At 43.0% G+C, this 72,089-nt stretch overlaps 1 protein-coding gene across 1 annotated transcript; it reads right to left on the reverse strand.

Moving 5' to 3' along the window:
- Positions 1-11,433: 11,433 nt before the first annotated feature.
- On the reverse strand, positions 11,434-56,022 carry LOC147441375 (26S proteasome non-ATPase regulatory subunit 1 homolog A-like). Its single transcript, XM_086483026.1, has 14 exons — positions 55,791-56,022; positions 15,867-15,930; positions 15,645-15,750; positions 15,448-15,559; positions 15,204-15,372; positions 14,977-15,111; positions 14,539-14,900; positions 14,326-14,461; positions 13,934-14,182; positions 13,644-13,864; positions 13,306-13,564; positions 12,983-13,215; positions 12,367-12,904; positions 11,434-12,139 (listed from the first exon to the last, which is right to left on the reverse strand). The coding sequence occupies exons 1-14, from the start codon at positions 55,934-55,936 to the stop codon at positions 11,822-11,824; spliced, it is 3,048 nt and encodes a 1,015-aa protein (XP_086339152.1). The 5' UTR covers positions 55,937-56,022; the 3' UTR covers positions 11,434-11,821.
- Between the last annotated feature and the right edge of the window lie 16,067 nt (positions 56,023-72,089).

A 72,089-nucleotide genomic window follows, 5' to 3' on the forward strand; every position in this document is an offset into this window, starting at 1 on the left:
CATCAAACTACTTACTGCAGACGCATATGGAATCTTATCCATTTCAGCATGTTCTTCCTCAGACACAGGACAATGTTGTTTGCTAAGTTTCACATATGGTGGCAATGGAACACTCAATGCCTTTCCCTTCTCCATATTGAAACGTTGCAAAACCTTGTCAATATACTCTGTTTGAGATAACCAAATCAACTTCTTTGATCTGTCTCTCTCAATGCGCATACCAAGTATATGACTTGCCTCAACCATGTCTTTCATGTCAAACGATTTTGCCATCTTTGACTTCAAAGCTGAAATTTCTTCCAAGTGCTTGCCAGCAATCAACATGTCATCCACATACAAAATAAGGATCAGCCAACTACCATCCTTAGCCTTCTTTGTATATAGACAGTGATCGAACTCACTACGTTTGTAGCCTTGAGAAAGCATAAACTTGTGGAATTTATGGTACCATGCCCTCGGTGATTGTTTTAAGCCATAAAGACTCTTTAACAACTGGCATACCCAATCCTCCTTGCCTTTCTCAACAAACCCTTCTGGCTGCTGAATGTAAATTTCCATATCTAAATCACCATGCAAGAACGCTGTCTTGACATCCATTTGGTGCAACACCAAATCTAATATGGCAACCAATGCAAGAAAGCATCTCAATGTAGTCATCTTGACCACCGGAGAGAAGACTTCATCAAAGTCAATGCCTTGTTCTTGCTTAAAGCCCTTGGCAACAAGCCTTGCTTTGTACTTTGGCTGACTATCATGAGCGGTGATCTTATACATGTAAACCCATTTACAAGGTAGAGCCTTTTTGCCCTGTGGTAATTTAACTAGCTTCCATGTCTTGTTTTTATGCAGAGCTGTCATCTCTGACTGCATGGCCAATTGCCCATTCCCGGAGTCCTTCATTTGCACTGCTTCCTTGTAACATGAAGGCTCATTGCAATCAGTCAACATGACATAGTTCATAGATGGAACAAACCTATCAGGAGGTCGCGTGACACGTCCAGATCTACGCACAATAGGTGGCTCAGGCTCAGCCACAACCTGTGGTTCCACTCTATCTTGTCCTTGCTCCTCTTGAGCCCTTACATTTTGTCTTGCAGGTGCAGGTCTATCTTCTTGGAAGACATCTCTTCTAATCTCCTCAACCCTCTCTGGTTTATAATGATATTTGGATTCATTAAAGTGAACATCATTGCTGCGGACAACCTTTATGGATTCGGGATCCCAAAGTCTATACCCCATCTCACCAGAATTACCATAGCCTAGAAAGATGCACTTTCTACTCTTTGGCTCAAGTTTGTTCCTAAATTCCTTTGGAACATGAGTATATGCCTCACAGCCAAAGACTCTGAGATGCTTGTATGAGGGCATTTTGCCTGACCATACCATCTCTTGCACTGAATCCTTCTGCAAAACATTGCTAGGAGATCTATTTACAAGATGAACAGCTATTGATGCAGCTTCAGCCCAAAACCCATTTGGCAGATGTGCATTAGACAACATACTTCTGACCTTCTCTTGTATGGTCCTATTCATCCTCTCAGCAACACCATTTTGAGGAGGATTGTAAGGAGCAGTAAGTTCACGTTTTATACCTTTTGACTCACAAAAGTCCTGAAAGGCCTTTGAAACATACTCTCCACCATTGTCAGTGCGTAAGCATTTAAGCTTCTTGCCACTCTGATTCTCCACAAGTGTCACAAACGTTTTGAAAACACTAAACGCTTCATCCTTGTGCTTGAGAAAGTAAACCCATACTTTCCTCGAGTAATCATCTATAAATGTCATAAAGTAAGAAGCTCCCCCTAGAGATAGGTTAGGCATAGGTCCACACAAATCACTATGAACAAGTGCCAATTGTGTATCTCTTGTACTGCTCTATGCTTATGTGGCTGTTGTGTTTGCTTACCATACAGACAATGTTCACAGAATTCAAAATCATTAAATGAAAAGCCAGGCAAATAACCAAAACGAGACAAGATTTCCATTCCCTTCTTGGACATATGTCCTAACCGGCTATGCCACAAAGAAACATTCGGCTGCTCGGTTACATTGATTACATTTTTAGAGACATTTGATACATAAATCATGTAAAGTCCTCCAGACTTTATTCCATGTGCTACTGTCATAGAACCCTTGGATATCTTCCACATGTTCTTTCCAAAAGTGGTGACGTAGCCAGCATCATCAAGTAAACCTGTGTTGATCAAGCTCTTTGTAATTGCGCGAACATGTCTCACATTCTTTAGCGTGAAAGAAGAGCCATTCTGAAACTTCAATTGAACATCTCCAACACCTAAGATCTCACATGTTTGCCCATTGCCTAGCCGAACATGATCTTTAGTGGTCACATAAGAGGTAAACCACTCCTTGTTTGGAGACACATGAAGTGATGCCCCTGAGTCTATAATCCAGTCACTCAGTGCATTTCCATCAGATGCTGTAAGAAGAGCTGAGTCCATTGTATTCTCAAGAAGTAGATGTCTCTTGGCACTAGGCTGTCATCCTCTGCAACAGTGTTTGTCACATTTATTTCTTGAATCTTCACTGAGGACTTGTTCTTCTCACCATGGTCTTCAGCTTTCTCTTTGCCTTTTTCTGCTTTCCATTCTCTGCAGTCTCTTTTCATGTGACCCTTCTTGCCACAATGGTAGCATTCTATGTCACTCTTGCCTTTAGCACTGCGGGACTTGCTACGAGACTGATTCCTCTTTCCACCTTTGTACTTTTCTTTGGTCCTTCCCCTGACAACTAAGGCTGTTCCTTTGCCTCTTTCCATTGTCTTTCTATTGGTTTCTTCAGTAAGCAGACTTCCTTCTACACCTGCTATGTTCAAACCATCTGCAGGTGCAGAATTACTCAAAGCTGTGCGAAAAGTGTCCCAACTTTTCGGCAATGTGATCAACAAGAACATAGCTCTAACAGGTTCATCAAACTTGACACCTTGAGCTGACAACTGACTATAGATTGTGTTGAATTCATTCAGATGATTGGACATAGGTGTCCCTTCTTTCATCTTCAAGTCAACAAGCTTCTTAAGCCAGTATACCTGTGAAGCTGCACTCTGTTTCTCATAAAGATCACTCAGCTTTAACCATGCTTGATAAGCCGACATCTCATCTGCTACATTGAAGTAAACGCTTTCTGCCAAAGTCAGCATAATGGTAGAAAGTGCCAATTCATCCATTTCGCTCCATTCATCTTCGTCTATATCTTCTGGTTTTATCCCCTTGAGCTTTATAGGTTTTATCTGCTTCTTTTGTACCAACACGTGCCAAATCTGCTTCTTCCACAATGGGAAATCGGTTCCATCCAGCTTCTTGATATTGTAAAGAGCAGTGTCCTGTGATCCAGCCATAGCTACGCTTCACAGTAGTTTACTTTCCTGGGAAAAATTCGGCAGAGTTTCCCCTGTAAACTGACCTCTGAACCAATATCAACCTGATGAACTAGTGGATGTCGCCTACAGTCTGTGTGTAGATACGCCCATCTCGTATGTGACACGCCTCCAAGAACTGTGAGCCGTCCTTCGATGTGTAGACAGCCACAAATCAACACTCTGGGAGTGTCGATATCCTCAGAATTTGCAGTCGTAGGCCGAAAACCCCAAATTTGCAGAGTCGGATCTGCACCCGTCGAGACCACGTAGTCGAAAATGGCCTGCGCAGACCTTTGTCGAAGCCGAACGGTGGCCGAGATGACCTCAGAATGAAATTCTGACAACACTAAGCCCTTTGGGATGTCCCACGAGATTTGAGGCCGTGTCTTCGCCTGTCGAATTTCACTCCAATCTGAGTTGGTGACTCTAGCCTCCTGCAGTGCTGCCCCGAGCCTCGATCTGAGCTTTGATACCAGTTGAAGGAGTACGAGCGGAAGTGCGACGCGAGAGAGAGTGCGAGAAGAAGAGCACGACGATATGGTGAACTCGCTCTACTGTAATGTGTAGAGCATAGTGAGTTCTTATTAGGTTTTAACAAAAGAATATGTGTACATACCTGGCGGCCCACCCACTTACCTAGGCGACCACATTGGGCTTTATACCCCAACACCCATACCCTCGTTGAGTCTATAGAACCCATTCAGCATCCCTAGAATTTTGCATTTGCAACCCTTAGCCTTACAGATGGAAGCATTAATAGCAAGATCCCATCAACATGTAATGGACATGAGGTCAAAAAAAGCAACTTTGGTGTGAACGCAAGGCCACCAAGGGATGCACCCACAGGAAGGAGTTGAGCTTAGGTAAGAGAAAAGCCCTTCAACGCAGATTACAAGTAGTACCAAGTACCAAGTACCCCAAGTACCCAAGTACTCAGTGTGTGGTCATCGGCAGAAGTAGGATGGATACTTTGCATGAAGGTGATGGAAGTGGAATTGGAGAAGAAGAAGTCCCTACACCAAGAGGCCCATTTCAAGATCCTTCTCCATCCCATCTATGCCACGGATTGCACCAAAATCTATCGAGGCTTTGGTAAAGCCTATGATGGAGATGATTCTACAACAAGAGTCTCATTCAAACGTCGTGGAACGGGAACGTGAAGCTTAATGTGTGGCTGCTAAAGGAAAGAGGGTAATTGTGGAGCTAGAGTGTGAGAAGGTATGTGAATCTCAATGCATAGCGGCTGAAGAAAAGAGAGTAGCTATGGAGCTAGAGCATGAGCAAGAAATGCATAGCGACTGCGGAAAGAGGGCAGCTATGTAGCTATACAATAAGGTATAGCAAAACCAACAAGGCTTGGTCCAACAAGTGTTATCCTCAACATGACGTAGATCAAGTAGAGACGACGACTCCAACAATCCAGTCATTGAAAATTTGACTTTTAGTAACTATGATGGTAGAATGAATGCATCTATGATTTATTCTTGGTTGCATCAACTTAATTTTTATTTTGCTACTAACAACAAAAACAATAATAACAACGTTTTGACTGCTACCATGGATTTGTCTGATGATGCCATTAATTGGTATCAAGCTTGGCAAGAGGCACAGTTGCCTAAGCATCTTGAGCATGATGCAGATAGCGTACTATTATCTTGCAGCTAGGGCAACTTCCAAGAGAAGATCAAGGCTCATTTTGATGCCACCACAGTACCTTGATCGATTGAAAGAGGATTGGCGAGCCCTCAAGCAAAATATAACTCCCGGTCTTTTTCTATCCATTTTTTGCAAATTGGTGTTGAATTGCGTAAGTCGGATGAGGATCGCAAAGAGGCTTTCCTCTTTGGTTTGGATTGTTAGAGTGTGTGACAAACATTGCAGCTTTCATGGAACCTCTTCCCAGCCACTTATACATGCCTGGCTTTTCCAAATAATGCCCACACACTATTATATGGCCAATGGGTGTTTCTACACATGTTCTAATTGCATATGAAAACAAGAAATGAGTCAAATAAGCCACTAAAAGGAAGCACACGGGTTCTCCACTTGCAATTTTCCTTTTGGCATAATCATGGAGCTCTCTGATATCTCATTCATTATGTAAGCATAAAGCTCTAGCTCAAGCCTATATAATACGCAGCCATTGTAGTCATTTTGATCACATCAATAATCAAAGCTCTACTATGCTATTTTGTCTCGATGAATGGCTCACTCGTACTTCCGCCATAACTCAATAGTTATCAGAGACAACGGTTTGCACCTAAGCCTATTTTAATCTTACTATAAGACCCTATCCTCTCTCTAATAAGCATCCTAATCAATTTTGATAATCAATGCTTGGGCATGTTCTTGGATTCGCTCCTTCGGCCACTACCCTTCGTGTTCATGTGAAATTGATTAGTGTGTACAGGTAATTTCATTCCCATTTAGGTTCATAATTGCATTAGCATTTCCATTAAAGCTACTCAAGTTAAGGCTATGGAAGCACACTTGATTTTAAAATTTATTTTTATGTGTGTGCATAGTCCTTGTTGAAAGCTTCCCTTAGCACATGTGTGAGCTTAAAGCAGTCAAGGATTGTCATTTCAATTGCTAAATTAATATTCCAAACTTAGTGCATCTTAGCCTAAAATATATCTACATGTTTGAGCTTCAAAAGGTGTGTGTGTGTGTGTGTGTGTGTGTGTGTGTGTTTGAGCCTTTAATGCCTATTTAACACCCTTTTGAAGTCTCGCTTGTGGTGGGAAGAAGCTCCTATTATTGGCAAGTCAAAGGCGAACTTGTTGCTATTGGCCACTCAAGCAGTAAAGCAAAATTTTGTGAAGTTTTCAAGTCCAATATTGGTGAAACAGTTGCAACACCTCGACGCTCTCTTGTTTTTCCTCTTTCTCATGGAATTTTACCCCATCCCCTACAATCCTATTGTCTGTTGAACGCTTCAGCTCTCATGGCATTGGTCGCCCTACCTGAGTTGTACTCAACGCCCGGAATCAACACCGCCTTTTGTGTTGTATCTACTATAAAGCTCCCCATCAAGTGAGTTCACAAGCGGTGGTCGGATGGTGTGCTAGCACGCAGGCAAGCACAAGCAACAATATCGTTAATGCAACTCTTTGGCAAACTGCAAATCCTAGTGTAGTGGAAGCTTGGTGTAGTGGTTAAGGCACAAGCCTTGATGCTTTGATACCACATGTAGGAAATTACGCTATTGCAAAAATGCTAATGAACCATTCATAACGTAATTAGTGTTTTAATTAAGAAGATATTAGAGTGAGAAGTTGACACTAATAGAGATAGTAAATTATGAATAGATTAATAATGCCAATGAGTACAAAGTGGGCTAGAATGGTGGGTAGTGAGTGGATAAAAAGTCAGATATGAATTGAATACAAAGTGTGCAGCAAAAGCTAATACTCCCCTTTGGGTGATCTAAACGTACTGATCGGGGGTAATTCAAAGAGTGTTGGCCAAGCTGGAGCCAGGGTGGTAATCCTCACATCCATAAATTTATCTTCTCCTCTAGGTTGAATTCTAGGTACCCCTTTTCATAAGAGGTGTTGGTAAAGGCCTTCATCCCTATTTTGTAATCATCTTTTTGGAATCAATACAAGTTTCCATTAGGGGTTTCTACTCAAATTGTAACTCGTGTGCCTTTTGTGGATTATCCCTCAAGTTCTTTTCAATCGGCTAAATTGTTTCATTGAAGGATCATCAACAAACACCCGCGGTTTCGATTCAAGTTTGAAGGTCCCTCGGCTCGACCCCATAACACGATGAACTTTGTATAAAGGATCAAACATTGCCAGACATTGGGTAAGACCATCCTCACATCTTTGCACAAAAATCTAGCAAACATGTCATGCCAACATCGATATCAACTTTGGAGGGAGGAGAATCATCGAACATTTTGACGACCATGACGCTTTGCAGTCTACATCAACAACACAAGGAAATTTCAAACACATTCAAAGAACTGAAGTAGGCTTCACCTTTTGGCTCGCCCAACATTAGGGACATACAAAGCCCCAACATTTTATAGCCCAAACCCACTCGGCCAGGGGAGGCATTTGCATCTCTTCCTATTGTCAAATTCTCTAGAATAGATTTTGATTTTCTACACCCTATTGTTCAAATTTTCTAGGGGAGGATAATTTGTATTTGTTGAGTGCTCCTTATGACACACATGAGGAGGATTGTTGGATGACATACTTCCCACCTTCTATGGAACCTCTCCCTAGCCACTTATGCATGCCTAGCTTTTCTATATAATACCCACACATTATTATGGCCCATGGGTGTTTCTACATATGTTCCAATTGCATATAAAAACAAGAGATGAGTCAAAGTAGCCTCCAAAAGCAAGCATACGGATTCTCCATTGAAATTTTTCTTCGGCCTAATCATTGAGCTCTCTCATATCTCATCCATGATGTAATCATAAAGCTCTAGCTCAAACCTATATAACAGGCAGCCATTGTAGTCATTTGATCACATCAATAATCAAAGCTCTACTATGTTTTTTTCTCTCCATGAATGGGTCACTCGTATTTCCGCCATAACTCAACATGGGCGAGTGCATCAAATACGATGTGCAAGTCTTCGACCCAAAAGACCACAATGACACTCAGAATCCCTCTCGCATAGAAAATGAAGCACAACAAAGGTGAGTCAAAGGAGAACAAGTCGAGTACCCTCAAAACTAACAGAATCAGTGGAATGGTGAGAACAATAATAAGAACTATAGTCTCCTTGTCAATTTTCCACTACACCTAGAGCAAAGGACTCTTCACCTAATAAAGATAATAAAGGAAAGGCTTAAACTCAAGAAACCCCTAAGTTGACACCTATGAAGAATCTAGTAAAGGAATAGTAGGAGGTTGGTTAAGTTTTGAAGAAAGAACCAAGTATGGAAAAGAAGGAAGATGTTTTTTGTGTTGCACTAAAAGTCACATGAAAAAAGATTGTCCTAAGAAAGAACCCAAATCTTTTGTTAGTGTCATAAATAAGCCAAGTAGTGCGTCCCAAGTTCCTCATGATCATCTAGATGAGTCTCTCATTTATTGTTATGGACATGGGAAAGGTGAGCGCATAGTGATCTTGTTTGATTCTGGCAATACGCATGATGTGGTTATTGACTCTTGTAAAGAGCACAGGCTTACTCACTATTCAATGGATCCCATTGCAGTTTCTGAATTTTCACCTGGCATGCACTCTTCCATCGCCCATGAATGCCTTAATGTGACAGTTTGTGTTCAACAGGCATGTTTTTTCCGCAAGCTTGTTGTTTCTCCTATGTCTGGATGTGATATGATTTTTGGCGTTAAGTGGTTCCGTGAGATTGATCCACAAGTTAATTGGAAAGAAAACATTCACCATCACTCTGGAGGGTGCCTCTATGATGCTCATTCGCTATGAGCCGTATTTTCCGTCTTTGTCATCAATCTCTCACTCTTATGTTTTGAAAGAGAATAAAACACACATGCCAATGACATTTCTTAGTATACATTCAACTAGTTCAGAAAAGAATCGATCATTGCATGATAAGGAACCTCTATCTATCATTCATTCTCTGGAGCATGAGAAGCATGTTTTGTATGATAGAGATTTAATTGTTCGTATGGATCATCAAGCCTTCAAGTGGGTCCAGTCTTTACCAAGTACATCTTGGAGTGTTCGTCAAGGTAGAAAGTTCTAGTCTTGTGAGCAATCTGGTGGTTTAATTGATTATATTCCTAGTAACGCTAACCCGACTGCAGATACGATCAATCACGCAGGATAGATCTTGGCTCTCAAGTCGAGGTCCACAATATCTCTCTTGATGGCATGACAAATCATTATGTATTTTTGGAGTCTCTCATTCATGACGGTCACCGGCTTGTGTGTTACCTTATTGCACGATGCACATGATTCACTCTCACAAACGAACACAGAAACACGAAGATCTTTAGGAAAGGTAGAAAGTTTGCATTCAAGATGCACAATGTTCCATCATTGTAGGTCGTGTCAATAAATTTTGCGTGCTCATTCTTTGGCAAGACACAGTTATTGCACAAGCATTAGCACGTTTGTCCATCAAGCATTGGTATTCCCTTTGTGATTTGCCAAAGTCAAATAGTTTTAGGTAGAAAATATTGCATTTTTTGCAAGCACACTTTGAAAGATTTGGCACTACGTCGCATTTTTCATCTACATTATGTCCACAGTTTTCGAGGAAGCATAGTTCTTTGCCGATCATTCAAGCAGTAAAAGATGTTTCTATGAAATTATGGTTTAAGTTGTTTCATGGAGATCCCCCAAAAGAGATTCTTGAAGAGGATGAACCCGAGATCATAGACAAAGTTGAAGACAAGGAGCTAGAGCGGATTACCCTGCATCGCTTTCAGCGTGGCTCAAAGAAAGCACTGCAATCCTTTTTTAAGTTGAAGTATTGCAAAACCCATGTAGCAAAGTGGTTCGACAAAGATTTCTTCACAGATTCCCGAGAGTTGTTGGCAACTCGGCACTAGTACCCAAATTTGGAAAGGGGAGACTTCACATGCACGACTAACCCTATGTGCATGTGGACAAGCTAACTCTTACTTCTAGGGTTTAGGGCAGCCTAAGAAGTGTTCTAGCACCCTTGTGAGTGTATACGCAGGACGTGCAAGTCTAGGCACTTTAGATTAGTTGCATACCGTCTGATTGCACATGAGTACATCCATTGTCTACTAGTTGTGGACACAGGGGAGTGTTCCCATACGCTTGCATTTGTATTGAACCTAGGTATTTATCTACATGTGAAGCACCTCTTATATGTGAGTTTCTTAACTTATTTATAAGTAACATTTAGCCAACATGAGAAATCATGGATTTTATTGGCAGTACTCGCCTCAACTTTCATTCCATATATAAGTGACCCTAGAGATCACTTCTCAAGCATAAGTCAATACCTTCCGTAGCAACACCAAGTACCCAAAGTACTTCAACATCTCTTGCATTTTTGCACCAAATCAGTCCATCATCACCAACGCATTCAATTTTCGATCATAAGCTCGTCGTACCGTTGCATATCCAACCAATCAGTACTAGCGACTTTAGTTTTTATCCAGACAGCAAATCAACAAATGTTTTCAGGTTCGGCCCTTAGATCAACCAACGTTTGTCAATTTTCAGCCCATCTTCAATGCCAATCATAGCAAATCAACCCATAACCTCGTCGAGCCTAGAAATCCCATTCAATATCCCTAACGTTCGCATTTTCAGCCCTGGGCTTTGCAAATCCATGCATCATTAGCAAGATCCCATCAACATGTAAACTAGGACCATTGTATCAACATTTGAAGCAAATACCTCTAGTGATAAGAGAGGGGACCAACGGATGAGACCCCATCTAGTGTAAAGTCTTCTCTCTCTCTCTCAAAACCTTCACTCACAATAACGTTCCCTCACCTCTCTCTAGTCTTTGCAATCTCTCATGAAGTAAAAAGAACTCTCATGAAGGACGCACACCGGCACTCATCCACCATCAATCACTTCCATTGCACCTCTCTCTCTCTCTCTCTCTCTCTCTCTCTCTCTCTCTCTCTCTGCACATAAATTGCAACAAAAAAGATCAACTTTACCTTCAAAACAAACTGCAAGTTAGCCTCATTGAGAAAAATAATGATGCCGGACTTTTTAGCTGCTGATCAAGTATCCAGCCATCACATTTAACATATTCCTTATCTTGCTGATCACATGAATTTCATAGGAGCACAATCTAATTACTGACGATAACAATATTGATGATTGACAAGTTACTTAAAAAATTAATTATGCAGAGACTGTTGCTTGAGACAATTTAACTATTAAGCACATGAGAAGCACAGGGAATGACCATTCGGATAGTTCTTTAAAAATCTCAAAGAACTTGTACAGCATGTCCAAACAAAGAAGAGCTTCTATCAGACGAAAAAGTTTGCTTTAATTAAGAGACGGTTTTAAGGACTTCAATTCTAAAGATGGCATGGCCTTCACTTTAAAGACGTGCTTTAATCCTAGTGTGAGATTTCAAGATAGACTCGCATCAGACTGGAGAATCAACAACCATGGCCAACTTTCAGAACAAAAGTTAAAATGAGCCCTCTACAAAAGTGCCTCTGCCTTTATGGAATTCTTGTCTTCTACATCCGATCGTTCAGAAAACAACTCACGTTTATGGAGGCACTCCTCTTCACTATAACTTATCCTCTGCATTGAATTGAGCAGGAAGCCAGTCATGCATAACAACGTTCAACATCAAGGTGACTAGCTTTGAATCAGCACAAATGAAAGCGTCTGGTTCAGCGGGAGAGACCTCTGCCATGCACGATGGCAAAGAACAACACTCAGTTCACTCGAAACTTTCAAGGGAACTTTCCGAGTCTCCGATGTGGAGAGGCCTGTGTAGTAATCAATTTAAGTAAATGCCAATGCAGATTGAATAAGTCATGCAACATACTCGAATGGCTGAGGTGGTTGAGGCTCTTCCTCTGCTACCATATTTGATTGGACAGCCTGACCACTTGAGGTGCTGCCCGGCGCTGAAGATGCTGGTGCATCAGAGGAAACTAAGACTTCTGGTTCAGAAGGCTCTAGATCCTTCAGCATCACAAAGCCCGAAGGAGCAGTCTTTAATGGAACGTATCTCGACCCGTCAAGGAACTTGATATATTTCTCCTGTGCAGGCACCACTCGGGCAGGATTGTGAAGGAGTTCTCCAGACGGGTGCTCCACCTCTGTTTTCTTCTCTGCTGGCGAATCCACCTGCACAAATTAAGATTTGCGCTTATTCCATCATTGCAACTGAAAGTGCAAGCATGCCTAATAATGAATAAGAAAACAACACCCTTCCCATTGTGCTCTTTCTTAAAAGAGAGACTAACCTGACCCCTTCTATATTTACATGCACCGATGAGGCCTTATATACCCGCATCCACAATCGACAGATAATGACTCATGCTCCATGATGCTGTTTGCAATCAGTAACATACCTGCATGGCATCATCATCTTTGCGCTCTTCCTTGCCAGCTTTGGAAGCTCTGATAGCTCCATTCGTGTGTGTCGTGGGCTGGGAACTCTCTTCTAGTATGGATTTTTCTGTTGCATGCTTCATATCAGACTCTTTTTTTGCTCTGGCTTTTGCTCTGGCAGATGTTGATAGAACGGCAGTAGGTAACTTAATTGCTGAGGCAGCAACAGGGGGTGCCGTCGGTGGTGGATAACCAAACATCGAGGACTTAGCCTCAGATAGAAAAGTAAACTTTGGCATATTAAGATCGTGATTCAGCCCAATAAAAGCTGTTGGAGAAAACGAAAGGCTTACAAAGTATATCAATGGATACCAATACCAAAACTGGCTGAAAACAGCCATTCCAATAACGGCAGTAATGCGGTCATGTTTGGTTCTCGATTGCAGAGCAATAGTCACATTCCGGCCCCCTGCATCCAGGATACCAGTGGCTAAAATGGCCCCCATTTTACTCATTGTATCTTCGTGCTTGTCCAAAATTATCTTTTCTAATTGGCGCCTACAGGTAAATAACAACAAAATAAGCCTAAGACAATTTTTAAAAACCTTAACATTTCCAGGTATGTGCATTTCTCACCGAAAACTGCCCACACGAGGCTCTCTGGCTTCGGTTGTTTGAATTAACACCATTGCCATAGCAATCAGAGCCCCTTGTCTTACAAAATCAACCACGTCTGATGTCAGCGGCTCCAGTAAAGAGATTGCCTCAGGTAATCCAGTGCCAGCACATGATATGCCCACTGCTAAGGCAGCTCCATAACGAACATGGGCATTATATGATTCGGAAAGCAACGAAACTATTCTTGGCGTCTACAAATGTTGAAACAGACATCACATCTCACATCCAAAACACCCATTAACAAAAAGAAAACAAAGCACTGAAAGAGATAGGCAGCTCACCTGCTCAGGTTCAGAGTAAAGAACAAACCCAAGAGCTAACACAGCTGTTCTCCGAACATCATCACTGACATCTGAGACAGCAAAATGCAGAAGACGCCGGATGGCTTTGTTGTTGGCCGTTCCTCTATACGCAAGAGCCAGTGCATACATGCCTCCATAGCGTAAAATAGGATTCTGGTCTCTCGTCATTTGTTCAATCAGAGTATCTGCATCCTCCTCCCTTCCATACACAGTTAAAGCGATACCGAGCGCTAAACCTCTGTGAGAGTAAAAGTAGCATTAATCTGCCATTGCCTTCTGGTGACATCAAAGTGCTTGTTAAAAAAACTAATTGTCACCTTGTGATCTTTTCATGGTTCGTGTCATGGGCATACGTAAGCATTTCTTCTGCCTTGTCACTTTTGGTTCCAACCATAAGGAGGCCCATACTTATTCCAGCCGCCTCGCCAGCTACAGCGCTATCAGTATATACCACACCTTTGATATCATCGTATATCTCTTCATCCGCCGTTCCAAGTGCAGCAAGACCCAATCCTAGACAAGCTCCGTGTTGAATGACCTAAGAAACATGCTAAGAGAGTTAATACCCAACAAAGAATGCTTCTTGCTTGAGGGATTATCCACTTACTTCATTGTTCGTGTTCTTGAGACTCTCAATCAAAAACTGTTTGATTCCTTCTCCATGATTTGCATGAATGAGACCAAGAGCGTAAAGTGCACCACCTTCGGAATAAGGACTCCCTCCACTTGTTGCTCCATTTTGAGGAAGATATGGAGCCATCAGCGAGCGCCCTTGTTGCAAGTGACCTCGATGTATAACACCCAGTCCAGCAGTGGCACTAAACTTTGCCCAGTTGGTGGCACGACTCAACCAGTCCTGACATGAACAGGTAGTAGTACAATGAGCATCTCAAAGGTCAATCTTTGAAAATCCATACAAAACCCATGACTTGCAAATGCTTTCAGTTGTGTGAGCCTTACTTTACAACTGAAAGGGTTTTAGTAGAAGAAACTTCTTACCAGATTCTCCCTGAGAAAAGTATCAACAGTTGTGCCTGCATGCATAAGAGCATTGGCGTAAATGGTTGCGCTATGGCAGACACTGTTCCTGAGTTCCACTGACTGCTTGATGGTTTTTAATATTAAGATGTCAGACCTGCATGAAAGCACAGCACACATTATAAAAGCCAGTTGCCATAGTGAAAAAAAAACGCAAACGAGAGATGTAAATACCTGTTGTGCCCGTACAAAAATTGTAAGGTCAGATGGATTGGTGTTTCTCCCGTTAAAATCTTCTTCAGCTTCGCAAGTTTTTCGGCATACTTCCGGGCCTCTTCGTTGTCCACTGCATTGCCATGATGCCCCACAGTCTGTACTTCAGAGGGTTGATTACCATCTTCAGCAATTTCCATCGATGCCGGAGTGTGTTCCATGACATTTTCAGGATCTTGTGAAGAATTAGTGGCCCCTTCAGGCACTTCAAGAGGAGTTAAGACTCTTGCTTCAGGAAGATGATCACGGACCTTCAGGAGAAAAGGCTGTCTTTCATTTTCATACAGATCGAATGCCACTTGATAACCCAAAAGGTTAGCGTCCTGCTGACAATGAGGACACACAGTAAAACCCCACTGCAACAAATTAGCACATTGAAATCCATTGATAGGAGTTTACCTTGTCTCCTTTCAGTAGTATTTCCAGCATAGAAGCTACAGTTCCAGGGTCGTCCAAAAACATGAGACACTGGCTGATGCTGAGATAGTCAGGTGATGGTAAGCTTTGATAAATCTTCACCAAAATCTTGAGGACCTGTTTGCACCAGCATAAGTTCTCATTGACAATCCCTAGATAACTTTCAGCTTCAAAATAGAACACCAGTTGACAGGCAGAAAGCCAGCTACCTCATGCCTATACTTTCTTTGGTTCACAAACGTTTGTGAGATGCTCATGCAATATGTGAGCATTCCCATGACATTATCGCTTCTCATAATAGACTCCTCCAACTTGTCCAATCTCCGACATTCAAGAGCAATACCAAGAGCCTGTTGGTACTTACCATCCACTATGCATCTGTATAATAGAGACTGTGTAAGACTTGAGCTGATAAATTTAAGGCGCCCTGAAAGAAAAAAAAATGAATCGTACTTCTCAAGCATCCGTTCTACAATTGCTTCCAATCTTGGATCCACGGTTACTGTTGATGCATTGGATTCTGCAGCTCTTGTGCGAAGGGAAGCATATTCATCTATAGCTTTGGCTGCACCAATCCAGTAAAAAGGGAAACGATGATAAGATCAAGATGAACAAAATATATAAAGTAGAGCGCATTATAAGGTTTTTACCGAGAAGTGTATGAGTGTACTCTGAATCTTCTGACACATCGAATAGACTCTGAGCCCGTAAAGCATACAAAAGCGATTCATTTGGCTCTCCTAAATGATAGAAAACCTACACAAGCAGCACAATAGCCAACCAGCTGTATCAAAACTATTGAATAAAAACACCGGGGTCCATAGACTTTAACACACAGAACAACCAAAGTTTTTCAAAGCCTAAGGGCTTACTTTTGATACTACGAGCGCTGCCAGTGGACGCTGATCAAAAGAGTCGTCCTCATACAAGCTCTCCCTGAAGCATTCACAAAAACAGAAATATCACTGCCACATACAATGCCATCACCTATGCAAAAAGGTCTTAGATACATCAATTTTTCCTATGATTCCAAAATACCCTTGCAATCTACCAAATAATGCAATAGATGTAATGCCTCATTCATTCAACTAAATGCTTGGAGCACTCGGATTCTGCTGAGAGTAGAATATACTAAGTCAGGACACATGTTCACGTCTCTTGGCAGTTTCAGACAAATTAGAATGGTAAAACAAAAAACAGAAGATTAGTTGAAAGTTGAATGAACTTTGAACTTCCCTCCAGCTCCCTAGGCGTGTTTCACACCTGGGGCTGAGAGGTGGTTGGCATGTCTCCAGATTCCTCCACGTAGTCTCGGCACCAAAGACAAGTCGTGTGGTGTTGCTAAATGACCTATTTTTTGAAAATAGGATATTAAATGCGTACACTTGAACTATTAAAGTTAGGGACTGTAGATCTACAAGAACTCATAAAAGCCATCAGGAATGGACAACCCTAATGTGTTATATGATGAGTGACATCGTGAAGGAGTTGTTGCATAAGTTCGGTGGAAGAGACGGGGAAATGGGTATTCCTAATGTGTCACATGATGGGTGACGAGAGCATCGGATAGGAAATATTCCATTGGTCTGGGAGGAAATCCGAACTGGATAAAAAATTACGCATAAAGACGCAGGCACAAAAGCAAAGATGGGTTCTGAGAAGCTTTTGATCAAAAGCAAGATATTTTTAAGTGCTTTCTTGCAAGTAAATCTATGTCTGCATTGCATCTGTGCATGAGGTTGCATTCAAGGACGCCTGGGTAGTATTGTGTAGCATCAGTTTTCAGATAACAGGGTTTTTGTTTAGTTTTGAAACAGGTTCACATTTTTTATTAAGCGACCGGCCACCCACTTAATAAGTGGACAGCCACTTAATAAAAATAAAGCAAGCGCACCCCTCATGGGCTGAAAACAGCGATCTCTCTCTCTCCTCTCTCTAGAAAACTACCGCCAGCCTCTCTTTCTCTGCTATTGTCGCTGGGAATTCGCCGGCTATTCTTCCTGGCTCCAAAGCCTATAAAAGCAACCTAGCGCTCCCTCTCTTGCTCAGTCTTGCCAGCACTAGCACAAGAAGACTCTGCCGCCAGGAATCTGCAAGTAATCGCATGAAGTCAACGTGCAGAGGTCGTTTTTCCGTACTAGGAGCCACAGGTGAAGTGTGTGAACACGCTCTACAAGTTGTTGCTTTTGTGTTTGTGCTTTTTGCAGGTACTCCATCGCGGAGGAGCAAGGAGGCTTTGACCTATGCTCGGGGATTTCAAAAACAGAATCCGAAAACCTCTACGAAGACAAGAAAGGAATTGAAATTGAGAGCTCGTCTCTCGGATATCCATAACGGTAAGGAAACAACCATTGTGTCTAAGATCTAGAAGAGAGGGTTTCTCCGGTTCTTGTGCTTGTAAAAAAAGATTCTCCTTGAATAAAGATTCTCTTTAAGGGGGGGACCAACCCATCCTCTGGTTCCCAATACTGTGTCAATCTTCTCTCTCGTCTCTTTTGGTCAATATTCTATTTATTTTCAGCTTATTGATTATTTGTATGCGCTTTTGTTTGTGCCAGTGGTTTCAGAGCTCGGTCGCCTCTCTTTTTCTGCAAAGAAGGACGATCCCAAGAAGAAACAAAAAGAACCATGACGAGTCAAGGGAAAACCGTAGAAGACAAACTTCACCAAGTACAAGTTCAACTCGCGAAATTGCAGCAGTTTCTCACGCTGCCAATTGTCCAGAACGTTTTGGATGGAATCAAGAAGCTGCAGGGAACAAATGCCGATGGACATCGGGAATATTCTACCGATGGTAACACCTCGCGTGAGGAAAAAGCGGAAAGAGGTGTCATAGTGCAAAAGGGATCCCCGGTTCGGAACAAACGGCCTACAAAGAGCAAGGCCCAAGAAAAAGAACTCTCTCTACTAAATCAAAGCAAGGACGTCTCTATCTCTTCTCCATCATACTCTCCTGTGTATACTACTACTTCCACTTCTCATACAATATCTAAGTCTTCTTATGTCACAAATTGATGACGTGGCATGACCACACGAACAGTACGGCTGACGTGGCAAGTAGTACGGATGTTGTATGGATGCTGACGTGGCAGGTAGTACGGACAGTCCCAGATTGTGCGTTGGCATGCTGATGTGGCAGATTGTACGGAAAGCCCCGGATTTTGCGCTGACAAATTGTACAGAATTTCCATAATTTGCGGTGACGACTTTTGGCAATTTTTGGGATCGATTGCTTTTGGAACAAATTGCTTTTGGGATTCATTGCTTTAGGAACCAATGGCTTTTGAGTTTAACGGTTTTTGGGACTCTGTTTTTGGCATCCCTTGTAAAAATAAATAGACACTTAGGGACCTCACTTCTCAAACCATCTGGACGCAGAGTCTGAGAGCAGAGGAACCCTGCTTTGCTCAAGATTTAATATAATAAAGAAATACCGAAAGGGGCGCCAGGTTTTGGGGCCAATATCTCTACCTCTGGGAACGAAACTACGCCGGGCCGTATCGTCTCGAATTGAACTGTGATTTAGAGTTGTGAAGTATTTTTTCAGTGAATCTCTCTCTCTCGTGTCGCGACAGCTCTCTTCCACTTCAGGTTGCTCCTCAGGCTCCCAGTCGATTGGCACCTCACCCTTGAAAGGTTTCAACTGACTCACATAAAAAGCATTGTGAATCGTCTAAGTATCTGGCAACTTCAGTCTGAAGGACACATCATTCATTTTCTCTTGAATCTGGAAAGGGCCATAGTATCGCATACTTAGCTTTGGAAAAGGCCGCTCCTTTCCCTTTCGTTTTCGTAGGCAAACCTTCTCAAATTGTAAGAGCACCCAATCATCTTTTTTCAACTGCAAGTCGCGTCGATGTCTATCAGCTGCCTTCTTATGCCGTGCTTGAGACTTCTCAAGAGCCTCGCGAATCTTGGCAAAAGAAGTGTCCAAATCTCTCGTATACTGATTCGCTTCAATAATCTTACCTTGGGTTTGGGGAATTCTCTGATCTACCATCTGATTTTGTCACAAACTGGTGACGTGGCATGCCCGGACACACTCCCACTGGCCGACAACACCGAAAAATGCGGAGACAGGCTTACGCGGTAGTCCCGAAATTTCTGCTGACAAACCGTACGGAAGATCTCGCTTTTTGTGCCGTAAAAAGCGCTGACACCGTACGGAAATTTCAGCTTTTGCGTCGGCTAAACTCTACACAGGCTGATTTTGAAGCTTTTGGATCAATTGCTTTATTTAAAAGAGCTTTTAAAAAGAGAATGCTTTTGGGGCTCTGCTTTTGGGCATCCCTTGTAACTTATAAATAAGTGGGCAGGGCCCTCACTTCTTAGAGCATCTGGACACAGAGTTTGAGAGTGAGAAGCCTCCCACTCTCGTACTTTGAACATAGATTAATAAAAAAAGAAATACCGAAAGGGGCGCCAGTCTTTGGGGTCAATATCTCTAAGCACGGAACTCCGTTGGGCCGTGAGTGTGAATTGTGAACTGTTTTGAAGTGAATCTCTGTTGTGGCGCCGTAGAATCTTGACGTGGAGTGTCCAAGTTTGTTACAATGGTTTGCCTACAATAACACGATTCACTCTTCGATGGGGAAGACGCCATTTGAGATTATTGAAGGTGCTCCGAAGGTTCCACCCTTCTTAAGCACGAAAGATAAGATTTTTGAAGGCGACGAGTACACGAGAAACTTGGACACTGCTTTTGCCAAGGTCTGGGAGGCTTTAGAGGAATCTCAGGAAAGACACAAAAAGGTAGCAGATCGACACCGTCGTGATTTGAAATTAAAGGAGAAGAATTGGGTGCTCTTACGTGTTGAGAAGGCACGCCTGAGAATGAAAAAGGGAAAGGAGCGGCTTTTTCCAAAGCTTAGCATGAGATACTATGGACCTTTCCAGATAAAAGAAAAGAAAAATGATGTCTCCTTTAGACTGAAGCTGCCCGATACGTGGAGAATTCACAATGCTTTTCATGTGAGTCTCTTGAAGCCTTTTAAAGGCGATGTGCTCGATGATGGGGAGCCAGATGAGCAACCTGAAGTGGAGGTGTCACAAGGCGGCCACCACGTGCCAATAAAAAAGAACAGACTTTTAGCACTTCAATAACAACTGAACTGAAAGAGAGGCGACACGCGACACGGAGTGGCGGAATTTCACCCCAGAGAGTATTGGCCCCAAACCTTGGAGCCCCTTTCGGTATTTCTATATATTTCATCAAGATAGTACAGGCAGGTACTCCAGACTCTGCACCTTCTCTAGGAAGCATGCCAGAGTGTAACCGGCCTGTTCAATCCAAAAAGGGCGGTAGACTTTACTTTAAACCTTGATTTAGCTTTCACCCATTATTAGTCGTCTATTTTACCTGTACTTTCAAGACACAACAAAGGGGAGAGGGATACAGGCTGCTAGATTGCACCTGTATGAGTAGACGGACACCAGATTGGCCCCTAACTTAGGCGCCCCTTTCGGTATTTCTTTATTGTTCAAAAGAGGGAATAAACGATGTGGTTCCTACAAGCTGCCCCGCACAAACTCGGCTGAATTTCCACTGTTCCAGCCCGATTTCGGCAACGTAACTGTACTAGAACCCTTCACGGTCAGTATTCCCACGCATTGACTGACTTTCCCGACGCATACGGGCACTTTGCAAAACCTGGCGAGAATCTGCAGCACGCTGAATTCTCTGTTTTCAGCCCTGAAAATACGCCAGATCGCCTGTACAGCGGTCCCCTTGCGTCCCCGAACCTCCTGGGGGTATTAGGGTCCGTTTAGGGCCAAAACCCTAAACCTGCAAAAATACACAGCAGGCTGTAATTCGCTGTTTCGGGCTCCGTTTCGCGTGCCGGTCGCATCCCTAGCAAGTCCTCGAGCTCCCGCACCTGTAGGGCTACTTGCCCTTTGAATCGAACGAGATTTCTGGCGTGAAACCTCTCCGAATTCACCTGTACCTGCGGGGGGATTAGCCGCTAGCTAATCCAGTACCTGTGCAAGAGGCTCTTGCCTCGGCAATCGCGCATGAACCCACACAACTGTACATTGGTCAAATGAAGAGCCCACTAGAGGGGCATAACATACTGCCAAAGGGGAGAGAGAGGGCAGTGCGTAGCGTGCAGGGCATCACTCCTGGCACCGCACTGTGCATAAGAGGGAAAGCAAGCACTCCATAGCTCTTAACCTGTGACAAAATCAGCAAATGAGCCCTTCTTCCCTTCAAATTCAGCGCCAACTCTCTCTTGCATTAGAAACTGCACCAGAATGTGCCACTTGGCACATTTACAAGCATTTTCCCGTTTCGGGGTTGCCGCCTAAAAATATCCCAACCGGTTGCCCAGTTGACTTCACGGCAGAGTAAGAAAATGTTCCCTTTGTCATTCCGGAGGTAATGACGTCAACACATTTTCAGGTCCCAAAATAGCAGTTCCCTAAATTTTAGGAGATGCTGCCATTATATCTTTCTAGGTCATCCGACCCTCTTTGTACACTATGGCCACATCCAAAACTGAAATGTAGCCTCTGTAGCAAAGGATTCCACTTTGGCTAGTCAATGACCCCACTTGGCTAACCATAGTCCTTGTCCAACCTTAGTGCTCTCTTGCCCTCAGGCCTGGACTCCCTCTGGACAGTTCCACACTAGCTATGCAATGCAGGGCAGTTAGATTTCCCGAGGGGTGTTTCCAAAAAGTAAAAGTAAATAGATAATAAGAAAGAAATCAACAAAAAGGATAGATAGTAGTCACACGCTGGTGACATACCCCCCTCTTGAAATCTCAAACGTCCTCGTTTGCATCTATATCGTACATGCTTACTGTCAACACTGATGTATTCAACACCTGTCAACACATATACGACACATACATGCTCATTGTCAACCCTGGTGTATTCAACACCTCGTCGACTCATGTATTGCCTCCGTGTGAACCCTGTCCCAATGACATAGTGGTAGCTTCGCACTCTGCCATTGCTTTGAGTCACTAACTTTCCAATGACAAAATGGTAGCTGCACATTTTGCCACTGTCTTATAGTACACGTTGGATCCCGTAACACTTTCGAGCATACCCAAACCGACAGTTTAAGAATGCAGTTACACATGTACTCTTCAATAGAAGCAATCACTGTATCCTTGACAAACTGACAAGAAATACTCACTTCTATAGCACTAAGCAAACTTTTGGACATTCCATAAGAGCAATTGCCAAAGTGACAATCTGTACAGCTCTAACATTCATGTAAGAGGTATTTCATTTGAGCTCACTTTAAATACCATGTACATCATTTGTTTCAGAAGCCATTGTCACACTGACAGTCCATGTAGCTTTGAAACTCAAGGGGTCAAGGTAGGTTGCAAATCGAAGGCTTCCAGGTAAAGTGATAACACAGTTGGTGACTCTGCAAGTTCACCTTCTTCCATCCACTTAGCATCCATTGGTGGATAGTTTCTGAACTTTACCAAGTAACGCCTAGCAACCTTGCCTTTCACTTTCCTTTCTTTGTGTGCCAAAATCTGTTCAGGGACCAAGATCTCGTCAAGTTCCTCGACTTCCGGCTGATCTTCAGCTGGCATATCTTCTGGCACATCACCCACATAGGGTCTGAGAAGACTCACATGAAACGCATTGTGAATCTTCCAACTGTCAGGCAATTTCAGCCTATATGCAACATCACTGATTATGTCGCATACTTGAAAAGGCCCATAGTAACGCATGCTGAGCTTTGGAAACAGTCTTTCCTTGCCCTTCATCTTCTTTAACCTTGCCTTTTCAAAGCGTAAAAGCACCCAATCACCAAGTGAATATACCACTTCACGACGGTGACGATCAGCTGCTTTCTTTTGCTTTGCCTGAGTCCTTTCTAAGGCCACTTTGACCTTCTTGTACATTTCATCCATGTCTTGAACATACTTATCTGCTTCAAATATCTTGTCCTTTGTATGCAGTATGGGAGGAACTTTCTTGCCACCTTCAACTATCTCAAAAGGTGCCTTGCCAGTTGATGAATGCACTGTATTATTGTATGCATACTCCACCAATGGCAAATACTGCTCCCACTTTCCTTTATGCTCTGACACATAGCACTTCAGCAGATCTAGGACAGTAGAATTTGCCTCTTCTGACTGCCCATCTGTTTGAGGATGAAATGACGAAGAGAATTTGAGCGTGGTGCCCATATTCTCAAACAAGCCTCTCCAGAACAAACTAGTCATGCGTGGATCACGGTCGCTAATAATCGACTGTGGCATGCCATGATACTTGAAAATATTGCTCATAAACAAGCGTGCCATCTGATCTGGTTTTATCTTCTTCCTGACAGGAATAAAATGAGCCTGTTTGCTGAATCTGCAAATAATGGTCCAAATACCATTGTTTCCTGTCTGCGTTTTCGGAAGATCAAAGATAAAATCCATAGCAATACTTTCCCATGGTTTATCTGGAATAGGTAGTGGTTGCAATAACCCTGGTGCCTTTTGCCTGTCAAACTTGACCTTTTGGCATATTAGGCATTCTCGCACAAAGGCATCCACATCCCTTCTCAATGTAGGCCAATAGAAGAATGTCTCAACCGCTTTAACTGTAGCATCAATACCACGATGCCCTGCATACGGTGGGACATGACTCTCTTCCATAACTTTGCGTCGCAATGGCTTTGTGACACACAATCTGCCATGCATCATCATGAACCCGTCTTTAAGAAGATAGTGTTCATGACGTTGTCCATCCATTAGTTGCTCGAAGACCCTTGCAAAATCTTCATCATTTGCATACTGTTCTCTCATATCATCAAGTTCATGATGATAAGGAATCGACACAGCTGAAATTTGTGGCTTCCTTGACAAGGCATCAGCCACAACGTTCTTCTTGCCTTCCACATGCACAATCTGAAAATGGAACATGGACAAGATATTTGCCCATCGCATATGCTTCTCAGATAACTTTGTCTGTGTCAAGAAGTATCGCAAGGTCTGATGGTCCGTTTGGACAACAAAGTCTGCACCTAGCAGGTAGTGTTTCCAACTTAAGAGCGCATGAATCACAGCCAGTAATTCTTTCTCATAGACCTGCATGGTCATCTCTGGCCCTTGCAAAATTCTGCTCTCATAGGCTACTACCCTGCCATCTTGCATTAGCACAGCACCAATGCTACTACCGCAGGCATCACACTGGACCACAAATGACTTCCTAAGATCTGGCAACACAATGACTGGATCTGAAGTCATCTTTTCCTTTAAGAGATTAAAAGCTGAAATCTCTTTTTGTGTCCATCTAAAGGTGACTGCCTTCTTTTGAAGAGCATGTAAAGGTGAAGCAATCTCAGCGAAATTTCGGATAAACCTTCTGTAATAGGAGCATAGTCCCAAAAAGCTTCGGACATCATGCACCGTCTTCAAATTTGGCCATGACTTGATCGCTTCAACTTTTGCAGGATCCATTCTGACACCATCCTTTGGGACAATGTGTCCCAGAAAGTGAATCTCTTCCAGAAAAAACTCACTTTTCTTTGCATTGATGAGCAACCTATGACTGCGTAGCTCTTTGAACACAATGGCCAAGTGATGCCTATGCTCCTCTTCATTCTTTGAATAGACTATCATGTCATCAAAGAATGTACCAACAAACTGCTGGTGTGGACGGAAAATTCTGTCCATCATCCTATTAAACGTAGCAAGAGCGTTTGTGAGACCAAAGGGCATCACTAAAAATTCGTAAAGGCCAAACGTCGTTCTAAAAGCAGTCTTGTGCACATCCTCTGATCTAATGCGGATCTGATGATACCCACTCTTTAGATCTATCCTGCTAAACATAGCTGCTCCTTCTAATTTGTCCATAATATCATCAATTCTAGGTATAGGAAACCTATTCTTGATGGTATTCTTGTTTAGTGCACGGTAGTCGATGCACATACGCCATGAGCCATCCTTTTTCTGCACCAACAACACTGGAGAACAGAATGGAGATGAACTGGGCTGAATCAGCCCCTTTTCTAACAACTCCTGTACTTGGCCCATTATCTCTTTCTGCTGAGCCGCACTAACCCTGTACGGAGGCTTATTTGGTGGGCTACAGCCTGGCACCAAATCTATCGCATGGTCCTCGGGTCTCTCTGGCGGTAATTGAGACGGTAATGAATCGGAAAAACAGTCACTATACTGTTGTAAAAACATTGACCTTTCTTTATCTAGCACAGATAAATTTGATTCATCACAATCTGACACTTCACGTGCAAAAACCAAGTACGCAGAAAGATGCTTTTTCATTACAGAAGTAATAGCAGAAGCTGATACAGTAGGAATAGACTCCCCTTTAAGCTTTACATCCAGAATGTGAGTCTTTCCCCTGCTCTGTACAGTGATCTTTTTGTTGTAGGCATCCATGATTCCCTGTACACGAAATAACCAAGGAATACCTAACAACACATCACATCCATCCAGTGGCATGATGTAAAATTCTTCAGCATCTACATAGGACTGGATATGTAGACGCAACTTTCCAATGATGGGTGTCACAGCCTCTGTATGGCCAGGACATGCCAAACCTGCCTCTGCTGTATACCCCATCTCTTCAGGTCTGATTCCCAACTTTGAAGCCAATTCTGGGGAAATAAAGTTGGCTTTGGCACCTGGATCAAAGAAGATAAGCACTGTTTGATCCCTAACCTTTCCCCATGCTCTGCAAAGCTCACTTGCATCTGAATTTGGCTTGTCGCCCACCATATCTGGCACTAGACCAGCCATGGGCTTCTTTCCCTTCCTGTCCTCCTTGTCTTCAGAATCAGCTGGCCTTTTCTTTGTAGGACAGTTGTAAGCAATGTGGCCAGGCTGCTCACATATAAAGCATTTGTTCTCTGTCCTCAGGACCTTCTTTTGCTCTTCTGACTTGCGAGGAAAACGTCTTTTCCATTTCTTTGCTGGTCCTTTTTCTGATTCAGCCGTAGCTTTGTCTTTCCCTGCGTTGGCCGACTCCTGAGTCCCTTTAGGAGCCTCATTGGGAACGTGCTTCTTGGCTGAATTTTTCTTGCCTGATCCTGCCTTGACGCCAGTGTTAAATTCACAATCTTCTCCCTTGAGCAAACCATTGCCAGTGTTTGCTACCTCGATGAGCTGCGTCAAAGTAGTGACTTTTGTCTTCGTGCAGTACTTTCTCAATCCTTTAGGTAGGCCACAACAGTATTTTTCAATCTGTTCTGTCAATGGCACAAACCTATAGGAAGTTACTGGAAGTAGAGCTTTCCAAAACTTCCGATTGTAATCATCCAGATTTCTGCAAGTGGCAGCATTAAGCTGGTGCCATTCTGTCATGACATCTGCTTCGAAATCATCAGATAACCATGCTGCTGCAAAAATCTGCTTGAAGTAAATCCATGTGGACGGAGCTTGCCCTTGAAGCAATAAAGTTGTCCACCATTGTCCCGCATTCCCTGTCAAGAAAGTGGCTGCCTTGCGGACCTTTGAAGCCTCTGTAAAGTTTCCCCCTGCATAGGCCTTGTCAAACTGCTGGAGGAATGAAAGAGCCTTCTTCCTGTCATCAAACCCTGTAAAGGTCGTGAATGACACTCCTTTGCCACCTTCTTTGTACGGAGTTGGCCTCTCCAGCGGCGTTAAATTGTCATATGGAAGTGACTGAAACATGGGAACACTATTAGGGTTCATCTGTGTTCCTTGGCCGCTATTAACTTGACCTGGAAATGCCATATTTGGCTGCTGATTTGTAATTCCAGCCATACCAAAATTTGCTTGTGGCATCCCAAATTGTCCCTGAGTGCTTTGAAACCCTGGTTGCATACCCATGACACTGTACATGGGGTTAGGCATCATCGTTTGAGCACCCGCAAACACTGTTCCTGGCGTATAAAACTGATTTCCAGGTGCATGACCAGCCATGCTTTGGAATACGGATCCACCTCCAAAATAGCCAGGGTGTACTGAAGGTGGTGGGAAGACTTGTTGCATAGCCTGTAAGTTGCTTCCCTGCCCATTAGAACCAGCTATAGGCTGCTGAAAGGTGGCGGGCTGAATTGGTACAGCTTGAAAGACTGGCATCTCAGCCACCTGTTCTTGCACCTTAGGTATACGTTGTGGAGACTGCATGTTCTCCGTCAAGTGTACAGGTGTTTCCATTGACTGTGCGGTATGAATCACCTGTGCTCGAGCCTTAACAGGCTTTTGAATATGATCCAGTGACCCAACTTGCTCAGACGAAACAGGAGGTTGCAGAAAGGCTAAAAACCTCGGATTCTGCATTACTTGTGTGAACATAGCCACAGCAGTAGCCAACTGGGTCCTGAATATATCGTCATCTGTCTGTGGTGGTCTTGACGACTCACCCACTTCATGTGTCTGTTGACCCTGTGAAGAGGAAACCTCTTCAGTCACATCATCTGGTCTGTCAGCCATAATTGCAATTCCCTGTGTCTGGTCTATGATCCCCTGTGTCTTCAAGCCCAAAACTGACCAAGGCTCACTTCTATGGGAAAAAGTGATTTAATCCCGTCGATGGAACCATGTAACCGGCCTGTTCAATCCAAAAAGGGCGGTAGACTTTACTTTAAACCTTGATTTAGCTTTCACCCATTATTAGTCGTCTATTTTACCTGTACTTTCAAGACACAACAAAGGGGAGAGGGATACAGGCTGCTAGATTGCACCTGTATGAGTAGACGGACACCAGATTGGCCCCTAACTTAGGCGCCCCTTTCGGTATTTCTTTATTGTTCAAAAGAGGTAATAAACGCTGTGGTTCCTACAAGCTGCCCCGCACAAACTCGGCTGAATTTCCACTGTTCCAGCCCGATTTCGGCAACGTAACTGTACTAGAACCCTTCACGGTCAGTATTCCCACGCATTGACTGACTTTCCCGACGCATACGGGCACTTTGCAAAACCTGGCGAGAATCTGCAGCACGCTGAATTCTCTGTTTTCAGCCCTGAAAATACGCCAGATCGCCTGTACAGCGGTCCCCTTGCGTCCCCGAACCTCCTGGGGGTATTAGGGTCCGTTTAGGGCCAAAACCCTAAACCTGCAAAAATACACAGCAGGCTGTAATTCGCTGTTTCGGGCTCCGTTTCGCGTGCCGGTCGCATCCCTAGCAAGTCCTCGAGCTCCCGCACCTGTAGGGCTACTTGCCCTTTGAATCGAACGAGATTTCTGGCGTGAAACCTCTCCGAATTCACCTGTACCTGCGGGGGGATTAGCCGCTAGCTAATCCAGTACCTGTGCAAGAGGCTCTTGCCTCGGCAATCGCGCATGAACCCACACAACTGTACATTGGTCAAATGAAGAGCCCACTAGAGGGGCATAACATACTGCCAAAGGGGAGAGAGAGGGCAGTGCGTAGCGTGCAGGGCATCACTCCTGGCACCGCACTGTGCATAAGAGGGAAAGCAAGCACTCCATAGCTCTTAACCTGTGACAAAATCAGCAAATGAGCCCTTCTTCCCTTCAAATTCAGCGCCAACTCTCTCTTGCATTAGAAACTGCACCAGAATGTGCCACTTGGCACATTTACAAGCATTTTCCCGTTTCGGGGTTGCCGCCTAAAAATATCCCAACCGATTGCCCAGTTGACTTCACGGCAGAGTAAGAAAATGTTCCCTTTGTCATTCCGGAGGTAATGACGTCAACACATTTTCAGGTCCCAAAATAGCAGTTCCCTAAATTTTAGGAGATGCTGCCATTATATCTTTCTAGGTCATCCGACCCTCTTTGTACACTATGGCCACATCCAAAACTGAAATGTAGCCTCTGTAGCAAAGGATTCCACTTTGGCTAGTCAATGACCCCACTTGGCTAACCATAGTCCTTGTCCAACCTTAGTGCTCTCTTGCCCTCAGGCCTGGACTCCCTCTGGACAGTTCCACACTAGCTATGCAATGCAGGGCAGTTAGATTTCCCGAGGGGTGTTTCCAAAAAGTAAAAGTAAATAGATAATAAGAAAGAAATCAACAAAAAGGATAGATAGTAGTCACACGCTGGTGACACAGAGAATGAGCCCTAACCTCATATTTCAAGGCCCTTGGCTTGAAAAGTTGTTATAGTAAAAAGCCTTCAAAACTTAGAAGCTTCTTCTCCAAAAAGCAATGCCAAAAGCTGCCAACGTAATTTACAGAAATCCGTACAGCTTGCCACATCATCAGCTAGCGCAAAACGCGGAATTCCGTATAGCATGCCGCGTCATGATGTCAGTGCAATTTTCGGAAATTTGCCATGTCATCAGTATTTGTGTGTGTGGGTCCTGCTTTATTTTAATCCTTTATGTCACTTGAGGCCCCATCGGACGGGATCCCCATAAGTTGGTAGGACTTCTTCTTCTGTTACTTGTTCTTCTTAGGGTTTAGGCCCCTCGGCCGGTATCTGTAAGTTGGCTCCATTCTTTAGGCCCCTTCTTGAAAGAGAGGAATTGTTCGCGATTATAGCATATCTGCAAAACAACTCAAGTTAGCTTAAAAAAATTTCCGAGGGACATTCCGAGGCACAATCAGTGTGCTCTTTTTATTAAGGAGTTAGCTTCTATTTTCTGCTCTTTTGATCAAGGAGTTAGCTTCTCCTCTCGGCTGTTTTGATCAAGGAGTTAGCTTCTTCTTTCTGCTCGTTAGCTTCTCCTTTCGTCCAGATCGAAACTCTTGATATTCCGGCGTAGTAAAATTAGTCATCACACCTAGACCGTACTGATCTTCCATGGGTGTCTTTATGCACTAAAAAAATTACATACCCAGGCAATCTCATCCAATTAGGCATATTCAGTAATTGGCATATCACAATGCAACACAAATGCTTACATCTGCATGTTACAAGACACAACAAATAGCGCCGTTGAGCACTCCCCCGAGACAAACGGTTTGCGGTATGAAGCTACTCAACGACTACCTCGTCACTCCCCCGGCAAATAACCTAAAAAGGTCCGGGCCATGAGCTCAGAGACTGTACAACCAAACGCTCCCCAGACCGCAGTTTGCGTCGCTTGGAGGTTCAAGCATACAACCAAACGCTGCCCAGACCGCAGTTTGCATCGCTTGGAGGTTCAAGCATACAACCAAATGCTCCCCAGGTATCGGCCTGCGTCGTTCGGAGGTTTTCTAGCATACAACGAAACGCTCCCATTGTTTTGAGGTTTTCAAACAATACCAAAACAATATTTCTCACTCTTCCACGCAGGAGTAAAAATCACCAATCATTGAAACCAATATTTAAAACCAGAGTCAAACAATTCAAATCGACACCAAAACAGGTTCAAAACAGATAGCATCCATTTCAAACAAATTCCAAACAGGATCACCAAACAAGTTCTTAAATAAATTTCAAACTTAAAAAGCAATCTCGATATCAATCGAGCTCGAAAAGTTGACTGACTTTCCATCCTTAAACTTGCACCAAAATTAGGGTTAGGTTCATTCTAGAAGGTCGTAGCCGAGCACAGCATGGTCCATCAGCTCTTGGACAGACAATGTTTCTTTGGCGGCAATGGTAGTCCCAAGAGATAGCAATCACACCGAACCTCCAAGGTCATCTGCTCGTGAAGAAACATCTAATGAGAGATGTCGAGAAACTTCAAGTTATAATCTGCTAGGGTTTCCATGGCAAGCATTTTAGGATACCCCACTCTGCTAGAAGCCGGAGGAAGATGTCAGAAACCATATAACTTCGGGCAAATTTTTTTCCTCGAAAGCTTGCCAAGTACTTGGAGTATGCTGCTTGGTAGCTATCAACATCTGCATGGCATTGCCTCTGAGAAAAACAGCAGCTCGAAACAAATCTTGGATCCTTCTCTTGCAAGTGATCTTTATGGCTTATGCCTTGTAAGACATGAGCGGTCAAGACGGGAGCGCGCCTGATGTGCGATGAAGTAAGGGTGGCAGTGTGCTTTGAGAAAAGCACGCGCTTGATGCTCTGATACCACTGTCACAAGGTGGTCACCACATGCCAATAGAAAAGAACAGACTGAACAGACTTTTAGCACTTTAATAACAACTGAACTGAAAGAGAGAGACGACACACGACACGGAGTGGAGGAATTCCACCCCAGAGAGTATTGGCCCCAAACCTTGGCGTCCCTTTCGATATTTCTTTATATTTCATCAAGACAGTACAAGCCGGTGAAACTGGCCTGTTTAATCCAAAAAGGGTGGTAGACCTTAGACTTAAACCTTATTTGCTTTCACCTATTTAATTTGTCGCCCACTTTACCTGTACTTTCAAGACACAACAAAGGGGAAAGGGATACAGGTTGCTAGACTGCACCTGTATGAGAACACCGACACCAGACTGGCCCCTAAATCAGGCGCCCCTTTCGGTATTTCTTTATTCTTTAACAGAGGGAATAAAAGCTTTGGTTCCCTACAAGCTGCCCCGCACAATCTTGGCTGAATTTCAACTGTTCTGGCCCGATTTCGGCAACATAACTGTACTAGGACCCTTCATAGTCAGTATTCCCACGCATTAGATGACTTTCCCGACGCATACAGACACTTTTCAAAACCTGGCGAGAATCTGCAGCACGCTGAATTCTCTGTTTTCAGCCCCGAAAATGCGCCAGATCAACTGTACAGCGGTCCCCTCGCGTCCTCGAACCTCTTGGGGGTATTAGGGTCCGTTTAGGGCCAAAACCCTAAACCTGCAAAAATACACAGCAGGCTGTAATTCACTGTTTCGGGCTCCGTTTTGCATGCTGGTCGCATCTGTAGCAAGCCCTCGAGCTCCCGCACCTGTAGGGCTACTTGCCCTTTGAATCGGACGAACGTGAAACCTCTCCGAATTCACCTGTACCTGCGGGGGATTAGCCGCTAGCTAATCCAGTACCTGTGCAAGAGGCTCTTGCCTCGACAATCGTGCATGAACCCACATAATTGTACATTGGTCAAATGAAAAGCCCACTAGTGGGGCATAACATACTGCCATAGGGGGGAGAGAGAGCAGTGCGTAGCGTGCAGGGCATCATTCCTGGCACCGCACTGTACATAAGAGGGAAAGGAAGCACTCCATAGCTCTTAACCTGTGACAATTTGCAAAAGGAGGCTCATCCCAGCTTAAAAATCAGCACCCCCTTCTCTTGCATGAGGGAACTGCACAGAAATGTGCCACTTGGCACACTTACAGGTCATTTCCCGTTTCGGGGTTGCCGCCTAAAAATCTCCCGATCGGTTGCCCAGTTGACTTCATTGCAGAGCAATAAAATGTTCCCCTTGTCATTCCGGAGATAATGACGCGAACACATTTTCAGGTCCCAAAATAGCAGTTCCCTAAATTTTAGGAGATGCTGCCATTGTATCTTTCTAGGTCATCCGACCCCCTTTGTACACTGCAGCCACACCCAGAACTGAAATGTAGCCTCTGTAGCAAAGGATTCCACTTTGGCTAGTCAATGACCCCACTTTGGCTAACCATAGTCCTTGTCCAACCTTAGTGCTCTCTTGTCCTCAGGCCTGGACTCCCTCTAAACAGTTCCACACTAGCTATGCAATGCAGGGCAGTTAGATTTCCCGAGGGGTGTTTCCAAAAAGTGAAAATGAATAAATAATAAGAAAGAAATCAACAAAAAGGATAGATAGTAGTCACACGCTAGTGACAGCCGGTACTCCAAACTCTGCACCTTCTCCAGGAAGCATGCCAGAGAATGAGCCCTGACCGCATATTTAAAGGCCCTTGGCTTGAAAAAAAATTATAGCGAAAAGCCTTCAAAACTAAGCTTCTGGTCCAAAAAGCAATGCCAAAAGCTGTCAGTGTAATTTACGAAAATCCGTAGAGCTTGCCACGTCATCAGTCAGTGCAAAACGCGGAATTCCGTAAAGCATGCCATGTCATCATGTGAGTGCAATTTTCGAAAATATGCCACGTCATCAATATTTGTGTGTGCGCGGATCCTGCTTTATTTTGATCCTTTATGTCACTTGGGGCCCCATCGGACGGGGTCCCCATAAGTTGGTAGGACTTCTTCTTCTGTTACTTGTTCTTCTTAAGGTTTAGGCCGCTCGGCCAACATCTGTAAGTTGGCTCCATCCTTTAGGCTTTGACATGTCAGCAGTTTGTTACAGGAGGAAAGCGAGGAGATACTGGTTCCAGAACAGATACTGACACATAAAGATAGAAAGATAAAAGGTAAAGTGATACGGTGGTTCTTGGTTAAATTCAAGAACTATCCCGCATTGGATGCGATGTGGATGGAGGAGGAGGACCTGACAGATACTCCTCAGATTGTGAACCTTTACCTTGAAGCATTCGGTTCAGCATAGTCTACTCCGATAGAACCCTGATTTCAGCATGGGCGAATCTAGTGCAACGGGTATGCACAAGAGGGGAGTCACTTCACTCCTTTGTCGACAGATTGCCTTGATACTTCGATTTGATATAGAGTCACTGATGTCCCTTTGGGTTTCAAGGATACTGTTGAGTTGATACTATTCTACTGTATGACTTTATGAATTGGAATTCCTGATAATGAAAATGATATCGATTGATTTGTACTTGACTTGTTTGAGTGCAGGAATTGATAGATGAAATGACTGCACATTTGGATCTCATAAATCTCTATAGACATGATTGCAATATGGATTTGTTATTTGGGCATCTGTGAGGTCCCGACTAGATCTAGATGTGATTGCTAAATACGTTGCCGATTAATCATGGTCTGAGATTTGGAAAGATTTTGAATGTGATTTGTCATGTGATGTCCTGTGATGTCTTATGATGTGACTGTGATACATGTGCTAGATGTGTTGTTCCTAATGCGTCAGTACTAACAGTCAGTGTCTGCTAAGACAGTTCATGGCCTTTGTCTATTTTGCAGGCGTAATCGAGGGCGATTACAATGCTTTCAAGAGGGGGGTATGTCACAAACTGGTGACATGGCATGCCTGGACACACTCCCGCTGGTTGACTACATCGAAAAATGAGGAGACATGCTGACGTGGTAGTCTCGGAATTTCCGCTGACAGGCCGTACGGAAGACCCCACTTTTTGCACCGTAAAAAGCGCTGACAGCGTACGAAAATTTCAGCTTTTGCGTTGGCTAAACTCTACGCAGGCTGATTTTGAAGCTTTTGGATCAATTGCTTTATTTTAAAAGAGCTTTCGAAGAGAATGCTTTTGGGGCTCTGCTTTTGGGCATCCCTTGTAACTTATAAATAAGTTTGCAGGGCCCTCACTTCTCTGAGCATCTAGGCGTAAAGTCTGAGAGTGAGGACCCTCCCACTCTCTTGTACTTTGAACATAGATTAATACAAAAAGAAATACTGAAAGGGGCGCCAATTTTTGGGGCCAATATCTCTAGGCACGGAACTCTGCCGGGCCGTGTCGAATCAAGTGTCAATTGTGAACTGTTTTGAAGTGAATCTCTGTTGTGTCGCGGTTGAATCTTGACTTGGAGTGTCCAAGTTTGTTACAGATTTCCTTTTCGTTTCTTTCCTTGTGCCTTGAGACGTGTGGTTAGCTTCGCTAGCTTCTCCTATCCATTGGTACGTCATTCTCAATCATTGGAACCCTGAGACGCACTATCATCTGATCCCTTTTCTCCGGAATCCTTTGATGAACTTGCATGGGGTTCTCTTAGTTCGTCGAAACATTCGGATGTGCTACCATTTGATTTTTCCAGAATCCTATGATGAGTTGTCATCCGGTTCCCCCAATTCATTCTCTTCAATCTGGCGGACTCTTGCCTTGTTGACGGGGATACTATCCTGTCTGTAAAATGAGTCAATGAGCCGGCATACATTCCAAATCGTTGCTTAGCATGTCCCATAAGTCTTTGAATGGAGTCAGACTTTTGGTTCAGACCATAGTAAAACCGCTCAATCTGGTCTCTCTCGTAAATAAGTATCCCAAAACCTCTGGTAGTAGTCATCCAATGTATCTTTCTTAGTCATTCTCAATTACCTTAAATGACGCCTTCTGCGTTGAAGAATGCTCTGTGTTGTTGTAGGCAAACTCCACCAAGGGCAAATAGTTTCCCATTGAGTCTTCTTATCCGAAATATAAGACTTCAACAAATCCGAAACCATTGAATTGGCTATCTCAAATTGCCTGTTTGTCTGCGAATGGAACGAGGACGAGAATTGCTACCGTGTGCCAATGTTCTCCCAGATTGCCCTCCAAAACAACTAGTAGACCAGACTCCATCTCTGTCCGAAACAATGGACTCAGGCATCTGTGAGAAAAAGAGTTTTGTCAAATGATCAGGTTTAACTGTCCTCTTTACCGGAATGAAGTGGGTCTGTTTACTGGATGTGTCGATGACTGTCCAAATGCCATCATGCCCAGTTTTTGAGTCTTGGGAAGATAAAAAATAAAACCCATGGCAATGCTTTCCCAGGGACCGGAGGGTATGGGTAAAGGTTGCAAAAGTCTTGGTGCCTTATGCCTATCAAACTTGACCTTTCGACATACTAAACAACTGCAAACAAACTCGTCTACATGCTTTTTGAGCCTCGGCCAACAAAAGTAACGCTCAACATGCTTCAAGATGGTGTCTATGCCCCGATGGCCGAAAAAAGGTGGACAATGGCACTCTGTGAAAACCTTTTCCCTCAAAGGTTGTGTAACACACAACATCATTTTCCGCATCAAATAGATGTCTTGTATGGAATAGCCTCCAACTGTCTCTCCACTCTGTATGCGGTGAAGGATATCTGCAAAATCAGGATCTATGGTGTTTTGATCTACCATATCCTCGAAGCTTCGATGATGTATCACGGAAATAGCTAGAACCAAGGGCTTTTTAGACGACGCATCTACCACTAAATTTTTCTGTCCCTGAACATGGACTAATTGGAAATGAAACTATGACGGGATGTTAGCCCACCTCATCTGCTTTTCCTAAAGCTGCTTCTGCGACAAGAAGTAGCGTAAATTGTGATGGTCTGTAAAGACGGTAAGATCAATTGCAAGTAGAAAGTGTCGTCACTGCGTAGAAGCGTGGGCAACTGCCAACAACTCTTTCTCGTAAATCTGTGCAACCATTTCAGGATGTGAAAACATCTTGCGCTCGTAAGCAATGACTTGGCCTTCTTGCATCAAGAATCCCAGACTGCGGCCACAAGCATCACAATAAACTTCAAATGGCTTTTGCAAGTTTGGCGAGGCCAAAAGTTGTCCCGTCGTCAACTTTTCCTTGAGAGTCTAAAAGGCTGCAACCTCTGACGGTTCCCAAGTCAAAAGGAACCCCTTTCTGAGTCAACACATGCAAAGCAGAAGCTATCTCTACAAATTTTCGAATGAACTGCCGATAATAGGAGCAAAAACCCAAAAAGCTTCAAACTTCATGAACATTTTTCAAATCAGGTCAATGACAAATGGTCTCAACTTTGGCCGGGTCAATCTTTACACCTCCTGCTGCCTCATTCTTGGAGAAGACGATGATGTTGTCAAAGAAAAGACCCACAAACGATCGATACTCTCTGGAAATCCTATTCATCGTGCAGTTGAATGTGGTTGGAGCATTCGTAAGGCCAAATGGCATCACCAAATATTCGTACATGTCGAGTATATCATCGATCCTCGGAATGGGGAATCTGTTCTGGTTCATTATTTCTTCATTTTGGACTCGACTAGGTCGTTAAGATGGCCGGTTTGGTGGTGTACTATCGGGAATGAAATCAATTGTGTGATCTTTAGGAGACGCGAAGGAGACAACTCGCCTGGTAAGCCCTCAGAGAAACAGTCAGCTTGAGCTCGTAGTTAATCTTGTCGTTCTTTTTCGAGGTATGACATATTTGACCTTTAATCATCGCTCAGTTCTTTCAAGAAAATCGGGGTTAAAAAAAAAAAAGAGAAATCTGGGTTTCATCAAGTGGGATGGACTCGCCATTCAGTTTTGCATCAAGTACAATCTCTTTGCCCTCCTTACGTCATCACTTTGTGACATACCTCCCTCTCGAAAGAATTGTAATCGCCCTCAATTACGCCTGCAAAACAGACAAAGGCCATAAACCAGTTCAGTAGACACTAACTGTAAGCACTGACGCACTAGACGACCCAAATCCAACACTTGTACAAAGACGACAGTCGCATCACATCACATTCAGATTGCAGTCAGATCACATCAGATAGAATCTAGGACTGTGATTCTTGGCGTCGTATTTAGCAATCACATCTAGATCCGTAGCGGACCTCACTGATGTCGATTTAACTAATCCCATATCGCGATCACGTGCATAGATTTTGAGACCGAAATGCTACAATCATTTGGTTAATCATTCCACTCAAGTACTGTCGTGTGCGAGTAATCATTTTCGGGGATCCCATATCGAAGTACTTCTCTCATAAAGTCATTCAACAGAATACTGTCAGCACATGAGTATCCCTGAAACCCAAAGGAAAAGGGAAATCAATGACTTTATTTCATTCAAGTAATCTGTGACAAAGGAACAGAGTTGTGCAGTCCCGCCAGCACCAGATTCAACCCGTTGATCAGTGGGAACTCTCGGAATAGCCATAGCTAGACCAAAAGCTTCGAGGTAAAGTTCCAAATCTGAGGAGTATTTGCTAGGTCCTCTTCTCTATCCAATTCGCATTGAATGCCAGATGGTTCTTAACTAAAAACCACCGTTCACTTTACCTTTCTCTTTCCTATCATGGAAAGTCAATATCTATTCGTGAACAAGTATCTTCTCGCTCTTTTTCATTTCAGGTTCATCCGGGAGCTATCATCGCTCCAAAGCCATCATCATCATCTCATTCATAATCGTGTTATATGCTCACAAATAACAAGTTTTTCCATACAACATCGGTTTCATCCAAAAATTTAAATCTTCTTCCGAAAAGTCTTATTTCATAAATTTATACAGTAAAATAATAGTAATTCATCCATAATATTCTATTAAAAATCTATTTTGGAACAAGTATCTCCTTGTCCTGCAGTATTTCCATTCTGTCAGTCATCCTTATTCTTGTGCCTTGTTGGGGCACCGTGCAACAATATGTCCTTGTTCTCCACATTCAAAACACTTTCCTGCTTTGAAATATTCATCTTTCTGGTCTTTTGTCAGTCGAGATCGTGTATCTTTCTGTTCTTCTGTGAGTGTACCTGTCTGTCGTCTGTTTCTGTTCTGACTTGTCGAAGGTTCATTAGGTGGGTAAGTCAAGTTACCCGAATGAATAGTGAATCCCTGCTTAGCATGTCCCATCAATTGTTGAATGGACTTTGACTTCTTCTCAAGACAGTGTTCTCGAATTTCTTTGGGAAGTCCGCAACAAAACCTCTCAATCTGCTCCTTAAAAGTGATCTTCTTGAAAGAAGAGGTCGGAAGGAAAGTATCCCAAAAATTTTCACCAATAATTATCCAAAGTGTCACCCTTGATCATCCGAAGGTGGTTCCAATCGGTTCTCACATCTCTTTCATACTCTTGAGTGAACCATGAAGAAAATAAAGAGTTTCTTGAATTTCAGCCATTTTGTCGGTGCTTCTTTTTGTAACAAAAGGGTGGACCACCATGTCCGTGCATTGCCCTTCAAAAAGGATGTTGCTCGTTTGATCTTGGAGTGCTTGGTATAGTGGCCTCTAGAAAATGCTATATCAAAGTGTTGGATAAAGGCTAAAGCCTTAGGAGCATCTCGAAACCTTGAAAAGGTTTCAAACTTTATTGCTTGTCCACGCTCTTTGAATTCCTTGGTCTTCTTGTCCGTGTCGTCGAGAAAATCATACTGATTGACTCTGTAAAAGTGCTTCCTTTTTGAATAAAACATATAATCCACTCGTCGTTTCTTGCCTTTTTTGTCCTCATCTCTCGAGTCAGAAAAGGATGAACTATCCGAGGTGTCAGAAGAAGATGAGGACAGATTGGACAATGCTTCGAACACGCTTTTTTTGTTTCCTTCTTTCTCAAAAGAGGATTATCGGCCCAAATAACCAGGGAAGTCAATTCCTTGGATACGTTTCTTCAATTGCTTCTCCTTTGACTTAAATAGTTGGTTGACTTGTTTTTCGACAATGTCCTCGTTCATCTTCAGTAAACATCCTTGGGACGGGAGGTTTCTTGATTGCCGATTTTATTGGTGACTCAATGGCTTTTTGCCAATGAGTATCACTTCATCCATCGGGTGCCGAGTCAAAATTTTGACATGCTGTGGATCCTTGGCAAATTGAAGCATCTGCTTTGCGCACTCGTCAACCTACTGTTGACGTTGCATCTCCATGAGTTGATACTACGAAGGCCGAGGTGGCCCGTACTCGTTCTCTGCTAATCCACTTGAATTTTCCGTACTGCCTCCCGTTTCCGAGGTGGCAAGGGAAGTCGTCTTGTCTGAATCCATGTGTGTCGCGAGAAGAAGGATCGGATTTCCCGATAGAAGAGAAATCGACTGTGCTTTGACACTAGAGTACCCGACTTGGGCACCCCTCTTGTTCTTCACCAGATACTGGCTCACCAGGAAAGGAAAGGGAAAGGTAAAGTGAACCGTGGTTCTTAGTCAATAACTATCCGGCATTGGATATGAAGTGGATGGAGGAGGAGGACCTAGCAGATATTCCTCAAATACTGGAACTTTACCTTGATGCATTCGGTCTAGCTTCATCTATTCTGAGAGATCCCGCGGATCGGCAAGGTTGAATCTAGTGCAGACGAGACTGTACACGTTGCTAGCAATCATGGTCCTAGATCTTGATGGATTTTTATGTGATATGATTGGAATGTGATGTGAATGTTCAGTGACTGTCGTCTTTGTGCAAGTGTTGGATTTGTGTCGTCTAGTGCATCGGTACTTAGAGTCAATGTCTACTAAACTAGTCTCTGGCTTTTGTCTTTTTGCAAGCGTAATTGAGGGCAATTACAATTTCTTCAAGAGGGGGGTATGTCACAAAATGGTGACGTGGCATGTCCACCTAGAAACTGGCAGACTTACAAGATTATAAGTTGTTCCAACTTATAGGGTACGCATCCAATGGGGCCCTTGGGACACATATATAATTTTTATATATTAAGAAAAAAGATCACGAAGATGCTGACATGGTAAGTGTTGTACGGACAGCCCGCGAATTGCCCTGACTGCAGGCGTGGCAGTGTACGGATTTCCCTGGCTTGAGATGCTCTTGAACCTGAAGTTTTTCATTTAACTACTTTTGGGGCTCTACTTTTGGGCATCCCTTGTATTGTTTATAAGAGCCCTTGGGGCCTCACTCTGTAGAGCATCTGGACGCAGAGTCTGAGAGCAAAGGTCCCTCGATACTTGTACTTTGCAATGATTAATAATAAAGCAAGGGGCCCACACAAGCGATTGTTTGATTCTTTTTTATTCTGCATCTTTAAGTGGCCCTTTAATTTTTTTTAATAAGCCAAGGACCTTTTTAAAGTTAAGGTCTGAACCTCCAAATTTTAAAAAAAGTCACAAAGTTTGCAAAAAACTTATACTCATTAGCTCCCTGCTTCTCTACCGACGCTCCTCTCTCCCATCTACTCGCGCTCCCGCTGTCACAAACTATTGACGTACAAAGTCACTGAAGAGCAGAGCCAACCTTCAGATCATGGTCGAGGGGTCTAAACCCTAAGAACAAGCAACAACAGAAGAAGTCCTACCAACTTATGGGACCCCGTCCAATGGGGCCCAAGTGACATACAGAAATTAAAATAAAGCTGTACCCTCACACACACACACACACACACACACACAAAAGACAATGTAGAAACTGATGACGTGGAAGCTATACGAGCAGCCCAAAAATTGCGCTGACATGCTGACGTGGCAACCTGTACGGATTTCCACGATTTGCGTTGCTGACGTGGCAATTGTACAGATTTTCGTAAATCACACTGACAGCTTTTGGGCATTGCTTTTGGACTAGATGCTTTTGAATTTGAAGGCTTTTCATATAAATTGCTTTTGGGCCTAGGGCCTTTAAATATCAGGCCATGGGCTCGGGCATGCTTATGGACAAAGGTGCAGAGAATGGAGTACCGGCTTGTACTTTGATGATGCAATATAAAGAAATACTGAAAGGGACGCCAAGGTTTGGGGCCAATACTCTTTGGGGTAGAATTCCGCCACTCCCTGTCACGTGTCGTTTCTCTCTCTCAATTCACTTGTTATTGAAGTGCTAAAAGTATGTTCAGTCTGTTCTTTTCTATTGGCACGTGGTACTTGTTCACCTCCAAATGCACACGTCAATGCGGAGAATTTCCCACAGTTCAATTTTTCACGACCAAAAAGCACGAAAAAGGCCCGTTTCATGTGAAACTTCCAGTTTTCTATTGAATTTCGCCATGGATTCCTCCAGTTCGGATGCATAACATGAAGATGCACTAGGTAACATTCAAATTACTTTCACGCATGCTCTGTACACATGGATCACGGGTACTTTTCAGAGCCTCGACCACCGTATATCCGCTCTGGAAAACACAAGTGTTCAGACGAACATTTGCTTGTTCTCTCTTGAAGGGGTCGTGCAAGGGTTTAATGCCCGATTGCTGCCCTTGAAAATGCGACTCAGTCGACGACTGTGTTTATTTACGAGACGATACGCATCTCCAACAATTGTGGACACAGATTGCTGCTTTTGAGCGCTCGCAGGGTGGTCCTACTGCGACGATTTCCTACAAGACTATCAATTTCTCAGGAGAAGAGAAAGAGTGTACGGAATTGGTTGTAGATAATTGGCTTCATCAATGGACAATGTACTTTGATCTCCATGGGGAGCATGATGAACGGAGGAATCAAACAATTGCTCTCTATTTGCGCAGTAAGGCGCATACCTGGTGGCGTGACATGACAGAGAAGCCTACGACGTGGGTTGATTTCTATGTGAAATTCAAGAAAGATTTCGCATAAATGGACCCTTTGAAAGCTAATACAAAGTTCCAGAATCTTTCGATAAAAACTCTTTCTCTTGATAAGTATACAACAGCTTTCAAAGAAGCGTTCACCTTCTCCAAGGTGGATACCACGCATGTTGTGCGCATGTATCTGTTAGGTCTGCATGAGGTCTATAGTTGGGCCTTGATCAAAGATATAGCCCCGACTGACGTCGAGAACGCCGTGGCAAAGGCCAGAACATTCCATTTGACAAATTGAGCGAACTATGAGAAGAAAAGAAGTTCAGATCAACAATCCGGCGAGGGCACTTCAAGGAAGCAACCCCAATTCCAGCAAAGGTCCAAATTGCCGTCAAGACCTTCTCAAGAGAAGAAGAAAGCCAGGAATGTTGTTATTGCTGATGTGGTGAAAAAGGGGGCTTGCTTTGGGTGTGGCAGACGAACCATCAAATTAAAGACTGCCCCAAGAAGTCCAAGAAACTGTAAGGACGCCCTTCGATTCAAATTCACGAGATCTCAGGTAACTGTTATTCAAGTTGAAATCCTTCACTTACTTCAATTACCAAGAGTTATACTCGTATACTAGTAGGTTTCCAATTGTAATCGCTCGAATCTTCGCAAATGCCATCTTTACACAATCTTCCCAGATGTCATCTGCAATCCAGAGTAAAACTTTTACTCATGATGGGTTTGATCTGTACACGTGATGATGGGTGACCTACAGCACTCTTTGCTATCCATCACACCAACACTATCTACCGGCTGCATCGTGCAATATAAAAAAATAACTTTACGATGACATGCAACGTATGCGCAGGAGCTGGGTGTAGGTGTCTACGGGCGCACCAGGCCCTTCGCCCTCCAGGCTGCTAGCGATGAACGTTGTTCCTCAATGTTGCAGTTTTGTTTTTTTTTCCATTGAACGTAGGCCATCCTTTGCCTTCCCTTAATTTTCGCTTTCCAATGAGCATTTTCCTAGATACTACCCTTCCATGATTTTTTGAAAATCGTGGGGACATACTTCTCCGTTTTCTTCGAAAGATCAATGGTCATGTTGTGACCATACTTCTTGATAATGGAAGCTCACACAATTTTGCAAATGCAAAATTGATACAAAAATTGCACATGCAACCCAGGGACAGTGACCATGAGTACCACGTGAAGATGGCTCGTTGGCGAGGATACGGACGAATGGAATCAGATGGTTCCTGACTTGAAGCCATTGCTAGTTGGTTACAAAGAGAACCTCAATTTCCACATCATGCACCTAAAAAGAGCAAATGTTATTTTAGGAATTCCATGGTTTTATGATAAACAAGATACATTGTATATAGACTATGTACATACTCTCTTGTTATTGTTAAACAAGACATGTCTCATGTATCTGTTTCGCTTTGTAATCAGATTTCTATAAATAATGGTTTTGCAATACCAATTGTTATTGCTTTGGAAATGTTTAAGGATACAAAGTCTTTTGATTCGACTTTTATCAGTGTACACCACCTGCATGGTTTGATTAATTAGTGCTTGGTACCTTTGTCATTGAATTATGTAAAAATGTTTCATGTTCTTTTGTCGAGCTTTGGGATTCTGAGAATCCACCCTTATTCGAGAAATTATGACAAGTTATTTTTCCTGATGATCTACCTCCTAGCTTGCCCCCTTTGAGAGGAGTAGATCATGCCATTGAATTGGTGGCTGGTAGTCAGCCTTTTTCGAAAGAACCCTATCGATTTAGTAAAGTCGAGGAGGACGAGATTCGACAGATGCCAATCACATCTAGGTCCAATAGGGACCTCATCGATGTCTGATTGACTAACCCCTATTGCAACCATGTCTATTCAAGATCAATCAGACCAAAATGCTGCAGTCATTTCGGCTATCAGTTCCTGCACTCAAAATAAGTCAAGAACAAATCAGTATCATTATCAGGAATTCCATTTCATAAAGTCATCCAACACAATACTGTCAGCTCTCACTATCCCCTGAAGCTCAAAGAGACATCACTGACTTTAGTATCAAAATCGAGGCATCTGTTGACAAAGGAGCGGAGTAACTCCCCTCTTGTGCATCCCACTGCACCAGATCTTCGGCCAAGCTGAGTTTCTGGGTTCCGTTTGGAGTAGACTATGCCAAACCAAAACATCAAGGTAAAGTTTCACAATCCGAGGAGTATCTGCTAGGTCCTCCTCCTCCATCCACTTCGCATCAAATGCAGGAAAGTTCTCGAACTAAACCAAGAACCGCCTTCGGACTTTATCTTTCTTCGTATCGTTATGTGCCAAAATCTGTTCAGGAACAAGGATCTCCTCGTTTTCTTCCACTTCGGGTTGCTCATCAAGCTCCCCATCATCAGGCACATCACCCTTAACAGGGTTCAAGAGACTCACATGCAATGCATTATGAATCCTCCAAGTATCTGGCAGTTTCAATCGGAAGGAGACATCATTTATCTTGTCGGTGATCTGGAAAGGTCCGTAGTATCGCATACTAAGCTTTGGAAAAAGCCTCTCCTTTCCCTTTTTCTTTCGTAGGCGTGCCTTCTCAAAAGTAAGAGCACCCAATCATCCTCCTTCAATTTCAAGTCGCGACGATGGCGATCCGCTGTCTTTTTCTATCGTTCTTGAGACTCCTGCAAAGTCTCGCGAACCTCGGCAAAAGCCGTATCCAAATCTCGCGAATATTCATCCGCTTCAAATATCTAATCTTTCGAGCTCAGGAAGGATGGAACCTTCGCAGCACTTTCAACAATCTCACATGGCGTCTTCCCCGTCGAAGAGTGTATCATGTTATTGTAGGCAAATTCCACCAAAGATAAGTTCTTTTCCCATTGAGTCTTCTCATCCGAGATACAAGACTTCAATAAATCTAAAATCACTGAATTGGCAATCTCAAATTGCCCGTCAGTCTACAAGTGGAACGATGACGAGAATTGCAACTGCATGCCAATGTTCTCCCAATTTGCCTTCCAAAACAAACTCATAAATCTGGGGTCTCTGTCGGAGACAATCGTCTCAGACGTGCCATGTAATCGGAAAATCATCGTGATCATTCTGTGCTCTTGGGAGATCAAAAATGAAATCCATTGCAATACTTTCCCAGGGGTGGGTGGGTATGGGTAAAGGCTGTAACAATCCCTGTGCCTTATGCCAGTCAAACTTGACCTTCTGGCATACCAAGCAACTGCGCACAAACTCTTGCACATCCTTTTTGAGTCTCGGCCCAAAGAAGTATCTCTCTACCCCCTTCATGGTGGTAGCAATGTCGCGGTGACCCGTAAAAGGTGGACAGTGGCATTCGGTCATAACCTTATCCCTCAACGGCTGTGTAACGCACAACATAGTCTTTTTCATCAAGTAGCCTTCCCGAAGGGAGTATCCAACTATTGTCTCCCCATCCCGTATCCGTGTGAAAATATCTGCAAAATCTGTATCTGTGGCATACTGATCGACCATATCCTCAAAGCTCCTATGATGTATCGCGGAAACAGCCAGAACCAACGGTTTCCGAGACAAAGCATCTGCCACCACATTCTTTTGTCCCTGCACATGGACAATCTGGAAGTGGAACTGTGACAAGATGTTCGCCCACCGCATCTACTTTTCCGAAAGCTGCTTCTGTGTGACAAGAAGTAGCGCAAACTCTGAAGGTCTGTAAAGACAGTAAAATCCGCTCCGAGTAGGTAATGCCGCCACTGAGTAAGAGCATGGATAACCGCCAAAAGCTCTTTCTCATAGATCTGTGTTGTCATCTCCGGCCTAGAGAACAAACGGCTCTCGTAAGCTATAACATGGCCTTCTTGCATCAAGACCGCACCCAAACTACGACCACAAGCATCACAATATACTTCAAATGACTTCTGCAAGTCCGACAAAGTCAAAATAGGTCCCGTAGTCAATTTCTCTTTCAATGTCCGAAAGACAGTCACCTCTGTGGGTCCCCATGAAAAAGGTACTCCTTTCTGTGTCAAGGTATACAAAGGGGAAGCAACCTCTGCAAACTTTCGTATGAACCGCCTGTAGTACGAACACAGTCCCAAGAAGCTTCTAACTTCATGGACATTCCTCAAATCGGGCCAATCACGGATAGTCTCTATCTTGGCCGGGTCCATTTGCACTCCTGCTGTTGCTGATACAATGTTTCCCAAAAAGTGTATCTCTCGTAGGAAAAATTCACTTTTCTTTGCATTAATCACTAATGTGTGATCTCGTAATGCCTGAAAGACTTGAAGCAGATGATCTCTGTGTTCTGCCTCATTCTTGGAGAAAACAATGATGTCGTCAAAGAAAGTGCCAACAAATAGCCTGTACTCTCGAAAAATCCTGTCCATCATCCGGTTAAATGTCGCAGGAGCATTGGTTAAGCCAAAAGGCATCACCAAAAACTCAAATAACCCAAAAGTCGTCCGAAAAGCTGTCTTGTAGACATCTCCTCGCGCAATCCTGATCTGATGATATCCACTCTTCAAGTCAATCCTGCTAAAGCACGAGGATCCCTGTAACCTATCAAGTATATCATCGATCCAGGAATCGGAAATCTGTTCTTGATGGTGATTTTGTTGAGAGCGCTATAATCGATGCACATTCTCCAAGATCCGTCTTTCTTCAAAACCAACAACACTGGAGAGCAATACGGTGAAGTACTAGGCTGGACAAGACCCTTTTCCAAGAGGTCTTTCACTGGGTTCATAATCTTTTCATTCTGTACTCGGCTCACACGATAAGGTGGCCGATTCGGTGACGTGCTTCCAGGTATCAGATCAATGGTTTGATCTTCAGGCCCTCTGAAAAGCAATCGGCATGAGTGTGGAGAAAAATCTTGGCGTTCTTTTGATCAGGTCAAAACATATTCAACCTTTATCCAACGTTCAGTTCTCTCCCAAAAGAATGAGTAAGAAACTGAAGTTCATCAAGTACAATCTCTAAGCCCTTCATTTAGCAAAGTCGCTTTCTCGGCCCGGTAGTCAACCACGGCGTAGTTCTTGTGGTACCAAGGGATCCTGAGTAGAACATCACTCGCGTGCCCTGAACACTACTGTCATTGCAAACAATTTTTGTCAATGCTCGGTGTAATGGCAACATCCCATCCGGGTGCCAGTCGAACTGCCTCTGCCTGTGGCGTCAGTCTGTCATGCGTAATTCCAAATCGAGCTGCTAATTCCAAGTGAAAAGAAGTTGGCCTTGGCTCCTTCAAAAGAGCTTCTTGATCCTTCACTTTGCCCCAAAAGCGGCAAAGTTTGTACTTTCATTCATTAGATTCGGTGCAGGTCTGACGCCATGTGGTACCAGTTATGTTTTTCTATCTACCTTTTCTGCCACATTCCTGAGCTGCTCTCGAACTCTCAGACCTGTCGTCGTCTTTATCATTCTGTTCTTTCTGTGCCTTATTAGGGCACTTCGCGGAGATATGTCCATGTTCCCCGCATCCAAAGCACTTCCCCTCTCTGATGAAGCGAGCTCTCTCCTCAGGAGTAAGCTTGGGTCATGCATCATTTTTCTCTGGGTTGCTCTTTTTCTTTCTACTTTCATTCCCAGAAGTCTGTTCGGCTCGTTGTGTCATGGCGGTAGGTCAGACTGCCAGAGTGAATGGCAAAGCCCCGCTTCGCATGACTCATCAACTCCTGAATAGAAGCTGACTTCTGTTCCAAGCAGTGATCTCGGATCTCTGTAGGTAGACCCAAGGTAAACCGCTCAATCTGTTCTCTGAACGAGATCTTGAATGAAGAGGCGGGTAGAAAAGAGCTCTAGAATCTTTCACAATAAGCATTGATTGTATCTTTCTTGGTCATCCGAAGATGGTTCCAAGCAACTCGTACATCTCGTTCATATTCTTGCGTCAACCAAGAAGAAATAAAAAGCTGCTTAAATTTCAACCATTTAATTGGCGCACTCTTGTTAAAAGAAGCGTGGACCACCAAGTACGAGCATTCCCCTTAAGGTAAGAGGTAGCTCTCCGAATCTTGGAGTGCTCTGAATAGCGTCCTCCCGCAAAAGCGATGTCAAACTGTTGTATAAAAGACAAAGCCTTCGAAGCATCTGAGTATCCTGAAAAGTATCAAACTTGATCGAGTGGCCACCTTCCTTAAACTCTCGGACTTTCTTGCTTTTATCTTCGAGAAAGTCATACTGGTTGGCTTTGTAAAAATTCTTCTTGTTCGCATGAAACTTTCCGTCATCGGAATCTCAGCTGTCTGTAAACAAGTCCTCAGTAGAACTGTCAATCTCTGGGCGAGATGTAGCCTTCTTTGCCTTTTTCTTGCCCTCTCCGAAGCTTTGTTTCTTGCTTCGCTTTTTACCTTTCCTATCTTCTTCGCTCGAATCCGAGGAGCTAGAAGAACTATCAGAAGAAGAAGAAGAACTGGGTACTCCTTCAAATTGAACACGCTTCTTTTGTTTCTTTGCCTTGTCAAAAGTCGACTGACGACCCAAATAACCTGGAAAGTCAGTGCTTTTCTTCTGCTTTTTGCCGTGCTTTTTGGCTTTCTTTTGCACGTCAAAAAGCTGAGCAATCCGTGCATCAACCACGTTCTCCAGTTCCTTCTCCGTATATTTTCTTGGAGGCAGAAGGTTTCTTGAGAGCGGGTTTTGGGAGTGGTGTTGTGGTTCTCTGCCACTCCATCTGTACCTCTTCCAAAGAGGTCTGGTTCATATATTTTTCCATCTTCGGGTCCTTGGCAAAATTGAGCATCATCTTTGTTGCATCGTCGATCAACTGGCAACGCTCCATCTCTCGCCACTCCGCCTAAGTAGGCCAAGGCGGCCATACTCTGCCAGAATCTTCGTTGTGATCCTGCCCGCATCTCCAGATGCAGAGGGAGTCGATTAATCATTGCTTGAAGCCATAGGTGCCGCGGAAAAAAAAAATCGAGGATCGGATTTCCCGTAGAAGAGAAATCGGCCGTGCTCTGATACCACTGTAACAGACTTTGGACACTCCAAGTCAAAAATCAATCGCAACAGCACCAAATAACCACTTCAAAACAATTCACAGATCACAATAGATTTGCACTGGCCCGGCAGAGTTCCGTGCCTAGGGATATTGTCCCCAAAGACTGGCACCCCTTTCGGTATTTCTTTTTATATTAATCAGTTCAAAGTACAAGAGAGTGGCTAGGGTTTCACTCTCAGACTCTGCGTCCAGATGCTCTGAGAAGTGAGGCCCTCACCACTAATTTAAAGGTTACAAGGGATGCCCAAAAGCAGAACCCCAAGAGCTTTTAAAAATAAAAAGCATCAGTTCTCTCTCTCTCTCTCTCTCTCTCAGAGTCTCTTTTTTTTTTTTTTAAAGCAAGTTCTCTCTCTTTCTCATGGCGTAGAGAAAAAGCAAGATTAATGTCACTCGTCATTATTATATATAAATTTTTATTAAAAAAAAAATCAACCTCCGCGATTTTCGAAAATTAGGGTTTTTGGCAAAAATTAGAATTTGCTGGAATTTTAGGGTTTCTGTTGTCCGCCACATCATCACTTTGTGACACCTTCTCTAGAGGTCGGTTCTCGAAAGACTCCAAGGTGCGAAGGACGGCATCTTACTTGGAAGGAAATGCACAGACATGGTGGTCTACTCTGTTGTTACGCACGGAAGCACCTTCGACGTGGGTATTTTCACGTCAACTTGGATATCATACGAATATGAAAGAGATGTCATCACGACTTGGCATCTTTTGACCATGACTAAGAAAGATACATTGGATGACTACTACAAGAGGTTTTAAGATACTTATTTGCCAGTGTCTTCGTTTCGGAAATTACTTCGAGGGACAAGACTGAGCGGTTTTGTTGTGGTTTGCCAAAAGACATTCAAGAGTATTGTCTAGTACAGAAGTCTAACTCTATCTAGAGACTATGGAACATGCTAAGCAAGGATTTGGAATATACCTAGATTAAACCATAAGCCCAGATTCACCCTTGAAGGAAAGTGCAAGGTATAGACTTATGGTAGTCACCCACAAGACAATATAACCACCAGCTCCATCATGCATAGTATTGACTAAATACCACAACATCCCCATTAACAACGTCAGTAGATTTGGACATGCTAAGCAAGGATTTAGAATGCATGCCGGCTCATTGACTTATCCTACCGATAGGATAATATCCACCTCACCAAGGCAAGAGAATGAATCAGGGGAACCGGATGACTACTCATCACAGGATTCCAGAGCAATAAGAGAATCAGATGGTAGCGCGTCCAAGGGTTCCAACGAACTAAGGGAACCATATGCAAGTTCACCAAAGGGTTCCGGAGAACAATAGGGATCAGATGATAGTGCATTTTCGCGTTCTAACGATTGAGACTTACATGCCAGAGGACAGGGGAGGCTAGCGAGGCTACCCACAAAGTCCCAGGGCACAAGGAAAGAAAGGAAAGGGAATTAGCTGGTAGATCAAAAAATTCGACAAATCCGAATTGAGGTGTCAAGGACAGGGAGGCCAGCAGGGCTACCAATAGGTCACAAAGCACAAGAAAAGAACAGAAAGGTAACCTATTTGGTCAAGGGTACTTTTTGGCCCTCGATGCGAATTGGATGGAGGAGAAGAAACTCGCAAATTCTCTTCAGAGAGAGCTGTACCTTGAAGCTTTTGGGCTATTAGCAATGTCTATGCCAAAAGTTATCGATGAATCAACAAGTTGAATCCGGTGCGGTGCGAACTGCACAAGAGAGGAGCCACTCCACTCCTTTGTCACAGATTGCCTGTATAAAGTCATTAATATCTCTTGGAGATTTTAGGGTACTAACAGGTTGACAATATTTTGCGGAATGACTTTATGAATTGTGTGCGCTAAATTGAAAACTTCCTTGATTGAATTGAAAACATGTAATCTTTCATGTACGTATTTGAGAGACATGTAGAGAAAGATGAATTGTCTATAGCATTTTGTCTGATGAATAAGTTGAACTTATTGCATCTAGACATCTGTTAGAGATCGGCAAGATTTGGATGTGATGGCTAAGTGAATGAAATCTGGATGTGAACTGAATGAAATTCTAGTGGATTAAGATGTCTAGATGCGATGACTAGATACTGTTGTGAGTGCATCAAGAGTTCCGGAAGGATGAAATGGCTACATAGTAATCTAGGTGCATCAATAGTACCGGACGGAATAGATTGAATGAAAGAAAACAGTGTCAGCGTGAATGTCACAAGGACAGGCACCACATGCCAACAAAAAAGAACAGACTGAACAACTTTAAGCACTTCAAATAACACCTGAATTGAAAGAGATGCACGACACATAAGACGGGGAGTGGCAGAGTTTCACCCAAGAGAGCACTAGCCCCAACCCTGGCGCCCCTTTCGGTATTTCTTTATTATTGCTGATTCGCAACGTACAACAGTCGGAGAGCACCTCCTCTGCAATCTGCGTTGAAGAGTGTCATAGAGGGCCCCCAAGGCTCATATTTGAAGGCCCAAAGCCTAAAAGCATCAAATATGTAAAGCCGACCCCCAAAAAGCACTTTCCTAAGAATTTGGGATTTTCTTAAATATCCGTCATGAATTCCAGGATGTCCGTACAGGTGCCACATCATCCTGATTTGAGGTTATAAACTTGTCTAACTTCGTTTCGGCCACTTTCAGGCGCTTTAAACAAGCTTTCTTTGACTTTTAGGATTTTTAGGCCCCTCGGCCGTCGATCTGTGAGTTGATCAGGGATTCCTTCTGTTTCTTCTTCTTCTTCTAGGTTTTAGGTCCCTCGGCCGGGATATATTCCATTGGTCGGAACTTGGTGGAAACTCTTCTTTAAAAATAGGCCACTCGGCAAGACTTTATAAGTTGGTAAAGCATCTTTTGCTGCTTCTGCTTCTTCTGTTGCTGCTTCTTAGGGTTTAGGCCCCTCGACCGAGATTTGCAAGTTGGCTTTGTTCTTCAGTGGCTTGACAGTCTACAGTTTGTGACAGTGAACTAAGTGTGTGATTTTGTGAACTACATGCTCTGTGGATGTATTGTCTTGTGGGGATGGTCATGGGCATGGTTTGCTTGGTTGAAATGTGAAATGAAAGGATATGAATCTGATATTAACAAGATTTAGTAGATTAAGAGATCCATGAAAAGATCAGCATGGTCTGGACATTATTGCTAAATGATTTACAATGATCAGGATTTGTATCTCAGACCCTTTACAAAAATGTGATGTGATCAGTGATTAATGTCTTTGTAGAAGTGCTGGATCGGTCCGGTGCATGAGTACATAGAATCAGTGTCTACAAAACAAAGTCTCTCCTCAAGCTGTTTTTGCAAGCTTAATCGAGGGCGATTACAATTCTTTCAAGAGAGGGGAATGTCATAAAGTGATGACATGGCATGGTTGAGTGGACAAGAGAAACCCAACCAACCAACTTAAAGAACTTCTGAGCATCGACCGAGGGGTCTAACCCTCAAAATCCCGAAGCTTGAACTTTGAGGATGACTTCCATAAAACACGTTGACATGCTGACGTGGCAAGCAATGCGGATGACGATGTGGCAGTATCGTACGGATTTTCTGTGTTTTGCACACGTAGCAGGCTATACGAATTTTCGCAAATTGCGCTGGTTGATTTTAGCGCTAGCTTTTGGGAGCATATGCTTATGGGGATTAGCACTTTTGGGAAGTGTTTTTGGGGGCTCTGCTCTTAGGCATCCCATGTAAGTTTAAAAGAGCCCTTGGGCCTCACTCTGCAGAGCATCTAGACGCAAAGTCTAAGAGTGAAGGACCCTCGAGAGTTGTACTGTTGCGAGTATGATAATAAAGAAATACCGAAAAGGGCGCCAATCTTTGAGGCCAGTGCTTCTGCGCGTGGAACTCCACCATGTCATGTCGAATCTCTCTCTCTCTCTCTCTCTCTCTCTCTCTCTCTCTCTCTCTCTCTCTCTCTCTCTCTCTCTTAAAGTTCAATAATTTTGCAGTTTCTATTCGTGTGTTGCTCTTGATTTCTCGCTTGAAGTGTCCAAGCCTCTAACAACAAGCTGCACAAGAGGGGAGTTACTCCACTCCTCTGCCACAGGTTATCTTGAGGAGAATGAAGTCACCAATTTCGTTAGAAATTTCAGGGATATTGTCAGGCTGACAGTATTTTGTTGAATGACTTTACATTTGAAATGAAGTTCCTAAAATGAATATGTTGCATGTGCTCTCTTATGTGTGTATTCTTTGAGTTCGTGTTGGAAAGATGAAATGATTGTAACATTTTATATTAGTCACCTAAGGGGTGATGTGATTATGAGTAACGAGATTTAGTAGATCAGACATGCATGAAAAGATCAACACGGTCTAGATGTGATTGCTAAATAAGTTACAACAATCATGATTTTCATCTAAGATTTCGACGAAAATAATGATGTGAATGTACAATGACTGTCAGCTAAGTGTTAGATATGTGTGGTATAGTATGTCGGTAGTTAGAATCGATGTCTATTGAAGTAGTCTTTTGTCCTATGTCTGTTTTGCAAGCGTAATCAAGGGCAATTACAATTCTTTCAGTGGGGTGTAAGTGGGGCGTATGTCACAAACTGATGACATGTCATCGCCAAACTGGCAGTACCTAGCCAAGGGGCCTAAACCCTAACGAAAGAAGCACAAGAAGTTCGACCAACTTGCAAATTCTAGCCGAGTGGCCCAAAGAGGGTTGGGTTTTTTAACCTAGTTGATTGCAATTAACGAAGCATGACCATTGGCTATATAAGATGGTAACTAACCCTGCCAACTTATCAAACCTTGGTTAAGGGAACCTAAACACTTAAACCCAAAATTCTGTAGAGATGTTGACGTGGTAGATCGTAAGGATTTTCGCATTTTACGACAGCCTACTGACGTGGCACAACGTACGGAATTTGCGTTCTACAAGGCAGCTCTCTGAGCACTAGCTTTTGGAGCAGACGCGTTTGGGAGCCAATGCTTTTCATGTAACTGCTTTTATATAGGCCAAGGGCCTTTATATGTGTGTCAGAGCCTCTTCTCTTGGCAGATTAGCTTGGTAGCACTACGAGAGAAGACCCTCGGACATTGTACTCTCGCAAACTAATAATAAAGAAATACCAAAAGGGGCGCCTGTCTTTAGGGACAGCGCATCTTGGCTCGAAACTTTGTCATGCCGTGTCGACTCTCTTCTCTCTCTCCCTCTATTCGAGTATATTCAGTTGTTTGCAATTTTTCTCACTCGTGTTGCAGTAGATCTTTGAATTGGTCACGTCTTTTTTTTCCCCAAAGAAAAAGATCCTTCCATTAGTTAAGAAAACTATCCACTGGGCTAAAATATGCCCCCGGTAGAGAGGGTTGCATCAAACATGTGGAGATACTCTCCCAATGAAAAGATTTGCAATTTTTCTCATGCGTGTTGCAGTAGATCTTTGAATTGGTGTCACGTCTTTTTTTTTCCCCAAGAAAAAGATCCTTCCATTAGTTAAGAAAACTATCCAATGGGCTAAAATATGGCCCCGCTAGAGAGGGTTGCATCAAACATGTGGAGAGACTCTCCCAATGAAAAGATAAGATATATACAATGATGGCTAAATCAGAAAATGGGAGGAGGAAAAAACCACACTGGTGGACAATACTGCCATCTAGGCGCACCATGGATCATGGTAAAGAAGGGGTCAGAGATACCTTAGAGTCTCTCAAACTAGGCCCTAAGTATGTGGATCAGCTCCAACCGAATGCCGCAGACAGTCTCTGCCGATGGGACGGATCGAGCTTCGAAGATGCGGAAAACTATCCAATGGGCTAAAATATGGCCCCGCTAGAGAGGGTTGCATCAAACATGTGGAGAGACTCTCCCAATGAAAAGATAAGATATATACAATGATGGCTAAATCAGAAAATGGGAGGAGGAAAAAACCACACTGGTGGACAATACTGCCATCTAGGCGCACCATGGATCATGGTAAAGAAGGGGTCAGAGATACCTTAGAGTCTCTCAAACTAGGCCCTAAGTATGTGGATCAGCTCCAACCGAATGCCGCAGACAGTCTCTGCCAATGGGACGGATCGAGCTTCGAAGATGCGGAAGTACCGGGCTCACCAAATGAACCACAGTGTCACACTCCAAATGAGCTCCCAACACCACTCTCTATCTATGCAACACTCCTAAGAGACTAACTCACTGGCTGGCTGGAGTGTGAGCCATACCTCCTGTATCACAATCATCCTGCTGACTGAAGCCATCTTGAAACGAAGTGCTGGGCCCATGAGTGTGGACCAAACTGCTCGGCCCGTGAGTGGGCCCGAGTCTAATACAGGCTGAGCTTCTCAGAAGTGATTAACCAAGGTTGTTCCCTTTGTAGGTCTTGGGAAATCTATATACATTGAAGTCAGGGGAAGCAAACAAAAATTGTCAATTTTGATGTGAATGAGAAGCTGATTGTCATGAGACAGAAAAAATCACAGAAATGTACATCAATGAGGATTTCGCCACTATAACTGAATATCACAGCAGAAGAACTTCCGAGAATCTAGAAAGAATGGAAAGTGGGCAGCTTGCAAAGGAGGAAAGGTTATCATACAGGATTTCAAGAATACACTACCAGCCCTAGAAAACACCCATCGATCTATCTCACTACATCCCATGCACATGGTGACTACTCATCGTAATGACAAGCTCTTCAGAGTCCTAGAGCTTTGGAAGCTTTGTTTTCTCTCCTTTTCTTCTTTCTTTCAAGTCTTTATGACAAAATACCCTGAATTGTAAGTGACAATGTACCTGACCTGTCAAGGTCGATTTTGGCCTCCAAAGGCAATGAAGTCTTTTCGTCTCTCTCTTATCACATCAACATCATTGCTAACTAGACTCAATGCACTAGTTAATCATCAAATACTTGCAAGGGCTCGACTCTACCATGTTCTTTTCGCTTAAGGAGATTTTGCAGATTAAAACTTGAAAAATATAAACATAACTTACCAGACAAGGTGCCGCAATGATAGCAGTGGTATTGAAAAGCAAGGGAGACATCTAAAAACCCCTAATCGATCTGCAACATCAAGATGTGTCGAAAAACTACAAAGTCGTGGACATGCGTTTCCGTCTGCTGTGTGTGTGTGTGTGTGTGTAGAGAGAGAGAGAGAGAGAGAGAGAGAGAGAGAGAGAGAGAGAGAGAGACTTACAGGCTGGTGATATCGGTAGAGATTTCGTGCCAGAAAATATCGACGAAGGTGTTGATGTTCGTGAGGGCATGGAGCTTCAGAGCGGGATGCGGCTCGTGTAGCATAGCGATCAGGCCGCTGGCGCTAGACACGAGCGCGGTCGCCATGGCTCTCTGTGTTTGCTAATGTGTTGGCAACCCCGCGCGTGCCGTGAAGTAAATGTTGCTTCCTATTGCCCGCACTTGCACGCAAGAAAGAAAATTGATGTACCCTATAAAGGAAAACTGAGAGGAATGAATTCTCGAGTGTTTTCTCATAATGAACCTAATATATTGGATGTACGTAAGGATGTTTGTAGCTTTTGTGTGCTCTTGTTGCCCATCAAAAGAAAACTACTAGGAATGAGGTGTATGCCATTCGCGTGACTCGAGTGTTTTCTCACAATGAACCTAACAGGATGGACGTATCTAAGGATGTTTGTACCTTTTGTGAGCTCTTGTTGCCCATCAAAGGAAAGTTGTTGACTCCAGTGTTTTCTCACAATGAACCTAATAGAATGAACGTATGTAAGGATGTTTGTAGCTTTTGTGTGGTCTTGTTGCCCATCAAAGAATGTGATCCATTGTTTAGCATGCACCAAATGTATAGAGAGGGTTGGAAGTCGCCTAGTTTGATACTTCCAAATTCCAATACATCAACATGTTTAATATCTATTGTGTGTTACTCCATTTATATGTTTTCAAAACTTGTGATAAACATCTTGAGGCATGTCTAAATGGAGCATTGGCAAAATATCTAGCTTTGAAAGGGGTCTTATTAAAATATAGAAAAATTTTATATTGTCTTTCTCTCAACTTCTTTTTAAGTTTCTTGTGCTTATGTTGAACACAATCAACCAAAACTTTGGACACAAAAAATTTCATGGTTTGCCAACTAAGCTTTTGCTCATCTTGTGTTATTTAAGCATTGAAGGGAGGATAAGTTAGAGGTATCAATAGGGTTATACAATCTTCTCCCACTTGAATAAATTTTCTATGTGAAATCTCTCTGATATGTAACATTCACATTCTATGAAAGAGAGGCCAAGGTAGATAACATTTCTTGCCTACTATACAAAATTATTTCTATTGGAATGCCATTGGTTGTCCTTGCTCAATATTGTGATTTTTTGTCTATGAAGTCTTTGAGATGCAAATAATAATATTTTAAGAGAAAGACAAAAACATTCTTTATCAAATGAGAAACAACTCACAACTCCACCACCTCATTGATGTTTCAATACATTGAGGTAGCTCAAGGAAGCTTTTAAAACATTGAGGTAGCTCAAGGAAGCTTTGGTCAACGCGATAAACGTTAACAACGCATGGCACAAAGATTTAGACTGTCGAGAGGAGGAATAAAGGAGGCATAGACATGGAAACTATGGGATACATGAAAAATGAAGTGAGAGTGCCCAAAAACACATTCAAATTACTTGCTTCACTCTGCCCTTCCTACATTATGCCTGTGAATTGAAAAGCTTATACAAACAACGTGCGCTTCTCTCGGACAATATATGGCTCTTTTATCAATTCATATATTACTTGAATGGGATAGTTGAGCTGCCTCTATAACTTAAGAACAAAGAAAGAAAAACAAAGTATTCATGGTAGAGCATTGAGAGAGAAAATCGACAGACTTGTGTATTGCAAATAACCGTAAAAATACAAAATACACACATATACTAGTAGAGCCTATCAATCTCGTAGCCAAACCTTGCATATAACTTATGGCATATCTTTTGGTTTATTTGAAGTCCCAACCAAAAAGAATGGTGGCTATTTATACAGATCGTTCAAATTTTTTAATAAATCCTCTTCCACACCTATTGACAGTCCATTGAGTCCACATTTGTCCTTTTGTATTTCGCAAATTGCTGATAAAATCTTTCGAGTTTCAACTTTAGTGTCACCAACTTGGTATGGTTGATCAAATGAGTTCTTCAAATATAAAACTATAGTTGAAAGAGATATCAACGCTGGAAAACTTCATGAATGAAGCTTCAATATGATAGTCTAGTAGCACTAGTATTATTGTCTAGACACATTAGTGTAATCAGTAAAACCTTTAGCATTTAAGATTAAGACTTTCAATGATATATGTATGTTCAATTTTGAACTCTCTAGTTCAACAATCTAAACGCCTCAAATTATTTATTAGAATCTCACTTCGTTGTCTAGGATGGTCAGATTATTGAGCTCCTCTTTCAATGACTAAAACTGTTAGGGTAAGCCCAACTTGTGGCACCATATAGAAAAGCCCTCTAGCCACCTAGGAAAGATAAATGATGACATGGTCAAATAGCACGAGGATGCAACCTCACTAGCCAATGATTGTAAAGCACTAAGCCTATATTAGAGCCTATTCTCTAATCAATTAATTGCTCTTTGAGCATTATCATTGTGTATATACTGTGTATGTGTGTGCCCTTGCTCTTGGCATAACCTAACCCTAATATCCATCTCTCTAACCCTAATCCTAACACCATGGTTAAGCTAAGGGTTCATCCACCATGGTCTAATGCTAAGCCATTGGTGATTAGGGAGCACGCTTCCACATCTAACCCAGCAGGTGGTATCAGAGCTTTTCTAAGTGATTAGCATCTCCTAATTGCCACCAAGATCCTCATTTCTTCTTGCCCTGATCACTATAGTTATTGATTAAGTTTGGGTACACTCTTGGCAATACCAATGAGCCACTATCCTTCTTGATCAACGACGTCTTGATTAATGGCACTCAATAATTGTGGGTGTGTATGCAATTTTTCAATTAGCTTACTTTTATTTGCATTTCATTTTCAACCTACTTTACCGCCCCATTACTCCCATCGAAGGCATCATTGCCTTGTGCAACTAGTATGTGTGTGTGAAGCACTTCTCAATCACATTTCATAGAGCTCTCAAGTGCAAAGCTTTCTCAAGATTTGATTCCTCCATTTTTTATTTAATATCTTTCTATTTTCACCATTGTGTGCACTGCATAGTCTTGTGCTTGTGGAGGTCATTATCTTCACTTAATACCTACATAAGCTTAATTCTAAGTGTGTGTGTGTGTATGTGTGTAGTAGAAGTTTGACTTTGTGTTGCTTTATACATTTAAAGGAGAGGCCAACTTGATTCATAGCTATAAAGTTGCCAAGTCAATTGCTCTTCCCGTCATCCCACAACCTGCCAAAGTTGTTGTCGTTTTATCATCTTTGTCATTGCATCAACCTCATGCCTACACTACCCGGCTTGTGGTGCAACCTACACTCAATCTTCCCAACACGTAACCTCCTAGCATCACGAATCACACGTTGCTGCCCCGATTGCTTTCGAACCACTGTCAATTGTCTAATGCACTTGTGGCTTGTTCAATTTTGCCTAGTATGCTCGCTGACACCATCAACCAACAACTTGCAATACCTATGGCCAACAATTAAATCGGATCCTAGCTCATGCCATTAACCCGCAATAGGTTTTTCATCAATTTCTTTTGGGGTTTGGGAGCTCTCGACGTCATCAAATCTGTAGAAAGTAATTTATGTGCAAGTTTGGTCATCAAGCCTTTGCAAGTTTAGCCGTCTACTACTCACAGTATTTACAACACTCACATAGTGTACTTTGCCATCATTGCAATCAAGTTTGGTGTACACATGCAGCTCTTGGACCACATCTACGTCACCATTGACCTCTACTGCTCGTGTGGCCTCGTTTGCCCCGGCTAGTTGCTCGTCAATGACCTCCGTATTTTAGTTTATTTTTAATTTGGAAATTTTGAAGGCCAATGTTTGCACGCCACACACAATGCCCGTTTAGAGCACATTCTCGTGCCCTGAAGCTATCCACAAGCCACTATCTCCAAAAGAGTTTTAAACTCTCATCCCTTTTAAGGCTCGTTCCCATAGACATTAGGCAGCAAAAGTTGAGAAAAATATTTCAAAGGTATAATCAAATGAATCCTCAACCGTTGTGAAGAGGTGCTTCTCCAAAGAGAAGAGTGACTTCAAATTCAGTCCAAGTTTTGTAAAAACCCTTGAGGATTCATTTGCGCAAAGACCATCATGATATGTATGAAATGGACAAAAGCAATGCGTATAGAAGCACGGGACTAGACATTGCTTACATGATGTGTGTATGGTAACACCACCCATAATCATGAGCACACACCTTGGGACACACATCATGAGAACTACAGTTGACATGTATGTGTGCATTACAACATTAGCCAAGATGGTTGCATCCTCTCAAGAACGGACCAACAAAAATCAAGAAACCAAAACACAACATCGACACGCGAGTAAAGATGAACAAAATGATGTGAAGATGATGACACATGAAACCAATGTAATGAAGATGAAGCAAACAAAAAATGAAGACAATTTTGAAGAGGACACACATGACGACCTCTTCACACAAAAAATGAATGAATGAATGTACAAATTTGTACTACCTAAGACTACTAGTGAACTTTCCAAGACTCGCTTGTGAACCATAACGATGAATCCGATAGAGAACTGCTATGATGTATCATGGGACATTGAACTATGGTCACTGAATCCGCTGAGAATTGCCACGATGTATCCGATTGAGAACCGTGAAGTGTTAAATCTAGTGAGAACCGCCATGATGTATCAGGTAGATGAATCATGTTAGCCGAGGAGTACACCATGACATGACAAAAACACATGAAGTCTTTGTAAAACCCCAAGTTTGGCTTAAGAAAGCATTTTTTAAGGTAAGCCCAACTTGTGGCACCATATGGGAAAGCCCTCTAGCCACCTAGGAAAGATAAACGATCACATGGTCTAACAGCAAGAGATTGCAACCTCTCTAGCCAATGATTGTAAAGCGCTAAGCCTATATTAGAGGTTATTCTCTAATTAATCAACTGCACTTTGAGCATTATCATTGTGTCTATACTCTCTCTCTATGCCCTTGCTATTGGCATAAGCTAACCCTAATCTCCATCTCTCTAACCATAACCCTAACACCATGGTTAAACTAAGGCTTCATCCACCATAGCCTAATGCTTAGCCATTGGTGATTAGGGAGCACGCTTCCGCATCTTACCCAATAAAAACACTGGAAGGATGTAAGATCTCTGATTTTCGAGTCAGATAAATGGTTTTTCAAGAGCACATGTTTTTACCTTCATCATCTCGGTTTAAAATGCTTGTTGTGAAATGCAACGATGTTTTAAAGTTGAAAGTAAGGTTGTTTCCAAGTTCTCTTAGGTCAAATTAACACTTAGTTTAGTGTTGGAAATTTTTGGTTTTTGTGCTTTTCGGAGTTTTTTTGCGAAAAGCAGGGCCAAATCTTCTTCTACTAAGTTTAGGGAAACTAAGGCTCAATTTTATTTAAAAAATTTCTTTTTTGCTGCTTTTCGACGAAAAGCAATGTCATTTCCTACTTTGGATAGATTCCTACTTAGGTGAAGACATGGTTCAATGTTAAAAAAATGATTTTTATGGTTTTTGTACTTTTGTGTTGCCTTCGAAAAGCAACATGCTTTTTAATAACGTCTAACCTTAAAAACATTATTTTTTATCACTATATATGTGCAACATGAGCGTACTACTGAGAAGCGGGTTAGAACGAGTTTTTAAGCGGATTATTTTTATAAAAAGTGGCACCTTACGCACAAAAAAACACATACAAACACAATGAAACTCTACATACTTATTGTATGGAGGTGGGAGAAGCTCTCCATAACCACCTCCATAGCTTATGTGCATGCCCTCTCTCATTGTACACGGGAAAAAGAAGCTATCTCTCTCTACGCTCTCTAATATTTCTCTTCTCCTTTCACGATGAACACGCTCTTCATCAGCTTCATGGCAGAAACCTCTATAGCTCTCATCACTACTCTCTTGCAGCAAAGCAAGAAGCCTCTCAACCACCAAAAACTACTCCTTGATCACGCTCCGATACAAAACCATGGCCACGTACATCGCATAGTCCATGAGAAGTGTCGATGACTTGGGGCTATGCTCGATTGGGGGTGTCACTTAGATTTTCTTTTTTGTTAGGCTCGCCTATAGGACTAGTGCATCGAGGGTTGAATTGACCTACATGACTATTGCATCAAGGATCTTGCCTTGACTTAGCCTAAACACCCGATGTAGCACCAAAGAGGCATGGTGCTTAAAATAGTATGGTTAGGAGTTGATTTCCTACCACCTATTCGTATTTGGAAATCCTTTCAAAGCTCGGGATCATGGAGGGAGGTGAAGCCGTCTCATCCAAAATGTGGCACAGGATGGAGATGTTCTTGCTTGCTCTTAGCAAAGTGAGATTCTCTCTCTCTATAGTAGGAGAGGGAGGATGGTTGGAGCAATTGATCTCACGCAGGGTTAGATGCTCTTACAAGTCATTTTTGGGTTTAACATTATGATTGCTCCGTGTCGAAGACTGGCGACTTGCCAAAACACTGTGTGCGAGCCACGAATGGCTGCAAGCACACAACTAGAAGATCCTAGCAAGCTCAAAGGGGTAGGGGTGTGTCACTCACCGCTCAATGCTTCCGTCATGAAGGATCCCGTGCCGCGAAGAAGAAGGAGCCGCTACCGCCGCGTTCAACCGCCTTGCCACCGCAATGCTCTCTCTCTCTCTCTCTCTCTCTCTCTCTCTCTCTCTCTCTCTCTCTCTCTCTCTCTCTCAAGCATACACACACACATACACACGTAAGCACACGAAGGAGGAGAAGACAAAGGTAGAGCAAGAGCACTTCTTTGCTTGCACCTCAAAGAATGAGAATTTTTAGGTCAAATGGACCTTTTATAAGAGTCTGACCCATTCCACAGTGACCGATCGTTGCAAAAATACTGTAGAAAAATATTACCATATGCATGTGGTAGTGATGTGTGTGAACACACTAGGACCGTCGGGGCATTTTTTCCCTCTTTAGGAGGTTTTTTCCCTCGGGCATTGTATATACGCCCATCACTCTAGGGCTATCTATCTTTCCATTCCACACTAAGTAACATACTCTCTACTGTGTGCCTTGAGCTTCCTTCGTCTTCTCCAAGCTGTGTGTGTTTCTCTGCAACCCTAATTCCAACAATTGGTATCAGAGCAGGTCACGTCCTCCCGGGCTTAGTCGCCAGCTGCTCCAGCACACGCCTGCTCACTTTCTCCGATTTCAGTGAGCTTTGGCGAGCGTTCACGGGTCGACAAAAGTTTTGGGAAAACTCGAAGAGCTCGGTCTGCTCAGAATTTTGATTTGGGCTCATTTCGGCCTCCATTTCCACTACAGGCAGTACTGCACAGGCTATTTCGTCATTTTGTGTAGAATTTCTGTCAGTGCCGTTTTCTGCATAACAGGTGCCTTATAGTCTTCTACGGTTTGTGCTATATAGCACAGGTTGTTCCCGCTCCGTTTCGCCTATTTTCGGGCAGTTTTCACATCAGGTGCAGCATTTACCATGGCTGACAACAACAACACAGATGTGTTCAAGATGTTTGCTGCTGAGGACAGGTTGGATGGGGACAACTACCCTATGTGGGCTTATATGATGCAACATGTTCTTGTGTCAAAGGGTGTCTGGAACATTGTGCAGGGCATTGATGTACGTCGTGGTTCTAAGGATGTAGGCGATGTTGAGGATGTTGCAGGTCTTGCAGCAAGGATTGAAGCTGTTAGAGTTGTTTTGCCTACGGCAGAACAAGCTCGTTGGGATGTTAAAGATGTGCAGGCTCATGCATTGATTGCGTTGTCTGTGAAGCGCACCATTGTTCCTCACATCCGTTCAGCAAAATCTGCAAAACAGGCTTGGGATATTTTAGCAGGTCTTTATGCAAGCGGCAATGAGGCTAAAATTGCTTTGCTGCGTAAAGAGCTGGAATCGAAGATTATGCATGAGGAAGATGATATGGACACTTTCCTTGCTAGTGTCAAGGATATCAATGAGCAGCTTATTTCTGCAGGTGAAGTCATTTCAGACAATTCCCTTGTGCGGACTGTTCTTGATGCCTTACCAGATTCCTACCAGACTTTTGCTAGTACTTGGAGACTGATGACCCAAGGAAATCCTGAAGTTGTCAAGTTTGATGCATTATGCACATTGCTGTTGCAAGAGTCACTTTCTAGAAAAAACAGGACTAGGCAGTGTGCAGTTGAACAGGCTTTTATTGCTTCTCAAAGAAAGGGTGGTTACAACAATGCAGCCACTTCTTATGGTTCTGCTACGAGTGGCAAAAATTTTGTTCCTAATGCTTCTGCTGGCAGTACTTCGTCTGGCAATTCTGGTGATAAGGGCAAAAAGAAGATGCGTTGCCATTATTGTAAAGCCAATGATCACTTGATCAAGTCGTGTCCTAAGCTGAAGGCCAAAGAGGCTAAGAAGAAAGAGGGTGGTTCCACTGCAAATGCTGGTTCCACTACAAATGCAGCCATTGTTGAGTCTTCTGTGAAAGGAGACTGTGTTGCTGATGTTGATGCAGAATGGGCGTTTAGCGCAGAGTGCACTTACAATCCTGCTGTCCATGATGCATGCTTGTCAGTTGCTGCAGATTCACATGTGTGGTATTTCGACAGTGGTGCTACAAAGCACATTACCTCACATCGTGAATTGTTTACCTCTCTCGAGTCAGTCCCTCATGGGAATTTAGTCACTTGTGCCAACAACGCCTCTTATCCAGTTCAGGGAGTTGGAAAGATTGTGCTCACTACTGCTAATGGCAGTTCCTTCACACTCGTTGATGCACTTTATGTACCTGGGATCAAAAAGAATCTCTTGTCTGTATCCGCACTTGCTAGACTTGGACTTGTAGTCAAAAGATGTACAGTTCATGATCTCAGTTTTGGTGATAAAATTGTTGCATCTGTCCTTTTGTGCCGTGGGCTGTATAAGCTCACTTTGTATGACAAGTGTGGACAAAACTTTGCAAATGCTGTTGCAGATTCAAGGGCTATTTCAGATGCAAAACTTTGGCATGCACGTTTTGGTCATCTGAATTTTGCCAGTTTGCTACGTTTGCAGAAATTTGATATGGTTGCTTCTTTGCCGCCTCTTGAAGCACCCGTCAAACATGTTTGTGAAGGCTGTATTTTGGGTAAGATGCAGCGTTCTAAATTTCCAAAGGATGGTTCAGTTCGGGCCATATGCAGGTTGCAGCTTGTGCATAGTGATGTTTGTGGGCCCATGCAAACTCCGTCCTTGGGCAATTACCTGTACTTCGTGGCTTTCATTGATGAATCTCCAGGCATGCATGGGTATTTCCGCTTAAAGTGAAGTCCGAAGTTTTTATGTGCTTCAAACAATTTCTGGCTATGGCTGAAAATGTCTCAAAATGTACTATGGGCACCCTCCGTTCCAATCGAGGGGGGGAGTATATGTCTCATGAATTTAATGCATTTCTGGCTAGTCGTGGGATAAAACACCAATGTACAGTGCCTTATACACCTCAGCAAAATGGTGTTGCTGAGAGGAAAAACAGGTCACTGACGGAAATGGCACGATGTATGGTCAAAAGTCAAGCTTTGCCGCATTCTTTTTGGCTTGAGGCCATTATGTGTGCCACTTATGTACTTAACAGATGTCCTACGAAAGCTTTGCAGTCTATTACTCCATATGAAGCATGGCATGATAGAAAACCTTCTATTGAGCACATGCGTGTTTTTGGCTGTTTGGCATATGCTTTGGTGCCACAAGTACAGCGCAGAAAATTGGATGATAAGGCTGTCAAATGTATTTTTGTTGGTTATAGTGCTGAAAGCAAAGGTTATAGGTTGTATCATCCGCAAACAAAACGTATTCTGGTTTCTCGGGATGTAGTGTTTGTGGAAGATTTTGTTCAGCCCTTGCTGTCATGTACTAGAGACAGTAATGTAAGCTCATAGGACATTTATGACACTTTGTTGCCTCTTTTCAGTGGTGGAAATACGAATGTAAGTTCCAATGAGGCAAATGTACAGCCTGTGGGGGTTTCTGAAAATGTTCTAGATCAGCCTATTACTGATGCAGATGTACATGATGTACTTGATGAGGAAAGGGCTGAAAATGAGCAGGCTAGAGGTATGCCAAAATGGCTAGTGCACACTTTGCGTGACAGTAAATTGGATGCACCTTTGTCTAGTCGTACTCGTTCAGGCTCTCGCCATGCATCTTATGCATCAGATTGTTATGCTTTGGCTGTGTCTAGCTTACATGATGTTGAGGAGCCTCTGACTTTTGATGAAGCACAAAATTCAGAAAATTGGATGGCTGCCATGCAATCAGAATATGATGCACTTATAGAAAATGACACATGGACTTTATGTGATTTGCCTCCTGGCAAAAAGGCCATTGGTACGAAGTGGGTTTACAAGTTGAAACGCAAGTCGGATGGTGAGATCGATCGCCATAAGGCTCGACTTGTTGCAAAGGGTTATGCACAGCAAAAAGGCATAGATTATGGAGAGACTTTTGCTCCCACTTGTTGTATGACTACTGTGCATTTTCTATGTGCATTGGCAGCTCATTTTGGTTGGGATGTACATCAATCAGACATTGTTACTGCTTTCTTGAATGGTGACATATTTGAGGAAGTTTATGTAACGCAGCCTCGCAGTTTTGTCATAAAAGGACAAGAGGACAAAGTGTGCAAATGTAACAAGGCTTTGTATGGGTTGAAGCAATCTCCTCGTGCTTGGTATGAGAAAGCTGACACTCATTTGGTCAAACAAGGCTTTCGTAATAGTCCAACAGAAAGCACATTGTATGTAAAGCGTGAGTGTGATGTACTTCTCATTGTGGTTCTTTATGTTGATGATTTGCTGATCACTGGACCAAATGAGAGACATATTGCTGAATTTAAGGCTGATTTGAATGCTACTTTCAAGATGAAAGATTTGGGGTTGTTGCATCATTATTTGGGTATACAGTTTAAGCAGTGTGATGGTGGTATTGCCTTGTGTCAGAAAAGTTACATAGAGACATTGTTATGTAAGTTTGGACTTGAGGATTGCAAACCTATTGCCACTCCCATGGAAACAAGTTTGAAGTTGAGTCTACATGATGCTGGTGATCCTGCTGATGTCACTCTTTACCAAACTGTTGTTGGCTGCCTCATTTATGTATGCAACACGAGGCCGGATATTCAGTTTGCAGTCTCACAGGTCAGCAGATTTATGCATAGCCCAGGGTCTAAGCATTGGTAGGCTGTCAAGAGGATTTTCCGCTACCTTAGTGGCACTTTACATCTTGGCTTGTTTTATCCCAAGGGGGGATCATTGCCACCAGACTTACATGCTTTTTCGGACTCAGATTGGGCTGGTTGTTTTGACACGCGAGTGTCCACAAGTGGTTTTTGTTTCATGCTTGGCAGTTCATGTATATCATGGTTGAGCAAGAAGCAACCTACTGTGGCCACTTTGAGTTGTGAGGCTGAGTACATGGCAGTCTTCACAGCTACAGTTGAGTGTGTATGGCTCAGACGCCTTATGGCTGATTTGGGTGTTGGACAGGACACTGCCAACACTATCTACACTGACAGTCAGAGCGCATTGGCAGTTGCGAGGAACCCAGTTTTTCATGCTCGCACAAAGCACATTGAGGTGCATTACCACTATGTCAGGGAGAGGCTCTCAGCAGGAGAGATCAACTTGGCTTATGTGCCAACACAGGACAACCTTGCAGATCTTTTCATAAAGGCATTGTTTCGTGAGAAGCTTGAAGCTTTCCGCAAAGCTTTGGGCTTACTCCCCTTTGTTGACTGATCCTGTCCTCAGGGCATGGCACTTCCCTTTACTCATGTGCCAGCTCTCGTTCACCGCATCACTCCAGGGGGGATTTGTTACCATATACACGTGGTAGTGATGTGTGTGAACACACTAGGATCGCCGGGGCATTTTTTCCCTCTTTAGGAGGTTTTTTCCCCGTGCATTGTATATACGCCCATCACTCTAGGGCTATCTATCTTTCCATTGCACACTAAGTAACATACTCTCTATTGTGTGCCTTGAGCTTCCTTCGTCTTCTCCAAGCTGTGTGTGTTTCTCTGCAACCCTAATTCCAACAAAAATATGATAAGTGGTGCATCTCTCATCGACGATCACCTACACACCTATTGGACCGACAAGCCCAGTCCATGAATCAATCAAATAAATAATAAGGCATCCATTGAAGGTGATAGGGTGTCCATGAGGGTTAACATGCCCCCCTTTCTGATGTAGATTCCGACTTCGGAAGCTATTGAGATGAACCCCGTTCATCGAGGTGGAAGAGCATCTAAGATTGAATGTCCTTAGCCTTCTTCAACCACCACTGCAAAATCAACCAAACTTTGCACAGTAATTGCATTCTTATATACAAAAAATCATATGCGGTAAGCACACAAATTTATTGGTGACATAATATAAAACAATTTGTTAGTAGTAAAACATTAAACTGTAATATAATCAAACGCATTAGCAGTTGTGTAAAGGTAAAAAAATAACAAGTTTGGGGTCGCTAATTTAATGGTTGAGAGGCACTAGAGGTCGACTATTAATACCATGGGCAAGCTTCTCAATTCTCTCTGGTCAATTAAGCTCTTTAATCGCGAGAGCAAAGTATTTCATGTCCAAGGGCTTACTAAAGGTTATACCTAGAAGACCTTGTAGTTAAGCTACGATAGAAGGAATTGCTTATGAAATCATCATCTGAATTATTCTCTTTGTTTGACCCCCCAAAGTTTTTCACATTGATTCAATTTTTGATGTGTGTGCTTATTTTGTATGCCTTGGGCTTTTTGCTTTTCAAGGAAAAGCGCCCACGCTGGGAACCTCTAGGACTCTAGTATCATAGGCAACACATGTGAGTGAAGTACCAAATTAAGATTTTACATTGTTGACACATTTGTTTTTGTTTGCTTGTTTTTCATTGCCTTTTAATTTTGTAACTTTGGGGGGTCATATTGACACTGTTACCCTCCCCAGGCTCATCACAATAGTACAACTCCCTTTATAATAGTTAAACTAAAAGTCAATAGGGATTAAGCCCACTAGAAAGCACTAGTACATTGCACACAATGCTGCCTAAATCGGATTAAGAACCTAAAGTAATCTTTGATAATTAGGAAGGCATTTCCCATGGTATTAAGAGAAGATCTCTTACGCCTATCTTGGTCAAACTAGCTTAATCAGACTGCTTGATTCTTAAACCTAGACAAGGGATTATGACAGAAAATTATATTGAATCTAATGTTTAATACTAAGCAAAGGTGCTGAATATTATGCTACCAATCATAGTTAAAGTAGACAAACATGGATGCTAAAAGAGAAACAAGAGGCAGTGCTAATGGTCAAGAAACACATGTTTGTGTTGATGATCGCGCTCGATTCAAAGAGTGAACAAGACAAGGATCCCATGAAGTTCAAAATCACGATTACTAGAATACGTTCCTGTACACACTAGAAAACACAAGGAATACCTCTAGGAGGCACATCAGTCGGTAAGAGGCACCAACTTTTATTGAACATAATCAAAACACGTCAAGAACCCTAACCTAATTATTTGCACCCCCTAGAGAGTCAAGGGAACAGGATATTGAATAGACGGGCGGGTAGCCCTAGGTCTAAACCCCTATCCTCATCATCGTCGAGAAAAACAAAGTCATCATCCGTGAGACCATACGTGCTATCCGTGTAATCATGTAACTCTTCCTCATCATTAGAGACACAAATGTTCACTAAGAATGTCACTAGATGTCTATAGTCATCTTGGTCAAGAGGGTAAGCTTGTGCAATCATAGAGATGTCCTCTACTAAGTATGGATCAGTCGTGGTCAAGAGACGTATCAACCATTCTAATTCCTCAAAATTCTTCTCACACACTAGCATATCTACCAAATCCCATTCATAGGCAAGCATCGGGTAGGCTATGTGAAACACTTGTGAAAAGTAAAGAGGGTACCTCTCACCCAAGGTAGGAGTGGATGACTCTAGCGTACTAGCCATATCTCTACACACAGATAGATGATGGTTAGAGTGCAAATATTATAAGGGTCATGTCAAAAGGTCGTGTCCTTGTGCACAATGTGTTTTTATAATTTTGGGTCACGTACTAGAACTTGTAGGTTTCCATCTAGTTGCAAGGGTGGTAAGGTGCTCTCCCATGATTTTACTTGTAACGTTGTTGTAGTAGGTGGTGAACTTACAACGGGAGGTGCAAATTCTTTCTTGTTTGTATGGATATGTACAATGGTAGGTGGAGGTTGTGTCGAAGCTTCTATTTTCGTATATGAACTACATGAAGAGCTTCATTTGTTTTTTCTATGTTTGAGCTGAGCGAAACAAGCCTTTCTTGCTTGGGTACCCAAACTAGCTCTGGATGAGGTGTATAGTGTTCTGTGATCTTTCCCTTCCCACGATCTTCAATCGGCTTTATCGTTACAGGATTTGACTCACATGGGTCTATAGGTGATAGGTAAGAACACAATTTACGTCTTGGCACCCATATTTGATCATTCCCTTCATAGTAGCCTTGGGCTTCCAATAGTTGTTTAGGAATCCAATGCAACGTTTTCTTACATTTCTTGGAGCGAGTGGGGCGTCTCTTACAAGGCTCCTATTTTTTAGCATTCAAAACGGTCGCTAAAGAAGCTTTAGGGACCCATTTGTATGTTTTCTTTGTTATATTACACTGAGTCTTGTGTGTCTCATGTTTCAGTTCTACAATAGAATTTGAAGCTTTAGAGGGTTGGGCTATAGTTACAGATGGCTCAACCTCTTGGAGATGCCGTTTTGGGTTGTATTTTCTCGAGAGGTGATATCCACTACAAGAGGTTGTGTGCACTTGTGACGTTTTTAGTGACGAAAATACATTAGGTTTTTATACTCCCCGGTGTCACTAAGATCGTCGCTAACAACATCGCTATGGGAACGTCGTTATGAGCGTCTCTAAAACCGTCCCTATAATCGTCGCTATATAGCGACGCATATAGCGACGCTTACAGGCTATTTATAGCGACGCTCATAGCGACATTGCAGAGCCTTATATAGCGACGCCTAAGAGTAAAAAAAATTGGTGGCAGGGCATTGAATGCCTTGCCACCCATCAACGATATTGAATGTTTCAATAATAGAGTAAACCTAAATGAATCCAAGATAAGCCCACATTCACCTTTGAAAGAAAGTGCAAGGTATAGACCCAAAGTAGTCACCCACAAGACAATATAACCATTAACTCCATCATCCATAGTATTGTTTGCAGAATAAAGATACAAAACTGACAAAAGTAAATTGATGAAATCAAATCAATGACAATTGTACACATCATAGGCAAAATCATTTGATTGTTAAGCTTTGCAAATGTAATAGTTACAACACCATTGTCATTATTGAGAAAATATACATGGTTTTCCAATAGTTACAAAAAGTCGTATACACGTCATCTCATTATACATATGCTATGACAAAAGGAAACTAATGCTATCTAGCTACGGCTAGACTGACGTCGTCTAATCAGACGTCTCATCGCGTCCAAACGACGTATCTGTCGGATTCTGAAAAAAAATAAAAAAAAATAAGACAGCTTTCTGTAAGTATAAACATATAATTTACAAAACAATACAACAAATAGAAAAGAGTAAACCCTAATGCTAACCATGCCGCCACGAGAACTCTGAATGTCCATCAGGGCGTTTAAGCCCTTTTTGCCTGCGTACTTGCGCTCGTACGGTGTGAGATCACGTCCTGTCATCGACCACTGTTCAAAACATACAAAGATTCCATTATGTTAGAATTTTAAAAGTACAAATAGACGTAACTACCAAACCTAAAGAGCAATGCAAAAACACTTACAAAATCGGCCTCAAATGATGCCCACCCGCCGCTCCCCAAGTGGTGAGAGCTCCCTACCTCTACTCGTGCTTTGGCTACCTCCTTTTGTTGCTTCCACTTGTCAGGATTCTCGCGCATTGCTCGCTTCGCATTCTTCCAATATTCTTTGGCTAGTCAATCTGATCTGTTCCACCCATGCTTTATTGCTTTTTGCACTTCAGAACCCTTGTGCTTGTAGTATTTGCGCATTCGAACCTTCATCAGGTCAGCGGTCATCCTCTATTGACATGGAAAACTCATCATGCAGCATGCTGATGACTCTGTCTTTTAATTCACTTGGTACCTCACTCCAGGTGTTTATTATGTAGTACCTCAATCCAAGATGATTGCGCTGTTGAAGACGACGGAGTACGGCAAGCCATCTCACATGTGATACGTGAACCTGGGTGTTCCGACACGGGTCTCTAGTGGCGTGTCGATGGGGGTACAGATGCCAAGTGTCTCCACTGGAGTCTAGGCCCCAAAGCGAGGAGTGTCAACTGGGGTGACTCCCGGAGG

The sequence above is a fragment of the Adiantum capillus-veneris genome, chromosome 15, assembly GCF_014529385.1.
Source record: "Adiantum capillus-veneris isolate H3 chromosome 15, ASM1452938v2, whole genome shotgun sequence".
Taxonomy (NCBI): domain Eukaryota; kingdom Viridiplantae; phylum Streptophyta; class Polypodiopsida; order Polypodiales; family Pteridaceae; genus Adiantum; species Adiantum capillus-veneris.

Coding starts and splice junctions, on each gene's coding strand:
- LOC147441375 (XM_086483026.1), bottom strand. CDS start 55,936: ATGGCGACCGCGCTCGTGTCTAGCGCCAGCGGCCTGATCGCTATGCTA. Junction 15,751..15,866: donor CAGCGCTCGTAGTATCAAAA/GTAAGCCCTTAG, acceptor CTGCTTGTGTAG/GTTTTCTATCATTTAGGAGA. Junction 15,112..15,203: donor AAAGAAAGTATAGGCATGAG/GTAGCTGGCTTT, acceptor TGGTGCAAACAG/GTCCTCAAGATTTTGGTGAA.